Consider the following 71,642-nt stretch of genomic DNA (forward strand, 5'->3'; position numbering starts at 1 on the left):
CCGGTCTTCGCCCTTTGTAGTCCCGTTTTGTATCAGCTGACACCAGTTTAAATGGATCATCCTGCGAGACAAGAAAAACGTTATCCAACTCTGTCTTAATTTGCAGGACTTCAATGTATAAGTTCAATATTATAACCAGAGACCTTCAAACTAAAAGTAAGAATTTAAGAGAGGCACTTGAACGCATCATATCACATCACTGTATCTTAAATTGTTCATAGAATTTTGACTTTTTATCTTATTAAATAATGGTGTTAAGTATGAGAGAGGTCAATGAGGGTGAAAAGCATCTTTCTACTACAAGAGGGTTCTCATTATTAAAATGTGTGGTTCTAACCAGTGGATTCACTGAAGTAAAAGTAACGACTACATGTAAAAGTCCTGCATTAAACACCGTACTTAAGTAAATGTACGTAAATATTAATAGCTCAATGTACTTAAAGTAAAGTGGGAAAAGTAAAAGTATTCGAGGACCATCTATTGTCGTAATGCAACACAAAGGAAATTCAGTCGTATTTGTACTCAAATGCAGTACAATTATATGATGATCATAATTACTATATATATTTGATATGTTATTAATAATAAATGATATAACATGAATACATTTTCATTAGATTATATATTTATTTACTATTATTACTTGAGTAGTTAACTAGTTAGAACCTAAGATTACTGAATTAACTTTAAGTGACATGAAAAAAAACCATTTGCTTCATTTTCCACATTCATTTGCAAGTAATTTACAAGCTGATGACACAGAACTATGTACAAACAAGGAAAATGCACAACCAATGTCTTAAATTAGCTCGTAAATGTCATAAAAGCAAACTAGTTCCGACTAAACGCTTTAGACATTAGCGGATGTTGACGTTAACCGCCAGTTAGCCGTTAGCTCGCTAACCGCCAGCCGTGGATACTATGCCAACTCAACGGTTCGTTTTTTCTAGATATGAATGTCTCTCAACGGCAAAATTCTTCCTCGTGTGTTTGTGGACATATAAGTAGCTCGATAGCGATGGGTTCTCTCTTAGAAAATAACATTGTGAAATAGAGAAGCCGACCTGCTGCACACAAGTGTACCTTCTTTCTTCTTCTTCTTCTTTTTTTTAGGTATACCTGCGGGTGACAAACAATGAATTGGTGCATTACCGCCACCAACTGGTATGGAGTGTGTATCAGGATAAAAAATAAAATAAAAAATAAAGAGAATGAATAATAAACAAAACAAAAAACAAAACAACTGGCTCATATTTTCTTAATAACATTAGTTTGTCCAACATATTGAAACATTTTGGACCTCGCGCTTCTTCCGGCTTGACAAACTGTCAATATCCGGGTCATGCTCCCTTCTGGGGGTACATCCCAAGTCTCTTAGGGTACATCCCAAGTATATTAATTGCATCCCCGTTTCCCTCACTTGCATCCTTTCCTTGCGTATTAGTCCCTCCCACCAGGGACACAGTTATCGTCACTGTACTTGATAATAGCAACTAATAATACCAATAACTAATAAAGACACACAATATATACATATATATACACACACACATATATATATATATATATATATATATATATATATATATATATATATATATATATATATATATAAAAAGCTGAACTGCTCACTTGAAATTCAATTTGGAATATTTGGAATAATCACAACAATTATATTAACAGAGATCCAGTAAGGAAAGAGGATGAGACCTTTCCTCTAGCGCCACCCTCAGGACAAACTTTAGATTTCTAGCTCCACTACAGGTGAGACATGTCTAGTATAGTATGTGATATTTCATCAGAAACATTTGATTCTACATGTTCTCATTTAAAATCTCGCCACAAATAAAGCGTTTACTTTAACCAGATTGTGTAAAAACATTAAATTGTGAAACTATGAAGTCATGATTGATTCATCTGAGACCAACAGTCATGTGACAACAAATCAGAGAAACTTTGACTGAACTTCAGGAAGTGAACACAGAGCAGAGGAGACAGGAGACAAACAAGTTCAGTTGAAAGGGCTTCATGTACATTTATGAATGGAACGGGTTTAATGTCCACAATATAACTTCCATATGAAGTCTTCCTTTATTTTATTTATTAATAATAACAGGATTATTGTGTTTAAATGACAATTGTCATAAAGTCATGATGTTACACACTCCGGTACAGTAGGTGGCGTTATGCACCTTAAACGTTGGTTTGTAGTCCGCCATTAAACTGAAGAAGAAGAAGAAGAAGAAGAAGAAGAAGAACGCATTCTACATGTGAACATGTTACAGCTGTGCTAAGGTTAGCTTGCTAGTGGCTAACAACAAAAAGCATTTGTCGAAATGGAAAAACGCGGAATTTGCGTTATAATTTCAAGATGTTAAGTTCCGCTCGACTTTGTCTGAACTAGCAGAAATAACGCAGCGTTAAAAAAAACTATATTAGCATTAGCTCTCCTTCAAAACCAAATGTCTGTTAGCTTAGCGAACTGGTTTAGCTAAACTTCCCAGCAGCCCAAGATGTGGAGATGTTTACGTCAAGCCTTCCAGCAGAACAACAGAGAGAGCTGGCGAAAAGACTCACCACGTTCCTGTCTCAGTACAGCCACGTGTCCGACTCCTACATAATTGTGCGTATCGATAACTGACTTGTCACAGTTTGCAGCCTTTTCCAGTTTAGCTTTAGCTATGAGTTATAAACAAAAATGTTGCCATATGCACCTTAAAACACATTACTGTTGCATGTATTGCATCCTTGATTGTGTGTCCACGCATCACGTGCCTATGAGTAACTAAGTACATTTTCACAAGTAAAAAAAAAAATCAAGGTGGTGTTTACTTTATTATACTACTCCACTACATTTGTCTGACTTCTCACAAGCCAGATTTTCATCCCCTTCCTGTCCAATGAAAACTGCGTATATTCAGATGTGTTGGTGCTGAATGTTTGTGATAAACTGCTAAAATGCTGAATGTGTTGACTAAAAATCCTCCTACTTCTTCATCTAAATGAACTGTTTAAAAAGCCTCTTGGATCAGCTGGAAAAAGCATCCTCACAAAGCTGAAAACAGGCTGTTTTCAGAGATACGTGGTTCTCACAGGACAGAGACGCTACACACATATGATGGTCTTATAGAATATGATGCTTTGATGTAGATTAAACTAGACAACATGATATAAAGGACTTAACATGCAACATACATCTAGAAACATCAGATATAACAGTCAAACCTTTTACTGATCAATCACTGCTTTTACTACTTTAAATACATTTACTTTATAGGTACTTATACTTCAGTACTTCGTCCACCACTGCATGTGTTCATCCCTACCATCAATGTCCCATCTGTTTGAACTCCAGTAGATCAGCTGAATCAGCCATTATTAACTGAAATAAATCATGTATATTCGTGGGTTGAGTATGGGAAGGGTTCTCCAGCTGTCTGGTTTAAAGCACTAATAGTTATTTTATCCACAAATTAGAAAAAACTGGATTCATATCCCATTCTCTGTAGTTTATATAACAACTGTCACATTGTTATTTCCCCCCCACAGGAGTTCTTCTCTAAAGATCACTGGCAGTCTTTACCCAACACGTGGCAGCCTGTGCTGCAGGATCTGACGTATCGACAGGTTGCTGACCTGTTACTGGATGCTACGCATGGAGACAGGAGGTACTACTGGGTTTTAATCAGGCTATTTACAAAGTCTTACACCAAAAGTAAGGTTCGAAAAAAATCTAAATGAAACAAGGAGTTGAAGCACAAAACAGCAACATCATACCAACACTTTACAGGAACACGTAGCCTCATATTACCGGTAGTATGTGTGCACTCTGCCTGTTAGTTCTCATAGCAGCCTGATTGCTTTCTGTTAATGGAATTAGTTTCTTGTTCAGCAGCATGGACCCTTTGTGGGATTTGTTGACAGTGAGAAGGATATAACATCCTGCTGTGATCTCCATGGTGATTAATCGTAAGCTTGTTTTTGGTCGTTCCAGATATCCTTCGGTGTGGCCTCTGTCCCTCCTGGCGTTTCGTGCCACCGCTCACGCTCTGGCGTTTCCCAGAGAGTGCAGGCGGGAGCGAGGCGGCGCGGTCGGCTCGGTGAAGCCCGAGGAGTTCCTGGACAACCAGAGTCAGAGCGCACTGCTGGGACACATATTCAGGAAACACGTCAAACCCAAGAAGCAGCACGAGATCCGCAAACTGGGCTCGGTACGGGATTGTTTATTGGCGACTGTCACTTTTTCTAAGGTTTAAATTGACCTGTTTCTCTGAATCTGTTTCTTTTCTTTTATCCCAGCTGGTGAAACAGCTTTGTGACCAGACTGACTGCAACAAGGTGGTGGATGTTGGCTCTGGACAGGTATTATTCTGTCCATATTATTATTATTATTCTGCAGTATTTGTGCACAGTCAACACTGCAGAGAGAGCTTGTGGTTAAGTTCAACAACTACAACTTAATTTAGTAAGGTGGATAGCAGATCATTCTGTCAGCAAATTTCACAAGACTTAATACTTTTTTTAAAACACACAAATATGTTAGTTTCATGTTTAAAAAATAGCCCAGTCATTTCCTGAAAACAGCAACTCAGTGTTATGTTTATCAAACAAAACAGGAGGAAATAGTGCATTTGTTGGGGACTATTTTCAGTGGCGGATTAATCCACATTTGGTGCTACAGAATAAACTACAGTGTGAGTGTTCAAGGTGACAAAGCAACATGTGACGCGGTGACACAGTTGGTGTGTTTTTAATAGAACAGAAGAAGAAGAGATGTCTGCTTTAGGTCATGTGATCCCGTGCACGTCACATGAGTAACACTTAAAAAAATCATCACACATGAAACATTTCCCTCCGCTCCGCTCCAAACAGGGTCATCTGACCCGTTTCCTGTCCTTCGGGCTCGGACTGTCTGTGACCGCAATTGAGGCTGATGGCACCCTGGTTGCCACGGCGTCCAAGTTTGACGGACAGTTACTGTGTGCCTTGGAGAAGGAGGCGCAGAAAAAGGTCGGTGCTTCGCTGAAGTCGTGACACGCTGTCAGTCCATTAACAAAGGTTGGTTTTCAAAGAGCATTAAAGTTACTGTGAGGAACCTTTAACTGGTCCTGGACCAGGTCTGTTTAGTCCTGATCCTCCATATGAACCAGGTACGTTTAGTCCTGATCCTCTATATGAACCAGTCTCAGTGTAGTCCTGATCCTCTACAGACCTCCATCAGTACAGAGACCATCAGAGAGAAGATGGTCTGTTTCTATAGAGTTGTTCTTGATGCTCATCATCGGAGCCACCGGGTCGAATTCTGGTGAAACCAGATGAACTCATGCAGGTTCACCAGAACCTCCTTCAGCTCAGACTCCAGCGGGGCCTCCAGAACCAGGACTGAGAGGGGCAGACTGTCAGACCCTGCTGCTCAGAGACACTACCACTTTAGTCCACAGGGACCAACAGAATCAACACTCAATCAAAGTTCCTCGTAGTGACTTTAAATTGTCAAAATCACTTTTTTTAAGCTTCACATTTCTTCACTGAAGGATTCTAAACATTCAAGCTTTTGGGTTTTGTAAACATCTTTCTTCCTCCTAGAACTGCTCCTCTCTGGGCCCAGTATCACGGTCGTCTCCCCGCCACGTGGCCGGTTGGGTAAACCCCAAGGCATCATGGGAGGCCTTCATCAAGCAGCTGAGTGCTGCACAATGTGTCAACGAACGTCCCCCGACTCCACCTGGACCCAGCAAAAAGAGGCCGCGGGCCTCTGAGCAGGTTGAGCCTCCCTGTCCTCATGCGGTCCAGACTTCACGGCGTCGTGGTTCCACAGACTCACCGGAATCTGAATCGACATCGCAACACCAGTTCAGAAAGAGCCGGTCTGAGGGGCCGTCATCTGCTGCAAACTGCTGCTCGTGTGTCCAGAGTGTCCGTCAGGAGGGTGCGGGTCCTGAGCGAGGCCATCCGGACTTCGTCCTCACCGGTCTCCACGCCTGCGGTGACCTCAGCGCCACCCTCCTCCGCCACTTCGTCAACTGCCCACATGTGCGCGCCATCACCTCCGTGGCGTGCTGCTACATGAAAATCACGACCAAAGAAAACCCCAACCCTCCGGGTCTGGTACCAGCTGCACAGCCACCAGACCAGGACGCCGACCCCTCAGAGTTCGGCTACCCGATGAGCTCCTGGGTGGGGGGGCTGCCGGGACATCGGCTGTCCTATAAGGCGAGGGAGGGGGCGTGTCACGCTGTTGAGGACTATGCTCGGAGGCTCCGGGAGGGAGGCGAGGCGCTGAGGACGCACTGTTACCGGGCCACGCTGGAGACCTTCATCGCGGATACGAGACCGGATCTGCGGAGGGCGGGAATCCAGACCATAAAGAAAGCCCACTTACTGCCATTTACAGAGTGAGTGAGCACCACAGCCGCCAGTCAACAGGTCCAAGGGTTCAACTGCAACAACCAAAAGTCCTAAGCTGTCCAAGAATGCAAACCCCAAAAAGTCTTCACTTAAGATTCAATTAAACTCTATTCATGAGGAAGATCTTGGGTTCATAATAATGAGAATAAATATGAACAACGTTTAGATCGTACCTTCTAAAATAAAAATAAATCTGGTTTGAATTTAAATCGACCACTATTACTAAGCTTGTTTACAACATGTATATGCATGGCTGTGTTTAAATAGATCTTAAGCAATTAGTCCGTAGTTGACCAATCAGAATCGAGTATTCAAAAAAAACGCCGTGTAATAAAGGCTTTTTCGATGTTAATGCCCTCCTCTGTCTCCATCCACGTCCCCTTATCAGGTACGCCCGTCTGGGTCTGGCTCGGGTCGGCCTGCCCCCCGGGTTGCCTCTGGACCCGGAGCGGGTGGAGGCCATGTTGGAGCAGCAGGGCAGGGTGGTGGTCTACTTCAGCCTGGCGCTGCTGCTGGCTCCTGTGGTGGAGACGCTGGTGCTGCTGGACAGGATGATCTACCTGCAGGAGAACGGTGAGCCGCTGGATGACTGTTGACGACTAACGATCTGTTTTCTGTTTTTAATTGTTCCCTGCCAGCTCTAACTGAAGCCTCCTCTGCTGCAGGTGTGGACAGCCAGCTGGTTCCTCTCTTTGACCCGAACTTCTCTCCAAGAAACATTGTGCTGGTGGCTCTGAAGTCCCAAGTTCATGAGTCAGTCTTTGAGGATGAACTCGGCGTATTTAAACGACACAAGGAACCCTAAGTCTTGATTTTAGCCTCGTTCTTTAAAGCACAATGAACGTTAACGCTGGAAACACACCAGAGGATCGGCGAGGTGCGACCTGCAAATAGACTGTATAGAAGAAGTGGACGTAGTCATCGTGATGTCCTTCATTGGTTTGTGGTCTGATGGTTTGAAGCCTCGAGTTCGGTGATTTCGCCGTCGCCATCTTCGATTACGGTCGTCGCCATCTTGTTTTTTTGGCAACCAGTGAACAGGAAGTGACCATATTTGCAGCTTCACGGTGACACGGGAACGAGCCTGAACTGTGAAGCTCTAAAGCGTCTCGCTGTACAAAAGTGTTTTCATCAACTTGAGATGATTTCATGAGGATTCACGTTTCAGTGTGGACCAAATATTTTGGGATTGACGGACCAACGGATGTTCTGAATCAGCATCTCTACAGCCACACAGCAAACAACAGAAAATACTGATTATTATTACTGATACCTTTCAGCTAGTTTTATAAGGAATACTTTGTTGGTTGCAAAAGTGCTGTTCTGCTACACACCTTTGATCTTTCTGTCATTAAATGCATTCATCTCAGCTTTTATCTTCAAAGTCTCTGATATTTGACTCCAGGCGTCCTCAAAGCAATGTCCTTTGACTCAGAGGTCTTTGAAAAGGGAGACAAGCTGGGCGTTCCAATAGCCGTACTAAAATACGACATAGTAAGCCGGAAAAACACTTGGTATGTCCCAATACATAGTATAGTAAACAGACCCAGATCCGGCTTCACCTGCAGCCTTGGACCTGCAGTCGGGGCTCCGGAGGGAGAAGGAGAGCTCAGCTCCCGGCAGCAGCAGCAGCTCCTCCTCCGCCTCCTCCTCCTCCTCGAGCAGAGCTTCTCCTCTCTGGGAGTCAACACCGACACCACGCTGCTGGAGACCCAGGACGTATTGCTGGACCCGCAGGAGGGAAGGGAGGCAACGGGAGAACCAGGACCAGGACTCAGAGGGGCAGACTGTCAGACCTGCTGCAGTAACATGAGAGGTTTACTAAAGGGACTCTGGTGCTCAGAGACACTACCACGTTAGTCCACAGTCACAAAATGAAAGTTACTCACAGTAACTGGAGGATTAGCTTTCATAGTTACCACTATACTCAGTATGCCAGAAAAGGATTCAGTATGTCACAATACTGTGTCAAATGCCAAAAACCTCCAACAGGATGTCCTTCTGCAGCCGGTCGCATTTTGCAGTATGCAAGCCAGCATGCTTTTATAACCCACAATCCTTTGCTATATCCTTTGATATATGACCAAGAGGGTGCTGAAAGTACAAGGTGCAATGTTATGAGGAGGTCCCAGTTGAATGCATTCTGCATGCAACAGTACGTCCTTTGTGAGGGTAGCTGCAGTACGTACTTAAATGAAAAAGAACGATCCCATCTGGAACGCACCGAAGAATCTTTCAGCAAGAGAGTCGACCACTTTCTCCTGCACTGCTGTTTGAGTAGGTCAGTCTGAAATCAACTAATCCTGTTGACGGAAAAACATCGATTTTTAATTACGGAACTCAAATCTCAAGGGAACTGGACGCACAGTTGTTTTTTTAAAAATCCCAACATGTTGACACTTTACTTTCTCGTTCCTTCTAAGTGTTGAAATACTTTCCTTGTGCAACAGAAAGCCCCCCCCCCCCCCGCCCCCCCCCCAAGGTTACACAGAAAAACACACAATCACAACCAGATGTTGACTTGATCCTCAGAATAGTGCTGCTGCTGCTCTGGGACCAGTTTGTTGCTCATTTTGTGTTGAGCATCTCATTGACATGTGACCTTAGCAGTGGTCCTAAATCAGTGCCTTGTTCGTAGAGACCCCATTCGTGGACTCCTACTCCACCTCCTACACAAAACCTCCGAACGCTTTGTTACAGCACAGGGCAGTTGTAGAGCTCACTTGAGGAGCCATGAAGCATTTGTTCTTGTTGGTTTTGGGCTCGCTGCTGTCTCCTCAGCGGGCACACAGCAGGGCTAATTGCAAGCCAGTAACATCCAGCTTTTGTCAAGGTTTGGGCTACACCACGACCGCGCATCCGACCGGAGCGCCGGGCTTCAACCTGCGGGAGACCGGGCAGATCGTGGAGGCCGCCTGCTCACCGAACGTGGCCGTGCTCATGTGCCGGGTCGTCGTGCCCGAGTGTGGCTCGGAGGAGAGCAGCCAGATGAAGCCGTGCAGAGCGCTCTGTGAGAAGGTCAAGACAGACTGCGACGCCGCCCTCAAGGCCAAGAGGCTGCTCTGGCCAACGAGGCTCCGATGTGAAACGTTACCACAGTCCAACTGTGTGCAGGTCAGTGCCAACTGATGAGGATATCAACTCTTTGATACAATTTACAGGCAAATGTACTTTTAACTTTGAAACATTTATCCGACAACTTTTGTTACTTTTCAGGTCAAGATTTAAAATGTGAAAGTATTCATGCATTCTTAAGTATTAAAGTAAGTACTGAACCAGAATATTACGTTGTTAAAATGAGCCCTAGGTTGATGATATACTGCTGACATAAAAGCATCAATAATAATATTCCAGTCATGTAGAAGGACTACTGCATATGTAAAACACAGAGAGGTCATTCTACTTCTACTTTGGATTCTTTGAGTTCATTTTGTTGCTCATACTTGTGCACTTTAAATTGAGTTGGATTTTGACTGCAGGACTTTTACTGTAATGAGTACTCTTGGAGTAAAAGGTCTCAATACTTCTTCCACCACTGGTTCCAGCGTTCGTGCTGAGGTCACAGAACAGAGGCATCTGAAATGATCATTTGGACATCACTGATTTATGCTTATTTTCTTTCAGGGTCAAGACACCAGTGTGCCTGAAACACCTCCTGCGTCCTGCCAGACAATCACAGTCCCCGTCTGCAGTGACCTGCCTTACACCGAGACCGTCCTGCCCAACATCCTGGGCCACAAAACTCAGGAGGCCGCAGCCCTGGAAGTGCATCAGTTCTATCCGCTTGTAAAAGTGGGGTGCTCCACTCATCTGAAGACTTTCTTGTGCTCCGTCTACACTCCCGAGTGCGTGTCGGGAACACCTCGGCTCCCTTGCAGAACGGTCTGCGAGCATGCGCGGTCCGGCTGTGAATCCCTGATGAACAGGTTTGGCTTCGAGTGGCCGGATTCCCTCAAGTGTGACGCGCTTACCACGGAGTCCTGTGAACACGTGCGTCTGTTTCGACTGTTGCGTCTGTTTCCTACAAAAGCTGCTTTTGTATGTTACGCTAGGTCTTCTTAACACTTTGTGACTCATGGCCCACTTTTGATTGTTGCTAAATTTACAAATGTCAAACTAACAAAAACACATTTGTTAGCTTAGTTTGTCCCACAGTCCAAACATTGTGCAATTACAGTGTTTCACCAAAGGTGTTGCCGAAATACAAAAGATAAAAAAAAAAAGGCAGCACAAGCCTGTCCAATGGGAATTCGATGGCGAGTGACAGCGTCCACGTGTGTCTTGTTGCAGTACGGCGTGGGCAGCAGCGGAGGGATCTGTGAGCCCATCACCATCCCCGTGTGCCAGGGCCTCTCCTACAACCAGACCATCAGTCCAAATCTGCTGGGACACACGAGTCAAAGGGAAGCGGCGGGGAAGATGTCCTTTTTCAACTCGTTGGTGCAGACGATGTCCTCGGTGGACATACGCCTGTTCGTGTGCATGGTGTACGCCCCCAAGTGTTTGGCGGGGGAAGTGCAGCGGCCCTGCAGGTCTTTCTGTGAGAGTGCCAAACGGGGCTGTGAGGCTGTGATGATGGCCTTTGGCGTTTCCTGGCCAGATGAGCTGCAGTGTAGCTCGTTCCCAGAGGACAAATGTATATCGGTAAGAAAAGGAAAAGATAATTGCAAGAAGCTCACTGATGGAAATGATCAGATTCCTCTCTGCTTACCTATCTTCACATGACATCATGTTCTTTGTCTTTCACAGGAAGACAGCAGGCCTGAGGTAAGTGTTTATAAAAACAAATTAGTGTTGATTCTCAAAATACAGCACGAGCCTCTAAATGGTGAAATGTAACACGTTAACGCTTCATCCAGAGCAAAGCACATTGCTATCAACAGATAAGAGACAACTTTGTTGGCTCATTTGTAGCATGAAAACGTGTGTCAGGCAAGTAAGTTGCTCGATTCTTCATCAGACTTTTATGCGTCCTTGTTTCCAACAGATGTTAAATGCTGAAGGACTTCTCGCTAAGCTGATCGCCGGGGGCTACTCTGTTCGTGGCAAAAGTCAGTTTATTTTTCTTCAAATTTTAACGACACTATCTCGTCTGAATGAGAAAGTTTTTTTTCTTTATTCTCCCCAATTTAGCGCTGAGTCTCAAGACGGCCCATCTGCTGTTGACTCTCATGGACGTATCCATTGCAGCTTCACTGCTGGTTCTGTTGATCTGCTCTGTTTACAGATATTTAGTAATCGCATCTGGAAGCGGACCATATGTCTCATTGGAAGGTACCAAACTCGTTCTGAATCCACTGGATGAAATATTTGACCTTTTGATTCTTCAGGTAACAGAAGCAACGAGGTGTTGAGCTACATGCTTTCAGTTCATTTAAAGCTCTTTAACCAGCACTTTCAGGCAGACAAGACCGGAGACCTGAATGTGGTGGAGGTCTTCAAACTGGAGACCTACGTGGCTGTTCTCAGGAGGGAGTATGTGGAGAGCTACGAGACGAGGACCCCGCCCTCCGTCACCCAAACCCAAATGAAAAAGGCTCTGTCTCGCCGTGGTAATACGTCTTGTTCTTTGAAGCAGCCGAGATGTTTCCTCAACATTATTTAAGGAGCGGCGAGTTCAATCAGTCTCCTTTCATTTGTGGATTTTCTCTTCATCCGTTATTGTCTTCATCGTGCAGAATTAGATTTAGACGATACAACCTTCAGAGTTCTGTGGCAAGAGAACCGCTCCGAAGACGGGATCGACTACGATGAGTTTGTGGCCATCCTGACGAAACTTCAGATCCTCAAAGGTAATATATTCATCCATCCATCCATCTGTCATCTATCCATCCATCCACTTATCCATCCATCCATCCATCCATCTGTCATCTATCCATCCATCCACTTATCCATCTATTCATCCATCCATCTGTCATCTATCCATCCATCCACTTATCCATCTATTCATCCATCCATTCATTCATCCATCCATCCATCCATCTGTCATCTATCCATCCATCCACTTATCCATCTATTCATCCATCCATCCATCCATCTGTCATCTATCCATCCATCCACTTATCCATCCATCCATCCATCTGTCATCTATTCATCCATCCACTTATCCATCTATTCATTCATCCATCCATCCATCTGTCATCTATCCATCCATCCACTTATCCATCTATTCATCCATCCATTCATCCATCCATCCATCCATCCATCCATCCATCTGTCATCTATCCATCCATCCACTTATCCATCTATTCAGCCATCCATTCATTCATCCATCCATCTGTCATCTATCCATCCATCCACTTATCCATCTATTCATCCATCCATTCATTCATCCATCCATCCATCCATCTGTCATCTATCCATCTATCATCCATTCATCCATCAATCTATCCATCCATTCATCCATCATCTATCCATCCATCCATCATCCATCTATTCATCCATCCATTCATCCATCCATCCATCTGTCATCTATCCATCTATCCATCCATTCATCCATCCATCCATCATCCATCCATTCATCCATCATCTATTCATCCATCCACTTATCCATCTATTCATCCATCCATTCATCCATCAATCTATTCATCCATTCATCCATGTATATATTCATCCATCTATCTATCCATCCATCTATTCAATGCAAGAATGATAACAATATACATTATTCTGCAAATGGACTTTTGTAGACTGTGGTATTGTTACTTTTACATAAGTAAAAGATCGGAGTACTTTTTCTACCACTGCATACTATGTATATAAAAGTGCACTCCACGAAGGAAAAGTGACACAATTAAGTTTTCTCCAAGATAATTGGATTTAAGTGGATCTGATCAACTTTTATGATTTTACTGTTTTGTTTCTCTTCATCAAACATGATGAATTCATTCATGACTGTACATTAACACGAGGAGACTTCTTGAGTTAATTATTGTTCTGTCTTCATACAGCAGATTCTGCACATTTACACAAGTGTTTTAAAGGTTTTGGTGACGTGAATATTTGCTTCCTGTGTCAGAGCGTTTCCAGGCTCATCTGCTGAGTTTGCCGTGTGACTGCCACGTCGCCAGCTTCTCTTTCAAGCAGGTGAGTTTAAATGTTTTCATACCTTCAGGAAGAAATGGTCTCGAATGCTGTTTATTCACCTGTACTACTGGATAAAGATGTCAAGTACACAATAGTACCACTTAACTACTGAAAGAAATAAAGTTTCCCTTGAAGTGATATTAAAGAAATAATACATTTAAAGGACTATGACATACGAGTACTTCTATTATATTTTAGTATTTCTATTTTCTGCTACTTAATACTTCTACGTCTCAGAGGGAAGCATTGTACTCTTTACTCCACTAAATCTATTTAACACTTACTGTTTGTTACTTTTTACATTCAAGAAAACATGATCAGTTCTATACTTCTATTCTACCCAGTAGTACACAAAGTATCTCAAACTGGGTCCACATTGAAGAACTACATTAAAATCCTCTCACTTGTATTTGTTAGTTTAAAAAAAACAACTGAATCTATTAAAACACTTTGAAAGGAGCCATTCTGCATAATGAGTACTTTAAGGACATTTAGCAGATAATACTTCTGTACTTTTGCAGAAGTAAGTACAATTTTGAATTCAGGACTTTCACTTGTAATGGAGTATTTTTACACTGTGGTATTTCTACTTTTACTCAATTAAAGGATCCGAGTACCTCTTTCACCAAAATATGAAATATTTATACTACAAATATCTACAGAATGTTGTGCAGCATCTATATGTTCATATACTTACTGACATTAAGAGAATTATTTTTTGCTACAAGTTGTCTAAAGTGTTTTGTTTGAATATGCAAATGATGCATTATGCAATGGTAACTTTTGGTGAATTTAGGAGAGATCTGCAGACGTAAAGAGACAAAGTAGTAGAATAAACAAATAAATGTGTATTTTGGATGTTTTCTTTCCACTAGTCTGAAAAAAGAGTATTGAAGTGAAACAGCCAAAAGTCTCTAAATTGATCAGTGCATGAAAACCAGTGTTTTTCTGGAGTTTCATAAGTCAATAAATAAACCGTCTATATGAAAAAACTACGAGTTAAAGCCTATTTTTACACTTCTGTGACCTAAAAATATTTTCTCATTTAATTAAGAACTTTTGTGTCAAATTAACAATTGCATATTTAAAGTGAAATGAATTCATTTTTTTTCAGTTCATGACATCAGCGATAATCTGAAGATCAAACCGGAGGAGAGAAAGAAGAAGTGAATGTGTTTCGAGCTGTAAGGTCCACATGTGTGCTTATTAAGGATCATCTTTATCATCCTCATTCTTAAAGTTCAGGAATATTTGTCATGGATGTCTGAAGTTTATATTTAGTCAGTGCTTGTGTATGTTCAGATCACATATATATGACTTCTGTAAAACTGTTTCCTCTCACTGACATTAAACATTCTGAGCTGAAATGATCATAAAGCTTCTTCTACATGTTTTGCTTTATTATTCTTTGTTTTGCTTTATTATTCTTTGACCAACAAATCGATCTGATAGATGTGAAATTACCCGCAAAAAACGTGTTTTGATAATACACTAAATCACTTCAGACAATTGCTTGTCACTGTTGAGAACGAGCTGTTCTTACTCTAAAAACCACTCAGAATCAGTCACGAGCTTGATAAATATTGAAGCCGAGGACAGCGACGCTCTCTTTCCATCTTCTTCTCAATGGTCCTCGTTTCCTATTCATCCGCTCCGTGACTCAGCAGGGTCGGTGAACAGGACAGGAAGTGATGTCGTCCACAGTACTTGATCACATTTTCTTTTTTCTTCCCTCTGCAGCTTCTGAGAGATGAATGCAACACTCGCCAGAGATATGAAGGTTAAACTTCTTCTGTTCTTGTGTTGTAGAGTAAGCGGCACTGTGGAGCGAGAGGAATGTGCTTTCAGCTCTGTGATAGTCGGCCAGGATGTTTTAGAAACATTAGAACAGCCTTGCATTTTTCTTTCCTCTCAATCATTTAGGAGCAGAAGGACTTGAACAAGAAGAAACACACAAACACATTTTATATGTGTACTTTTATGTTTTTTTTTGCTCAGCTTTGGATGCTGATATCAGCTTGTACAGCTTGTAGAAATCTCCTGTCCAGCCTTCAGAGCTTGAATGGTGAATATATGTAATGATTTAACAGTGAATAATCTTCTGTCTCGGTCTCCAGGTAATGCGGTGGTTCTTTCTGTATCTTGTTACCTGTTTTCACTGCTGAATAGGGATGTTGAGATTTACCGATTTTACCGTTAGCACGGTGACAAAACGTCACAGTTTCATACCGTAACAACTGTGGAAGCTTTTTTCGGTTGTTACGAAAAGACCGCAGTTCACCGCAGTTTGTGAAATAGTCACGAAATGCAATCTATTGGTTTCATTTATTTTCTGTCGCTCGGCCCGGATTCTTTTTCAGGACAACAATATGCTTCAAAAGGAAAGTTAGGTTCAGGCAACAAAACAAATGTTAAGTTTAGGCAACAAACAAACATTAAGTTTAAACAACACACAAAGTTACGTTTAGGCAACAAACAAACGTTAAGTTTAAACAACACACAAAGTTACGTTTAGGCAACAAACAAACGTTAAGCTTAGACAACACACAAAGTTACGTTTAGGCAACAAACAAACGTTAAGTTTAGACAACAAACGAATGTTAAGTTTAGGCAACAAACAAACATTAAGTTTAAACAACACACAAAGTTACGTTTAGGCAACAAACAAACGTCACCTGGAAATGAAGTTTGATCTTCCTTATATCTACATAGGGAGTTTGTTCTCTTCACAGAGCCGTCTGCCATGTTTCTAAAGTTGCCCAGAACGGACAAACCAAACCTTGTCTCGATAAGCTCATCAACATTTTATGTGTTTTCGTGTCGGCCACAGCACATGGGGAGCGTTTCAGTTGGTTGTTATCTGCAACTTCACCACTAGATGTCGCCAAATCTTACAATACTTTAAAAAGACAGGATCTGACAATTCTGAATGGTTGCTACTGTGTTTTTCCACTCCAAAGACAGTGTGCTTTGAAATAGATATGCTTATATGATTAATAAATGGGTTATAAATAATATAATCGTTATAACTAAATTCAGTATTGTCTTACCCTGGTGTATAGTATAACAATAAATATGGTATATTTGTAGAATGTACTGTGTATATAGTTCTTATTGTGTAATATTTGATGACTAAAGGCCTACTGAAATAAAATATATCGTGCATGAGACAAGCATTTAAACATCCACTGCGCAATCAGCAATCAGATTCAGTTTGAATCAAATTTTTTAATTGATCACACTCAGATAAAACAACCATTCCACAGAGTAAAACAGGCTTCTGTAACACAGAACAAGACAAATGCCACAAAGATAGACATTAAATATCAACATTGGTGATCTGAAAACTTACCAAGCTTTTTACTGACGGATCTCCAGAACAGCAATCCACAAAACATGCAGACATGTCTCCTAACCAGACACACAATGTGTGTGTTGAACAAAGACTTTGAGTGACAAACAAACAGCTAAATGATCCTCAACTCAAGTCTTTGGTTCCTGAATTATTTTAGCCTTTGGTTGTGTTTTTTCTCAGGAAAGGCATGAGGAGCTTGTAAGCGCAAAGTCTGAACTTCTGAGCCCTCACGCTGTAAATTATGACATTCCAGCAACTGTTGGTGGCTAAAATCCAGAAGGCAAAAAAGGAAAAGTTGCACCATTTATTCCCCAAAACATTCCCGACCACAAAGACGGCGATGGGGGTGAATGAGGCGGTGAACGCCACAGTCAGCGTCCCAATTGTTCTGGCTGCTTTGATGTCAGAGAAAGTAGGTTTGGTGGTGCTTTGGCACTCTCTCCCGGCCAGGTGTTTCCTCCGCCTCGAGTGCTGCCTGATGCTGGACAGAGAGATGATGTTAATGACCACCGTTCCACCGAGGAGGGTGAAGTCAAACACCGGGAAGAGGAGGAGGATTTTCCAGGCCTGGCTCGGGAACTCGCCGATGGTGCCCAGCGCGTAATTACACATCCGGCTGCAGGAGTTGTACTCCAGAGCGATCTCGCTGCTGAAAACCATCGGAGACACCGCCAAGAAGAAGCTCCCCACCCAGGAGAGGACGATGAGGATCGTGGTCCTTTTCCGCGTAATCACAGAGTCCTTGTGCAGCGGCCTCAACACGGCGATGCTCCTCTCGATCGTCAGCAGGGAAATGGTCGTGATGGAAACCAAGGTGCACCCGGCAAAGATGACGTTGCACGGGTGGAAACTCACCGACTGCGAGTTGTATGAAGTCCACTCCGGCGCCGAGTCGGTCACCATGAGATAGACGGAGAGCGGCACCACGAATATCCCCACCGCCAGATCAGCCACGGCGAGGGACGCCTTCAGGTATCCCTGTGTGGAAGTGTTTGGTCCTGAGAACCACAGCCAGAGTCACCAAGTTCCCAAACAAGATGGCGAGAATCAGCAGCACCATGAAGAGCACCATGAGGACTTTGTGTGCCAGCGTACAGCAGCACACGGTGCAGCGCGCCGGTTCGGTTTGGTCCAACACGGTCGGAGTGCTGGTCTCAATCATTGGATAAACTGCCGCTTCAACATTCACTTCATAACCTGAAATTAAAACAAACAGAGAAAGATGTCAGATGATGGATGATGTATAAAGGATGATGGATGGATGATGTATAAAGGATGGATGATGTATAAAGGATGATGGATGGATGATGTATAAAGGATGATGGATGGATGATGTATAAAGGATGGATGATGTATAAAGGATGATGGATGGATGATGTATAAAGGATGGATGATGTATAAAGGATGGATGATGGATGATGTATAAAGGATGGATGATGGATGATGTATAAAGGATGATGGATGGATGATGTATAATGGATGATGGATGGATGATGTATAAAGGATGGATGATGGATGATGTATAAAGGATGATGGATGATGTATAAAGGATGATGGATGGATGATGTATAAAGGATGATGGATGGATGATGTATAAAGGATGATGGATGATGTATAAAGGATGGATGATGTATAAAGGATGATGGATGGATGATGTATAAAGGATGGATGATGTATAAAGGATGATGGATGATGTATAAAGGATGATGGATGGATGATGTATAATGGATGATGGATGGATGATGGATGATGTATAAAGGATGGATGATGTATAAAGGATGGATGATGTATAAAGGATGGATGATGTATAAAGGATGGATGATGGATAAAGGATGGATGATGGATGATGTATAAAGGATGATGGATGGATGATGTATAAAGGATGGATGATGTATAAAGGATGATGGATGATGTATAAAGGATGGATGATGGATGATGTATAAAGGATGGATGATGGATGATGTATAAAGGATGGATGATGGATGATGTATAAAGGATGATGGATGGATGATGTATAAAGGATGATGGATGGATGATGTATAAAGGATGATGGATGATGTATAAAGGATGGATGATGGATGATGTATAAAGGATGGATGATGTATAAAGGATGATGGATGGATGATGTATAAAGGATGGATGATGGATGATGTATAAAGGATGGATGATGTATAAAGGATGGATGATGTATAAAGGATGATGGATGGATGATGGATGATGTATAAAGGATGATGGATGGATGATGTATAAAGGATGATGTATCAAGGATGGATGATGTATAAAGGATGATGTATAAAGGATGGATGATGGATGATGTATAAAGGATGGATGATGTATAAAGGATGATGGATGATGTATAAAGGATGGATGGATGATGGATGATGTATAAAGGATGATGGATGGATGATGTATAAAGGATGATGGATGGATGATGTATAAAGGATGATGGATGGATGATGTATAAAGGATGATGGATGGATCAATGATAGATGATGGATGATGTATAAAGGATGATGGATGGATGATGTATAAAGGATGATGGATGGATGATGGATGATGTATAATGGATGATGTATAAAGGATGATGGATGGATGATGGATGATGTATAAAGGATGATGGATGGATGATGTATAAAGGATGATGGATGGATGATGTATAAAGGATGATGGATGGATGGATTTCGGATGATGGACTCTACTCCAGCAGGCAAGAGATGACATCATAATCTGGCCTCTATAAACAGCTGTAGTAGTAAACAAAACCCAGCTGGTCATCGTGGCGTCTTTAATCTGCAGAGACACAAATCTACACGTGCTGCAAAGTGAGGCGGCTTCCCGGACATCCTTATTCATTGAAAATATCCATATTTCTTAAATCAATGTTGAACAAAATTCAACACTAAAAACTCTTTAGAAGGTTTTTATCTGGATTTGTTCACAAACTTAATTTCGATGAAGAGGTTTCAAACAGTGACTCAGACTGAGTATCTGACACATTCATATTCAGAGGTACTCTTCATATTCTTGCATTCTGTGAACATATCTTGTTGACAGTTTCATCACACATTGTAGGAGCACCACCTCCTCATCCAGACATCTTAACTGTCCATCCTTATTCAACAATATGCTTAACAGTCACACAAAAAACACCAATTATTGCAAAGAAATGAACGTTCTTGTTTCACTTTCAGCATGATGTTCTGCAGCAGCGTGAACAGAAAGAGTGCTGACGTTGATGTTTTCAGGCTGGTAGATCAGAGCACATGCAGATGATGCATAATCTCCGAGTGTGTCTCATTGCTTATTCATACTTATCAATACAGTACAATACATCAATATTTAATGATTTCCCCACAACCCTGTTGACGATTTAAATGTGTATTTATTCACTCATAAACAGCGATCACTACTATTAACCTCTTTATAAGTCAGTGAAACGTTGTGTTCCTTGACGGATTAAAAAGTCCCGGTTGGAGAAGCTTTTCTGCTTTTATCAAGAAAACAAGTTTCACATCCGGCGACTTTTTCAGGAAAGAAATAAACGATGAAGTGAAGTGTTGAAGTGGCTGAGAGACGACAGGAGGACAGAATATGAGTTACATAAACCTCCTGCAGCCAGGTTTGATCACACACACACACACACACACACACACACACACACACACACACACACACACACACACACACACACACACACACACACACACACACACACACACACACACACACACACACACACACACACACACACACACACACACACACACACACACACACACGTTATTCAATTATTCAATGACAAATAAGTGTGTCTTTTGTTCCTTTTATATCTTGATGTAGTTTTCTGTAACCAGCGGAGGAGGAAATACTCACTAAAGATAACTCACTAAAGTAAAAGCATACAACTCTGTATTAACAGCAAAATGTACTAAATGTCTGACTCGTGTAAAGAACTTTAAATCCCCGTGTTGCTGAAAACTGCTAAAACGTACAAACTTTTCTTCCACAGTCCCACAAAGTGCTGTGGGAAACGCTGCCTCGTGTTGTGCACCGTAAAAGATCACAATAAGTCATGTGAGACAACTGTTGAAGAGATTCCCCATCATCACCATCATCATCATCATCACTCCACAGTTCTTGGTTCATCTTCAGCTGAGGTTCAGCGCTGTGTAAAGCCACGGGTCCACCTCACAGAGAGCAGCGATCAGAACTGAGCAGGCTTCAGATCCCTTACTTTTCACCGTGTCGATCACGTCTCGTGCTTTATCTGCTCTGGGTTTTGTTCTGGTCGACTGCATTTCAGCGTAAGTAATCACTCTGCGATGAAGAAGTTTATCCAGCAGCTGATCCAGGACAGAATCAGACACTCTGTTGACAAATTCAGTCCGAACTGAGAACAGCTTCTCGTCTGCCGGGACCGTGTCCTGTGCCGGGACCCTGTCCTGTGCCGGGACCCTGTCCTGTGCCGGGACCCTGTCCTGTGCCGGGACCCTGTCCTGTGCCGGGACCCTGTCGGGATTTCTCTGTTGAAGTTCCGCTCTTGGACCTGGAAGATAACCAAGAAAATATTATAAAGTTCAAAAGTCTGTGTTGGACTGCTACAGCCAGCTATTTCTCACATTTCTGCTTTGTAAATCACTTCCCGTGTGAAAAAGGATAGAATGTATACATATATATATACATATATATATATATATATATATATATATGTATATGTATATATATATATATATACATACATACACACACACACACACACACACACACACACACACACACACACACACACACACACACATACACACACACACACACACACACACATTGTTCCCAGTAGTGTTACATGTAAGTAGTGGTGTAAAGGAACATTGTTGATCCGTAGAAATATACAATCAGGACATCAGCATTTCTGCTTTCTGTCTGCTAACGGCTAACGTACGGAGGTTCCATTCAGTTACATTACGATGCCTTCAGGCTCTGTTCAGGTAAAGTTATGATGTGTTCGTGATGTGTTCAAATGTAGTCTGTATTTCCTCATCATTTGAATCGTGTGAAAGGATCAAATTGAAACATGTTGATGTTTACTCTGACTTCAGAGCGGTTGAATAGATTTCTTTGGAGGTGGAGTCTTGTAGACCAGCTGCTATTACAAAACAACAGAAACGTATCTGCCGACACGGATCATCTATGATCGGTAATCTGCAGCAGATAAATGTGATCAGGGATCTCTAAACGTTATATTTGCTCCTTTCTTCTGCTGTGCTGATCAGATCCGTGACTCCGATCTGAACCGTGAGCTTTATGATCCGTTGCACCCGTACATGTAAGGAAAGGCAAGTTTATTTATTTCAATCATTTCAGCAAGAATTCAAAGCACTTCACATAAAACATCAAAAGCCCAAAATGCAAAAGAGGCATTGTAAAAAGACATTTAAATACATTAAAGAGACAAAATAAAAACAAGCTAAAATAGCATAAAACGGGTATAAAATACACTGAGTACAGTTACAGCACAGGAAAGTAAACAGGAAAGTCTTCAGCCTTCATAATAATAATAATAATGTATACTATGTTGATCCCTTTAAGGGGGAATTTTTCTCTGCATTTGACCCATCCCTGTACATAGGGAGCAGTGGGCTGCCAATGACAGGCGCCCGGGGAGCCGGGGGTTCAGTGTGTTGCTCAGGGACACTTGGACACGTGACACGTCCCAGTCCGGGATCGAACCTTCCGGTTCCCAGACGACCCTCTTTACCCAGTGTGCCACGGTCACACTGGGTAAAGGCCCTGTCATTTGACAGAAGAGAGTTGCAGCTGTCCTGCATTTTGTTCCAGATATATTGATCATAAAGACTGCAGCCTGAATAAAGAATATGTGATGTGGACCTCCCTGAATATTCATGAGAGCCGCACACATCTGTTCTACTCTCGTCCATCACTGGGTGTCTGATAGTCTTTACCTGCCAGTAATATACGACGCTTCCAGACTGCGTTCTTCTCTTCGTCCTGGACCGACAAAGTCACTGTCTCCGTGTTGGGGTTCAGGAAAACTTCAAATGTTGGAAAGAAATCCGGTCCATACGACGAGTCAAATAGTTTACCCTGAAAACAAGAACCAGAAGTCACATTGTGTCTCTGATATCCTCCCTGATTGTGATTCATAGCACAGCATCTTTTTCTGGCCGGTCTCTGGGGATCCCTTCATCCCAGCGTTTCATCAAAAAAACACTCCGAGACGTTTTGCTTTGTTTTTATGACAATATCTTGACAACATTTCACCACTCTAACCACCATTGTATGATCCACTAGCATCGCCCCTTTGCTTTTTATTATCTATTGCTTTGACTTTGTTTTCCATCATGAGCACCATCATACTTTGTATAGATGAGCTGGAGAATGCTCAATCTGTCGGCCGTGACGTTAAGAGACGAGGAAGACGTTAAGAGACGAGGAAGACGGTCCGTCGGAGACGACGTGTACGTGATAAAATCACTCACAAGCTACAATCGGTGTGTAAAGTTCAGGACAGACAGACAGACAAAACAAGCTTCTCTTTCATTTTGTACAGTGATGTCACCAGCATCACCAGTTCACAGGTTTTTAACGTCAAGCACCCGGAGCGGCCGCACAAAAAAGGCGGATTGTCAAAAAAAAAAAGAAGATTTCATTGGGAACGATTGAAAATAGGCGCTGGCACTCAGGAAAAGATGCTATGTGGACACAGGCCACTACACACTACTGTGAGGCTGGAGACACAGTGGAGGGATAACAGTTGGGTGTGTTGGGATCTAAAGGAGCGTGTTTGGGTTATCAGCATTTAAGAAACTGAATTCTTGACATCAATAGAATTATTGATGTATGTAACAATTATTAATGATTATTAATATAAACGGGGCACCACCCTGCGAACAGGGACCAATAACCAAACGATAAAACTAAGTCTCATAATTAGTAGTCACTCATAATGTCAATAGTCTGCGTATGACTATACATTCAGTGACAGTGAAGGTTTTTAAGTTCGAGCACAGGCTACTACATACAGTCTTATCAAATACATATGCACAAGTAATCACAGACGACTGCTCCTGAAAGTATAACAGAGTTTATTGAATCAAAATAATAAATGATCACATCAATTAATATTGCAACCAACAAACGTTATCATACAATTTTATATGCCTAAACTAAAGAATGAATAAAGTGGATGAGGGTGTATGTCTGTGTGTGTATGTGTATGTGTGTGTGTGTGGGTCTGTGGGTGAACAGGAAGGAGTCTTACAGCTACGCTAAAGACTACAAAGATGGCGGCGTCGAGTGACGCTGGCCAAAGGGGAGGGGCCTTAAGAACTACAGCTAAAAACTACAAAGATGGCGGAGTCGAGTGACTCGGACCAAAATGGCAGTTAGGCTGCTGTATGTACTCACGTGTGCCTGGGCAGCACGTGATGTGAGGCGCTCGTTTGAACGAGGTTCCCCAGGGGTAGAGCTAGGAGCTACTGTGTGTGTGCGTGTTTCGTGAAAGGAGGAACGAGAAAAAGGAGCGAGAACTCGAAGTGACTCACGCTTCGGCGTGCGATGTGGTAGGGAGCCTGAGTTCTGGTTCTATCATGCATAAATATACCGCTGTCGTCTTTGAACTGCCGGTAACTTATGCCGTGATAAGCCACGCACCTCAGCTCACTCACCGAGTCGAGTTAATGAAAAGAGAACTTTCACCCGGAGTGGAAGACAATGAATGAAAAGAAATCAAATAAATCCCAAGCAAACAGTCATAGTTGATACACACATACAGCGGAGCTTCTCTGCTCCGTAATGATTGCGTAATATCTCGATATCACGCGACAGTAATTTAAACACACAAAAACACGGGAATATCAACATATAAATGAATGGCCTGAATTAAACTTAAGTTAATTTAAGCTAAGCTATGCCCAAATGCCAAGAATCTTACTTGTAGATGCTTCGTTGCAACTTGGAAGGGTTCGTGGCAAAGCTGTCCTTTTTCTTCGAGAGGAAGGGGGGGGGGCGGCTTCTCAGCGCGGCGTTTGAGCTGGCGCTGTTTCGGCCCGTCGTGGCGTGAGCTCGTTCTGGAGCGAAACGCAGACGTGGTCAATCCTCGCTTCAGGGAGGATGACCTAACTTCGGTTGAGACGACGTGGTCCGTAGGTCTCCCGGTAATCATCGGTCAGGAGAGGTCTAGACGTCTTCCTGCCGGGGTGTGCGCAAAAAGGAAAAGGAGCAGGAAGCACTGAACGGATCGCTGAAGCAGATTCGTGATCGCGGGCTGTTTCATCCAGCGAAATGGCTTGTCAGGGTTTGATGAGGGGAGAAGGGCCGTTGTTTCCTCGTGGCCAGCGTTGTGCTGGCGGGGAAAGTTGGTTCTTCTGTGGCCTGGACGGGGGTGTCCGAGCAAAGAGAGCGTGGTGTGCTCCCTGTTCGACGGAGGTCGACGGGAAAAAGCTGGATTCTCTGTGGCCTGGACGGGGGGGGGGGTCCGGGCGAAGAGAGCGGTTGTGTGCTTCCTAACTCAACCGAGGTCGAAGGGGGAAAGCATAGAAGTGGGGGCAGCAGATAGTTTTATAGAACAGAGGTCGAACCACAGGGGTCCTGGGGTCTCTTGGCTCTCGGCCAATGAGATTGCCGCGGTTACCATGGTTATTTGGGGGGGGGGAATTCACACCTGAGTGTGAAATCCCTTTGCTCTCCTCAAACTACAAGTCAGGATGAGACCTTTGCTTGAAAAAGCGAAGGCCTGATTGTCTTTGTCCACAGCACATGTTTAAGCCACATGGTCAGAGCCCAACAGGTGTTTGGCTAACAGCTAACAGAACTACCAGCACTGCTGAGTACCTCCCAATCACTGCTCTGCAGCTCACTGTCACTGTTTTGGACAGTGTGTTTGGCTAACAGCTAATAGCTAACAGCTAATAGCTAACAGCTAACAGAACTACCAGCACTGCTGAGTACCTCCCAATCACTGCTCTGCAGCTCACTGTCACTGTTTTGGACAGTGTGTTTGGCTAACAGCTAATAGCTAACAGCTAATAGCTAACAGCTAACAGAACTACCAGCACTGCTGAGTACCTCCCAATCACTGCTCTGCAGCTCACTGTCACTGTTTTGGACAGTGTGTTTGGCTAACAGCTAATAGCTAACAGCTAATAGCTAACAGCTAACAGCTAACAGCTAACAGCTAAGGGAACTATCACAGACACAAAGTGAAAACAGATGCTGGTGCTCAGGAATAAAACTGAATGTGGACACAGACCCTTAGAAGGGTAGAAGTGACCTGACTCACCTCAGGCTGGATCCAGAATCCCTCAGGTTCACAGTGGACATGGTACCTTTTACCAACGTAAATGTCCTGATCACATTCGGAGGAGATCTGGATGTACGTCGCAGATTGTTGATCTCTGGAAACCTTTGTTAATGGGACATTTATATTAATTTAGTTTAATCTCAGATAGTCAAGGTAATTGTATGTGTAGAGCAGTGGCGGGCCATGCATTTTATACCTGGGCCTTCACTGCTGGTCCTGCAGCTGAAATACCACCTTATAACCACATTGTGGCGCCACAGCTCATTTTTAAGGCTGTAACTATGTACGTCTTCGTATTAAACCGTTCGGTACGAATCGAGCATTTAGAGAATGCAAAAGCCTAAATTCAGGAAAATATAATGTTCTCAGCTGGTCTGGCTGTGGGATCCACCGTCATTCCTTAATGACAAGCCGCGACCCAAAGAGAGTATCATCGGATTTTACTTTCACAACTTGAATGTTGAACGTACTGCTCTGCAGTGTCTTTCATCGGATCAGCACCCTCTCTGTCATGGTGCAGCTCAACTCAGTCAGAATGCATTTTGATTGGCTGAGCTGCATCACGTGATGTGATTCACTACCCATCAGCCTCTGCTGGCTGTTAAGTTTCGTTTCACGATAGTCACGTGCTCGCCCACTGACCAATCACAGCACACTCTGCACCTAGCGGGAAAGCTACAGACGAACACTGAGCTGCACGTAATGCTGATGTCATTATAGGCCGGCTAGCCGGCGCTGACAGTCAAAGAATACGCCCAACATGTCAAACTAAAGATCTGATTGGTTGAACACTATGACAATCAACAATATCGTCTCCATTTACTTTAACCTGCACTGGCTGCAGGTGAGAGTCTGCAGGCCTCTGGCTCTGTTCTACCTAGAGACACAGAGGTGAGATCTGATTGGATAAAAGCTCTACTTAAAACAAGCTGCACTGGAAGCAGAGCAACTGAGGAAGACAGTAGCTGTGCAATGAGAAAATAAGATAATGGGAAAAATATTTTTATAAATTATAATATATGTAGTGTATTTAAGAAAAATTATTAAATTATAAAATAGATTTCTTTTTCTTTAAAAAAAAAATATATATATATAGCTTTGTGATTCTGTTTAGGCCAGCAGAGAAGGCCTTGCAGGCCCTGACGGCCCGCCACTGGTGTAGAGTACATCTAAACATGAGAATTAGTCAATTAAAAAGATGATTATGAGGATAAGGTCCTCGGGTAAGTGGTGAGAAGGCAACGTTTTCCTTCATATTTTGACTGTTTTGAGTATTTTCTCACATTTCTTGTGGTCATGCAGCATTAAACAAATCATATTCAATGATGTGAAGTTCAGTTTGCATCCAGGAGGGAGATTCTCATCTTCCAACCAGTAAAATACTGGTTTCAATTATGACGCCAACTACTGAAAGTCCAGAAGCCGTTCTCTCTCCGTCTGTAGATTCTAAATTGTTCTTTAAGTTTTGTAACTAGCCTCGTCCATTTTTCAAAAAGGGACTGTGACACAAGTTCATTTTAATAACGTTCACTCTGCCTGTAAAGCCTCTCAGTTGAGTGATCATCTCAGCAAATCTGTTTCCATTGTTTCTGTGTTGTGTTTGCTGTTCATGCCATCTGGTAGAAGTATCACGAATGTTAGTGGCAGATGGAAATACATGCTGAGAGAGAATCAAAAAACTACAAAAACAAAGCAATCTGAAGATTTACAGTTCAGATAGATTTGATTCTGAGCACAGCACGAGGAGCAAAGTGTGAACCGTCTTTGTGGAAACAGCTGTGGCTTAAAACAAGAGTTTAAGTTGCTGGTGAGCACATATGACAGAGCGCTTTACCTCATGCACAGGGATGTTGCCCTTCAGCAGAAACACATTGAGAATTTGATCACTGGAGTGCGGGGGTCGGAGGAACAGCAGAACTTTGCACTTCTTTGGCAGCCTGACGTTCCGAAACTTCCTGAAATCCCAGACGAGGCCAAAAGCGGAGAGGTTAGGGACCTTCACCACCACATGAGTATCCGTAATCTCCAGCGGCTCCAGGATTGTCATTCCATCATCAGTGATGTGGACGACGGACAACAGGCCGTCAAAGACCAACGCTGTGGGAGCAAAGAGCTGTTAAACCTTCATTCATTGTTGCTGAAACAGGTTCATCCCAAACTAATTCATTTCTTACCACTCTAGTTCAATTTGTCATTTTTGTCTCTGCCAGGAGAATCATGCGATTGGTCTCATGCGTGCCTGTGATTGAGTGAGTGTGCAGCTCTGTGTCTGTCCACGGCTAATCTCAGCTTCTGCTACAGCTGACTGCATAATATTTCAGTTATGGCTGCATTCTCAAGGACTTCTTGTGGTTGCAGTGACTCACACTTCCTCAAAACAACTTTTGTTGCCTGTTTCATACTGCCATCGACTGCCTGCTAACCCACCACTCTCAACAAACCCCCGGCCCCTAGTGACACCCCAGCTGAGTGCATCACCGACCCCCCAACGACTACTATGCAGCAAGAGACACAGCGGAGGGATAACAGTCTGCGGTGTGTTTGGCCTAAAGACTCACGGCATGGACGATGAGTTTGGCAGCTAACGAAGCCACCAGTACACACCCTGCTGAGTACCTCTCTGCAGCTGCTCTGTGGATCACTTCTGTTGTTTTAGACGGTGTGGGTGGCTAACCGCTAACAGCTAACGGAAGACTGAGCTGATTTGCTGCTTACATCACTGCTTGTTTTTGAGTTTGCATGAAGTGTGTTAGCCAGTTGACTCTGGAGCCTCCCACTCCGCCCCTATCCTTTCACTATTCTTTTTGAATTCATCATTATTTTCCCACATGTGATCTGTCTGGATCTGTGCATTGAGTGTTACCACCATTATAATGTATTTTTTGCATGTCACCAGATGCAGCTGGTTTTACACATTAATACGACTCTTTGTAGTTTTGGAGATTTGTCCCTGAACACTGAAGACAGCCATGTCTTTACCGTGCTTTGTTTCACAGTGTGGGAGGTGGAGCTCACAGACTGCAGCATCCTCGGAGCTCTTGATGTCGAACAGCGGCCCTGCAGCCTTCTTGCCAGCTCGCTGGAGGAGGCCCTCATCCCATTGGACAGTCCTGTACAGCAGCTCTGCCTCTTGAGCCATAACAAACACCAGTCCAGTCAAAGAACACTGGAACACACCTGGACCAGGACACCTGAACCTGTAGGACACGGAGAGGATGAATGAATATAAGAAGCATCTATTGGCCTGTTAGTCACATGATCTGTTTCCACTCACAGGTGTCCATGTGCAGCACAGACTGATCGTAGTGTAAAGCGTGATGACACCCAGGGGACAACTCCACTCTATTTCGGGCGTTTTCAGACCCGTAGTTTGTTTGCTTTGTCGATTCAGAGACTAACTTCGTACAGTGGTTGCATTTGCTCCTCGGCTTGTTTGTGTTCACGCAGAGACGTTCAAGACTAATGCCATGTGAGAGAAAGCTGTTCCGTCATTGGTCAGACACATTACCGGGAAGATTCTTCTTGATTATGAGCATCAGCAGCATGTATTACTTGTTGTGAACATACTCGCAAGACAATTGTTCTTGAGATGTTGTTCCCACTTCCCTCCTCCCTGCATCTCATTCCCTCATCAAGCTCTCTCTCTATAGACCGGCCCAGACCCTTTGTTCTTCTGTCAGTTCCTCATCGTTTCAATGTCGCCTTTTGTGTTCAAAGCCACCTGAACCAGTGCCTGAACCGTGAATGAATGCATGCACAGTTTTATGAATCTGATTCTTGTTTTCATATGGATCCTACACAGTTTCATGAATAAGGTCCAGGTCCTGTTTTGACTTGCTCCCCACACACAACAGCCCTTCGTTTAGAATCACAACTTGATGAACCGTGAAAGAAGCTGGAATCGTGTCTTTCATAGGATTACCTGTATGAAGATTCTGCTGTGTGTTCAGGTGAGAATGAGGATGGAGCCTGGAACTAAGAAGGCACAAAGTCAGTTCTTTCAAGAGAAATCAAGTAACAAGCCACAGTTCTCTTTCCTCTGTTCCCCTGGTACACAATAATGACATTTACTCCGTAGAGAAACCTCAAGAAATCAACTTCACGCTCTTCAGCTGCTGCTCCCTCACCTCTTTGTCGGGCACATTTGTTTTCACATCCAGTTTGCCGTCGGCGTCACCTGATGGAGAGAAGAAGAGAAAGAGAAACATTCGCAGACGAACGTCTTCAAACAGCTCGAACAGAATAGAAAATACTTTTTGTTACGATGAGGCTCATTCAGATCAGATTTGAATGTAGAATAGCTTGAATGGGGACATTCTTTCAATACTCACATTGTTTGTGTTTCTTAGTGATCGACCTCTTATTCAACCTGTCGGGAGGAACACAATCCCAGAAGTTATGATCAAGTTTTAAATAATTGTTGGTTCTTTGAGTGAGCCAGCTTCATGGTCCTAATATGAAGCAACTAATCTGCTTCATGATCAGGTCACATTCATGTTGTGAGCGTGCTTTAGAGGAAATAACATCACAGGAAAACAAAACCAAAGACCTTTATTCACTCGACTGTGAAATCCAACGACTTCTAACAACTTGCTTTGCTTTGTCAGCTTTTATTTTATTGTTTGTGGAGAAATGAAAGAAAAGAAACATCAGAGGAACTGCACTCGATGAGCTCAAAGGGAGAAAAAGGAGGGAAACCCTCACTGTGAGTAAACCGCCCTGTGTTTTATTAACAACACTGCTGAACCTGCACGGACTGACTCGGACCCCCTCACTGACCTCAGAGTCTCCAGTCTGCAGTCTGGACTCTCCAGAAGGTCACACAGCAGCTTCTCTCCTGAATCCTTCAGGTTGTTGTGACTCAGGTCCAGATATCTCAGAGGTGACGTGTTGGACTTCAGAGCTGAGGCCAGAGAAGAGCAGCTGACCTCTGACAACATGCAGTACTCCAGTCTGAATGAAGGATCAATGATGGAGATGAAAATCAATTTATAATCCAATCATGTGTTCAGGTTGTAAATGTGGAGCTGACTTCATCATTCTGTTACTTCATCATAATATCCGCCCTCTATTTTATCATGAGTAGAAACACACACCGCAATAAATAGTTCCACTTCAGAGAGTAAACTGTATCAAGTTGAATATGAGTTCAGATGATCTTCTGTACACAGATTAGCGTTTACCAAACATGTGATGTACTTTAACAGCTAACGTTGGACATTTTCTGCAGTTTCTTTACAATGAAGGTAATCGAGTATTCATGAACATGAGATATGAGTTCACAGACAATAACAGTTCCTCCTCTTGGTTGTGGAGGTTGGTTTATGGCGTTACACTGGTTGTCTTCCTGATTCTTCACAGTTCATTTAGTTTGTTCGTCCTCTGGTGTTTCAGAGAAGAATGCAATTAAAAGCACGTTGAGTAGAAACACCTTTTGTTCATGCTCGGAGCTCACACGCCATCTGCAGAAGCTCACGCTACGGTGCCACGGCCAGGTGTGAACAAAACGTACATTTAGTCCAGGAAAAATAAAAGTATGAACAAAAAAGAACAACTTCATGGGTGTAAGTTATGTTTGAACATCAATGAGGTTCAAAGGTTGATGAAACAAATAGGAATAGCATAGATTCATCTTCTTTAGCTCGTTAAGGAACAGCATCAACAGATGTACTGATCTTTCTCTCAGGTTTTGGGTTTTTTCTCGAGTTCTGTGGGAGATCAGTGGACCCGGTTCTTGTGTTCATGGTGCATGCAGCCGAGGGTTAGTCCACTTTTATTACACTTTAAAGTCAAGTGTTTGGAGCTGATTCAGCGTGTGAGGGATGCAGATTTTGAACTAATTGAATTGTTGCTTTATGATAATTAGCATTTGGTTTGACGTTGCTTTCAATCATATTTTGGTTGAGCGGTTTGTATTTATCTGCTGCATACACGTGTTCAGCCTCATTTTAAGTGGGAGAATATTATCAGTGTAGAAATGTGCCACATTTTAATGTTGAAGTCTTATTTCTGTTATAGAACCACATTCACATCCACAAACGTACAGGAAGAATAATATGGAGTAAAGATTCATCAGTGGAGCTGAAGCGTGGACTGACCTCAGAGTCTCCAGTCTGCAGTCTGGACTCTCCAGAAGGTCACACAGCAGCTTCACTCCTGAATCCTTCAGGATGTTGTGACTCAGGTCCAGATCTCTCAGAGGTGACGTGTTGGACTTCAGAGCTGAGGCCAGAGAAGAGCAGCTGACCTCTGACAACCAGCAGTTCTTCAGTCTGAATGAAGGATCAATGATGTAAGTTCAGAGGACAATGTTCATTCAGTGTCAGGCGTTTAGAACGGAGACGTTTAGAAGATGGAAACTCCAAACACATGAGCTGAATGCAGGTTCAACACTGAGGTACAAGAAGTGAATGAGAGCTCATTAACACTAATGACAACGTGCTGCTGCTTCAATAAAGACCAAGTGACTTCACTTGAACTCTGCCAGCTCCATCTAAACTCATGTCAGCCCAACACAAAGAGATAAAAACACAGAAACTCATTTCAGATTCCACGCAAGAACACAACGTTAACAAAGATACCAAATGTGTCAGGAGGACATTTTAGGAGAATATGTGAACAAAAGTTATGTATTTTAGGAATAGTGGAGTCATAACATCAAAGCAGCTTCAGTTTAAGCATCAAATAGCTTCATAAAAATGAGGAAAAAGCAAAATACTGAAAACATTTGTTGTGTGATAGAGATATTTATTCATTGCGTTTAGTAACTTTGATCATTTACTGAAGAAAACCTGATGGAGAATACAAGATGAAAATCTAGAATATATTATATTTATGTCAAATAAATAATATAACTAAATATTTTTTCGGTGTCTAACGATTTATGAACATTGTTTTGCAACTCTTGGTTTGTTGAGGCTTTTTTTTAAAACAAAAAGCTCAACATTGTTGTTTTTATAGAATCTGTGTTTTCCAAAGTTGTGTATTTTTACGATGATAAAAAGTGAATTTGGTTCAGAGGATTATGTCGTATATGATCATATGTCATCTGGTGTTTTACCTTAGACTGTTGAAACTATCTTGGTCCAGATTGTAGAAGAAGAAAAGCCGATCCGTCCGATGTGTTCTCTAAACCAGCGGTTCCCAAACTTTTTAGGCCACGCACCCCCTTCTACATCCCGACCGGGTTCACGCACCCCCAACCCCCCCCCCCCCCACACACACACCCCCAACCCCCCCCCCCCCCCCCACACACACACCTTAAAAAAAAAGAAGCAACAGAGCCGCATAAAAATCGGACGAATGAGAGAACAGTTTGCTCGCGCGTGGCGTTTGTTTACAAGATAAAGAACACAAAAACTCTTCCTGAACGGTGCCTTCGAAAAGGTAACGGACGTAACGTTACGAAGGTAACGGACGATTGGCCAGACTGGCCACATCTGTAGGCTCGTCTACTTGCAGAGAGTAAAACTCACTCTTCTTCACGCGACCGACCAATGTAGCCAGGATGTCTTCGGACAAAGCATCGATGCGCGCGACACAGTGTTGTTGGACACCGGGATCACGTCCAACTTTTTCGCTTCTCTCTCTCCAATCATACATTCCACCATCTCTTTAACATTTTTCCCTCTGTCTTCGGCAGAAATGCGCTCATCCACGCACGGGAACAACACCGAGTTGTAATATATACCTCCATAACACCCCGCCACTCTCGGCTCATACCTCCCCAGCAACGAGGCACATCACCCGGTCACAATACCTCCAGAATGTCCCCCGGGTGAAATCCGGGACTTGGTTTTATGGTTCCGAGTGGCGCGCGCTCACTCGTTGGCGCTGGGACGCGAGGTCTCCAGCCGCCCCCGCCGTGAGGCACCCGATCGTCAGGAACAGGCCGCGGGTCAATAACTTGTGGGTGGCGGGGTAGAGGCGAGGCAGATCACAGAAAAATAATAAAGACTAGAGTATGGCAAAGATATGTTGATGAGAAGCGTATTTGTAGGTCAAACACAAACGTAATCAGGGAGAAAATACGTTCGTGGTAAAACGTAATTGAGAATGCATTTTAGTTTTGGGGGAACGTAATTTTTAGGAGACAGGACTGCACCGCCATTACATTTTTCCTCTCGCGCACCCCCTAGAGGCAGCTCGCGCACCCCCAGGGGTGCGCGCACCCCACTTTGGGAATCCCTGCTCTAAACGATATCAACAACGAGTTCCATCTTGTTTTCTACTCTCCTTTTTTACCGTGAACACTGCGATGCTTTGTTTGGTAAGTCAAACATAGATTTTATAAATATGGATGATGCACAAAGACTGAGATGGCTGTTTAAAAGTGGAACATATAACTTAGCCAGGTATCTGCAGAAAGTCTGGAAGAAGAGGAAAAAATAGCTCTTTGCCAAGTTTGTGTTTTTATTTTCTTCTTCATGTTTTGTATTTTCAAGACCAGAAGATGTCTGGAAAAAAGTGGTGTCTTGTAATCCCATGTGGGACGGAGCAAATGTCAGGCAATAAATGAATAAATATGTTTTATTTAAATCTACAGCTCAACGTTTCTCTGCCAGTCAATGAACTTTTACTGCCGCTGAGGCTTTAAGGTCCTTTAAGATCAGTATAATATCAGCTTCATGTCTGCACAGGAGGAGAGAATGTTGGACCGTTGGATCGTAGTGTAAAGCGTGATGACACCCAGGGGACAACTCCACTCTATTTCGGGCGTTTTCAGACCCGTAGTTTGTTTGCTTTGTCGATTCAGAGACTAACTTCGTACAGTGGTTGCATTTGCTCCTCGGCTTGTTTGTGTTCACGCAGAGACGTTCAAGACTAATGCCATGTGAGAGAAAGCTGTTCCGTCATTGGTCAGACACATTACCGGGAAGATTCTTCTTGATTATGAGCATCAGCAGCATGTATTACTTGTTGTGAACATACTCGCAAGACAATTGTTCTTGAGATGTTGTTCCCACTTCCCTCCTCCCTGCATCTCATTCCCTCATCAAGCTCTCTCTCTATAGACCGGCCCAGACCCTTTGTTCTTCTGTCAGTTCCTCATCGTTTCAATGTCGCCTTTTGTGTTCAAAGCCACCTGAACCAGTGCCTGAACCGTGAATGAATGCATGCACAGTTTTATGAATCTGATTCTTGTTTTCATATGGATCCTACACAGTTTCATGAATAAGGTCCAGGTCCTGTTTTGACTTGCTCCCCACACACAACAGCCCTTCGTTTAGAATCACAATCATGAACCGTGAAAGAAGCTGGAATCGTGTCTTTCATAGGATTACCTGTATGAAGATTCTGCTGTGTGTTCAGGTGAGAATGAGGATGGAGCCTGGAACTAAGAAGGCACAAAGTCAGTTCTTTCAAGAGAAATCAAGTAACAAGCCACAGTTCTCTTTCCTCTGTTCCCCTGGTACACAATAATGACATTTACTCCGTAGAGAAACCTCAAGAAATCAACTTCACGCTCTTCAGCTGCTGCTCCCTCACCTCTTTGTCGGGCACATTTGTTTTCACATCCAGTTTGCCGTCGGCGTCACCTGATGGAGAGAAGAAGAGAAAGAGAAACATTCGCAGACGAACATCTTCAAACAGCTCGAACAGAATAGAAAATACTTTTTGTTACGATGAGGCTCATTCAGATCAGATTTGAATGTAGAATAGCTTGAATGGGGACATTCTTTCAATACTCACATTGTTTGTGTTTCTTAGTGATCGACCTCTTATTCAACCTGTCGGGAGGAACACAATCCCAGAAGTTATGATCAAGTTTTAAATAATTGTTGGTTCTTTGAGTGAGCCAGCTTCATGGTCCTAATATGAAGCAACTAATCTGCTTCATGATCAGGTCACATTCATGTTGTGAGCGTGCTTTAGAGGAAATAACATCACAGGAAAACAAAACCAACGACCTTTATTCACTCGACTGTGAAATCCAACGACTTCTAACAACTTGCTTTGCTTTGTCAGCTTCTATTTTATTGTTTGTGGAGAAATGAAAGAAAAGAAACATCAGAGGAACTGCACTCGATGAGCTCAAAGGGAGAAAAAGGAGGGAAACCCTCACTGTGAGTAAACCGCCCTGTGTTTTATTAACAACACTGCTGAACCTGCACGGACTGACTCGGACCCCCTCACTGACCTCAGAGTCTCCAGTCTGCAGTCTGGACTCTCCAGAAGGTCACACAGCAGCTTCTCTCCTGAATCCTTCAGGTCGTTGAGACTCAGGTCCAGATCTCTCAGAGGTGACGTGTTGGACTTCAGAGCTGAGGCCAGAGAAGAGCAGCTGACCTCTGACAACCTGCAGTTCCTCAGTCTGAATGAAGGATCAATGATGGAGATGAAAATCAATTTATAATCCAATCATGTGTTCAGGTTGTAAATGTGGAGCTGACTTCATCATTCTGTTACTTCATCATAATATCCGCCCTCTATTTTATCATGAGTAGAAACACACACCGCAATAAATAGTTCCACTTCAGAGAGTAAACTGTATCAAGTTGAATATGAGTTCAGATGATCTTCTGTACACAGATTAGCGTTTACCAAACATGTGATGTACTTTAACAGCTAACGTTGGGCATTTTCTGCAGTTTCTTTACAATGAAGGTAATCGAGTATTCATGAACATGAGATATGAGTTCACAGACAATAACAGTTCCTCCTCTTGGTTGTGGAGGTTGGTTTATGGCGTTACACTGGTTGTCTTCCTGATTCTTCACAGTTCATTTAGTTTGTTCGTCCTCTGGTGTTTCAGAGAAGAATGCAATTAAAAGCACGTTGAGTAGAAACACCTTTTGTTCATGCTCGGAGCTCACACGCCATCTGCAGAAGCTCACGCTACGGTGCCACGGCCAGGTGTGAACAAAACGTACATTTAGTCCAGGAAAAATAAAAGTATGAACAAAAAAGAACAACTTCATGGGTGTAAGTTATGTTTGAACATCAATGAGGTTCAAAGGTTGATGAAACAAATAGGAATAGCATAGATTCATCTTCTTTAGCTCGTTAAGGAACAGCATCAACAGATGTACTGATCTTTCTCTCAGGTTTTGGGTTTTTTCTCGAGTTCTGTGGGAGATCAGTGGACCCGGTTCTTGTGTTCATGGTGCATGCAGCCGAGGGTTAGTCCACTTTTATTACACTTTAAAGTCAAGTGTTTGGAGCTGATTCAGCGTGTGAGGGATGCAGATTTTGAACTAATTGAATTGTTGCTTTATGATAATTAGCATTTGGTTTGACGTTGCTTTCAATCATATTTTGGTTGAGCGGTTTGTATTTATCTGCTGCATACACGTGTTCAGCCTCATTTTAAGTGGGAGAATATTATCAGTGTAGAAATGTGCCACATTTTAATGTTGAAGTCTTATTTCTGTTATAGAACCACATTCACATCCACAAACGTACAGGAAGAATAATATGGAGTAAAGATTCATCAGTGGAGCTGAAGCGTGGACTGACCTCAGAGTCTCCAGTCTGCAGTCTGGACTCTCCAGAAGGTCACACAGCAGCTTCACTCCTGAATCCTTCAGGTTGTTTCCACTCAGGTCCAGATCTCTCAGAGGTGACGTGTTGGACTTCAGAGCTGAGGCCAGAGAAGAGCAGCTGACCTCTGACAACCTGCAGCCCTCCAGTCTGAATGAAGGATCAATGATGTAAGTTCAGAGGACAATGTTCATTCAGTGTCAGGCGTTTAGAACGGAGACGTTTAGAAGATGGAAACTCCAAACACATGAGCTGAATGCAGGTTCAACACTGAGGTACAAGAAGTGAATGAGAGCTCATTAACACTAATGACAACGTGCTGCTGCTTCAATAAAGACCAAGTGACTTCACTTGAACTCTGCCAGCTCCATCTAAACTCATGTCAGCCCAACACAAAGAGATAAAAACACAGAAACTCATTTCAGATTCCACTCAAGAACACAACGTTAACAAAGATACCAAATGTGTCAGGACATTTTAGGAGAATATGTGAACAAAAGTTATGTATTTTAGGAATAGTGGAGTCATAACATCAAAGCAGCTTCAGTTTAAGCATCAAATAGCTTCATAAAAATGAGGAAAAAGCAAAATACTGAAAACATTTGTTGTGTGATAGAGAGATATTTATTCATTGTGTTTAGTAACTTTGATCATTTACTGAAGAAAACCTGATGGAGAATACAAGATGAAAATCTAGAATATATTATATTCATGTCAAATAAATAATATAACTAAATATGTTTTCGGTGTCTAACGATTTATGAACATTGTTTTGCAACTCTTGGTTTGTTGAGGCTTTTTTTTAAACAAAAAGCTCAACATTGTTGTTTTTATAGAATCTGTGTTTTCCAAAGTTGTGTATTTTTACGATGATAAAAAGTGAATTTGGTTCAGAGGATTATGTCGTATATGATCATATGTCATCTGGTGTTTTACCTTCGACTGTTGAAACTATCTTGGTCCAGATTGTAGAAGAAGAAAAGCCGATCCGTCCGATGTGTTCTCTAAACCAGGGGTCCCCAACCTTTTTTGCACCACGGACCGGTTTTATGTAGCCATTATTTTCACGGACCGGCATGAAAAAAACAAACTGAAAATACAACTGAAAAATACAACTCGCCATATCGCTGAATCAGTGGGAGCCCTGGGCTTGTTTCTCTGCAACGAGCCGGTCCCATCTAGGGGTGATGGGAGACAATGACACAGCAGGGCCGAGATCCTTCTTGTGGCACGCGTCAGTCTGTGTCACGCAGCGTCAGTCTGTGGCACGCAGCGTCACACAGCGTCCCTCTCTGTCACTCAGCGTCCCTCTCTGTCAGTTCAGCGGAAAGATTCAGCTGTGGCACGCGAGCATAGTTCGGCAATTGTCAAGAAGCTGCGGAGCTGAGGGGGCGGAGCAACATTTCCTGAGACATTTCCTGAGAACACCCGTTGTTGTTACGACAGATCAGCTTCCATAAATCAGTTTTATGATTTTAGTTGAGTCACAGGAGCCCCCTGTTCTCTGTATGCATCCTTAGAGTAAGTACGTTGTACTTTTTTGTTTCTCATTCATTTTATTTCAGTATGATTTTGCTGCTTATGCAACAAAATGGAACATAATACACTTTCCAAATTATTACTTTTATAGTCACTTACAACAATCGGCTAAAATAATGAAAATAAATCATCCGTTTTAGAATCATTTAAAAGTATATATTAAAATTAAGACATAAAATGTCCAATCCAAAAATACATGTTTGAAAATATCTTCACTCTTCCTCTGCTTATATGTATATGTATGTCAGTAGGACATATGTTAACTGTTAACAGTTTACAGCATACTTAAATAAATATAAATAAATACAAAACACACGCACACTTTGTACACACACTGCAGCAATTCTTTTGCAGGAATATGAGCATATTTTCCCCCTCTGGCAAAATACAACACGTCTCATGCCTTATTTTATTTTACCAGTTGGTGGCGGTAATGCGCCAATTCGTTTGCCAACCGCCAGTACACCAAAAGGGAGGAGAAGAAGAAGCTTTCCCGTGCCTGTGTTGTTGTGCTCATGAGCGACAGCGCTACGTACCCCGTTGTAATAATACTATGAGTGAGGAGCGGAGGACCCAGTCCTGCTGCCAGGACGGAGTCATCAGAGTAGTGTCAAAAAAGTATTTCAATCGGCGCAGGGGGACAGAGGGTTACGCAGAGTGACAGAGCGTGAAGCAGTGTGACGGAGCGTGAAGCAAGGTGACGGAGCGGGACGCAGGGTGACCGAGCGTGACGGAGCGTGACAGAGCGTGACGGAGCGTGACGGAGCGTGACGCAGAGTGACAGAGCGTGACCCAGGGTGACAGATATTTGATGTTGATGGTTAATTTGCAACCAAGTTGTATACATCATGTATTTACTTGTTATTTGTATGTAATAGAAAAGTGAGCATGTGTAGTTCATGAAGCAATAAATAATGACAATTGAAAAATATAGAGAGATGTTTGGTTCATTCTTTTCAAACACTAAGCCTAATTTACCTGAGTCATTGATTTAATTGTCACACTTAAATCCTGAATTGACTGGTGAAACAGAAGAAGTTAAAGGCCAAGATGAGAAGATATAATGTTGGTCAAATACTGTGGTCCAAATTCAATTTATTCAGTTGTATTGGCATTGAGATATAGAAAGTTTGACTCTAGAATATTCAAACAATTCCGAATCTCACAAGACAAGAGCAAAAACAAGATGAATGTGTTCTCCTTTCTTCGTTGCTGTCATGTTAACTGTCTTGTGACCGCTAAGATTGATCTCTGGAGCTGTAGGTGGATGCAGACTGTCAGAAGTGTTACTATTTTGAAAATGTATCACTGATTGTGTTACTATGGTAACTGAAGCAAGGTCCACTGGAGGCTGTTTAATAATAGAGTGCAGTGATGAGATTAACGTGTTATACATTCATAATATCAGCAATTTCCTGCCACGTTTTTAATATTTTGTGATCCTATATTGAACGTAATTTTCTTTTCTTTCTCGGAACTGAATCACGCTGCAAGCAATCGGTCCATTTTGTAGCCTCAGATGGCTTAATTGTTGCTGAAAGAGCACTCTTCTAATGTGCATTTATTAACATAGCTGTATAGTAGTAGTGTGATGGCAATAACATAACGAAAATAATGATGTGGCCTGCTGTACATGTGGTAAGTAGTAGCCTATGTAACGTAGCCTATAAAACAATCAATACATATGGTAACATATACTAACAATGATAATAATATACTGTGTTGTCAAACTTGTATTCAACTTGTTTATCTGCTTTTTATATGTAGTGCTATATATTGTGATGACTTCCATAACAGGACAACTACGTTTATTTAACACAAGTAGGAAATGGCATTTAACACATGTAGCGTCCAAATCTTTAGCAGTAAGTAAACCTTTAGTTGACGCGTGTTTCTTGTCTTTTGCACATATCTCACACCGACGCCGCTCGTAGATGAAAAGCAATACGTGTTTTATTGATCCATTTCCTTCGTACAAGTCAGTCAATCAACTTCCTTTCTCCTAAAAGTATGCTGATTACTTCGACCTACTATACGTATCCACAGGTTATCCACGTAGATCGTTCCATTTAACACGTTTTATAACACGATCCCAAACACGTATTGCTTTTCATCTACGAGCGGCGTCGGTGTGAGATATGTGCAAAAGAGTATGCTGTAAACTGTTAACAGTTAACATATGTCCTACTGACATACATATACATATAAGCAGAGGAAGAGTGAAGATATTTTCAAACATGTATTTTTGGATTGGACATTTTATGTCTTAATTTTAATATATACTTTTAAATGATTCTAAAACGGATGATTTATTTTCATTATTTTAGCCGATTGTTGTAAGTGACTATAAAAGTAATAATTTGGAAAGTGTATTATGTTCCATTTTGTTGCATAAGCAGCAAAATCATACTGAAATAAAATGAATGAGAAACAAAAAAGTACAACGTACTTACTCTAAGGATGCATACAGAGAACAGGGGGCTCCTGTGACTCAACTAAAATCATAAAACTGATTTATGGAAGCTGATCTGTCGTAACAACAACGGGTGTTCTCAGGAAATGTCTCAGGAAATGTTGCTCCGCCCCCTCAGCTCCGCAGCTTCTTGACAATTGCCGAACTATGCTCGCGTGCCACAGCTGAATCTTTCCGCTGAACTGACAGAGAGTGACGCTGAGTGACAGAGAGGGACGCTGAGTGACAGAGAGGGACGCTGTGTGACGCTGCGTGCCACAGACTGACGATGCGTGACACAGACTGACGCTGAGTGACGCAGAGGTGCCAGTGCCACAAGAAGGATCTTGCTGTCTCTCCAATGACACCCGAAGTGTGTTCCTTATGTCCAGTCTGTTCCGTAACTTTGTCTTGGTTGCTGTCACTGCAGAAAAGCCCGCTTCACAAAGATAGGATGTTGGAAATGGTAGCAAGGTTTTCAGTGCTTTTGTGGCGATGTCAGGATATTCTGCCTTGATTTTCATCCAGAACATCGGCAGAGTGGTTGTCTCAAATGTACGTTTAAAGTCACCGTCATTTGCGATCTCCAGCAGCTGATCTTCTTGTTGCACGGACATGCTGGATTCGCCCGGTTTGTTTACAAATGGGTCGCGGATCCATTCCCTCGCCGTTCGTGGGTCTTTTGTGGTCGGGAAGTAGCGCTCAAACTCTTGTAAAAGCAGAGACAGGTGGTCGCGCACCAGCTGGGAGAATGCTGGCTCAGGCGCAGTGTCCTCCTCCAAAATCCCCACTAATGTTTGAAACATGTCAAATATCCCTCTGTCCACTCGCCGTCCCCATAATTCCAGTTTGGCTTTGAATGCAGCTACTTTATCTGCCAACTTGAACACAGTTGTCATTTTCCCCTGAAGTGACAGATTAAGTTCGTTGAGCAGGTTGAATATGTCGCACAGGTAAGCGAGTTTTGCGACCCAGTCCGCATCACTGAAATGAGCTGCCAGTGGCGACTTTTTTTCTGAGAGAAATCTCTGCAGCGGCTCTCGTAACTCAAACACTCTGGCGAGTGATTTTCCTCTGGATAGCCATCTTATTTCTGTGTGTAAGAGAAGGCGCCTGTGCTCTGCACCCATCTCCTCACAAAGCTGCTCGAACAGACGGGAGTTGAGTGCGTGTGCTTTGACGTGGTTAATAACTTTAACAACATCATTAAATACACCATGAAGTTCAGGTGACATTTTGCGGCTAGCCAGCATTTCCCTGTGAATGACACAGTGCGTAGACTCACATTCAGGTGCAACCTCCTTAATCCGAGTGGTTAATCCAGACAGCCGTCCAGTCATGGCAGCAGCTCCATCCGTGCACACGCCGACGCAAAAGGACCAGTTCAGTTTTCCCGATATGTAGTCATTCAGAGACTTGAATAGTTCTGCCGCTGTGGTGTTGGTTGGCAATAACAGTGCACAAAACATATCCTCATGCACATCCTCCTCATAAAGATATCGCACATAAACGAGTAATATTGCCTTGTTGTCAATATCAGTAGACTCATCAACCTGGATTGCGTACCACGGTGACTTTTTAATCCTCTCCAACAGCTGCGTCTCAATGTCCTCTGAGATGTCCTCGATTCGCCTGGTGACGGTGGTAGCAGAAAGAGGCACCTGTGCCACCTTTTTAACTGCAGCCTCTCCTAAAAGTTCACGGCAAATATCCTTGGCGGCGGGCAGGATCAGCTCTTCACCAATAGTAAAAGGTGTTTTAGCCTTAGCAATGCGGTTAGCCACTAAGTATGATGCTCTCAGTGCACTTGCATTTACTGAAGTGGTGGCCCTCAGTAATTGCTTCTGTCTTTCTTGCTCACGTTTTTTTCTTTCAAAAAAATCCAAAGGCTTGTTTTTTAATCCAGGGTGCTTGGTCTCCATGTGCCGAAGCAGTTTTGAAGGCTTCATCGCCTCGTTTGCTAGCTTGTCGCCACATATTACGCAGAGCGGGCTTGGCGAGTGAGACTCACCTGTGGCGATAAATCCAAATTTTAAGTAGGACTCCTGGTATTGTCTGTTAAATGAAGCTTTCTTTTTCTTCTTGGAGGTCGAAGGCTCCTCTTCTGTCTCCTCAGTTGGCCTTTTCCCCTTTGCAAAGAAGCTCTCCAAAGATGTTTGTTCTTTACTCATTTTCGCTGGTTTGCGGGCTTAGTTTTGGAATGACGCATCACGTGACCGAGACGTCTTTACGTGTCAAGAGGCACAGGCGGATGTTAAGCAGCACAAGAGAATCCGGTCGTTTTTCAAAATAAAACATCTTTCAGACTCTAATAAGCAATACAACAGAAATTATATAAATTATTTATTTTTTCTGTGCGGCCCGGTAACAAATGACTTACGGCCCGGTACCGGTCCGTGGCCCGGTGGTTGGGGACCACTGCTCTAAACGATATCAACAACGAGTTCCATCTTGTTTTCTACTCTCCTTTTTTACCGTGAACACTGCGATGCTTTGTTTGGTAAGTCAAACATAGATTTTATAAATATGGATGATGCACAAAGACTGAGATGGCTGTTTAAAAGTGGAACATATAACTTAGCCAGGTATCTGCAGAAAGTCTGGAAGAAGAGGAAAAAATAGCTCTTTGCCAAGTTTGTGTTTTTATTTTCTTCTTCATGTTTTGTATTTTCAAGACCAGAAGATGTCTGGAAAAAAGTGGTGTCTTGTAATCCCATGTGGGACGGAGCAAATGTCAGGCAATAAATGAATAAATATGTTTTATTTAAATCTACAGCTCAACGTTTCTCTGCCAGTCAATGAACTTTTACTGCCGCTGAGGCTTTAAGGTCCTTTAAGATCAGTATAATATCAGCTTCATGTCTGCACAGGAGGAGAGAATGTTGGACTGACCTCAGAGTCTCCAGTCTGCAGTCTGGACTCTCCAGAAGGTCACACAGCAGCTTCACTCCTGAATCCTTGAGGTCGTTGTCACTCAGGTCCAGATGTCTCAGAGGTGACGTGTTGGACTTCAGAGCTGAGGCCAGAGAAGAGCAGCTGACCTCTGACAACCTGCAGCCCTTCAGTCTGAATGAAGGATCAATGATGGAGATGAAAATCAATTTATAATCCAATCATGTGTTCAGGTTGTAAATGTGGAGCTGACTTCATCATTCTGTTACTTCATCATAATATCCGCCCTCTATTTTATCATGAGTAGAAACACACACCGCAATAAATAGTTCCACTTCAGAGAGTAAACTGTATCAAGTTGAATATGAGTTCAGATGATCTTCTGTACACAGATTAGCGTTTACCAAACATGTGATGTACTTTAACAGCTAACGTTGGACATTTTCTGCAGTTTCTTTACAATGAAGGTAATCGAGTATTCATGAACATGAGATATGAGTTCACAGACAATAACAGTTCCTCCTCTTGGTTGTGGAGGTTGGTTTATGGCGTTACACTGGTTGTCTTCCTGATTCTTCACAGTTCATTTAGTTTGTTCGTCCTCTGGTGTTTCAGAGAAGAATGCAATTAAAAGCACGTTGAGTAGAAACACCTTTTGTTCATGCTCGGAGCTCACACGCCATCTGCAGAAGCTCACGCTACGGTGCCACGGCCAGGTGTGAACAAAACGTACATTTAGTCCAGGAAAAATAAAAGTATGAACAAAAAAGAACAACTTCATGGGTGTAAGTTATGTTTGAACATCAATGAGGTTCAAAGGTTGATGAAACAAATAGGAATAGCATAGATTCATCTTCTTCAGCTCGTTAAGGAACAGCATCAACAGATGTACTGATCTTTCTCTCAGGTTTTGGGTTTTTTCTCGAGTTCTGTGGGAGATCAGTGGACCCGGTTCTTGTGTTCATGGTGCATGCAGCCGAGGGTTAGTCCACTTTTATTACACTTTAAAGTCAAGTGTTTGGAGCTGATTCAGCGTGTGAGGGATGCAGATTTTGAACTAATTGAATTGTTGCTTTATGATAATTAGCATTTGGTTTGACGTTGCTTTCAATCATATTTTGGTTGAGCGGTTTGTATTTATCTGCTGCATACACGTGTTCAGCCTCATTTTAAGTGGGAGAATATTATCAGTGTAGAAATGTGCCACATTTTAATGTTGAAGTCTTATTTCTGTTATAGAACCACATTCACATCCACAAACGTACAGGAAGAATAATATGGAGTAAAGATTCATCAGTGGAGCTGAAGCGTGGACTGACCTCAGAGCCTCCAGTCTGCAGTCTGGACTCTCCAGAAGGTCACACAGCAGCTTCACTCCTGAATCCTTCAGGTCGTTGTCACTCAGGTCCAGATCTCTCAGAGGTGACGTGTTGGACTTCAGAGCTGAGGCCAGAGAAGAGCAGCTGACCTCTGACAACCTGCAGTACTCCAGTCTGAATGAAGGATCAATGATGTAAGTTCAGAGGACAATGTTCATTCAGTGTCAGGCGTTTAGAACGGAGACGTTTAGAAGATGGAAACTCCAAACACATGAGCTGAATGCAGGTTCAACACTGAGGTACAAGAAGTGAATGAGAGCTCATTAACACTAATGACAACGTGCTGCTGCTTCAATAAAGACCAAGTGACTTCACTTGAACTCTGCCAGCTCCATCTAAACTCATGTCAGCCCAACACAAAGAGATAAAAACACAGAAACTCATTTCAGATTCCACTCAAGAACACAACGTTAACAAAGATACCAAATGTGTCAGGAGGACATTTTAGGAGAATATGTGAACAAAAGTTATGTATTTTAGGAATAGTGGAGTCATAACATCAAAGCAGCTTCAGTTTAAGCATCAAATAGCTTCATAAAAATGAGGAAAAAGCAAAATACTGAAAACATTTGTTGTGTGATAGAGATATTTATTCATTGTGTTTAGTAACTTTGATCATTTACTGAAGAAAACCTGATGGAGAATACAAGATGAAAATCTAGAATATATTATATTTATGTCAAATAAATAATATAACTAAATATTTTTTCGGTGTCTAACGATTTATGAACATTGTTTTGCAACTCTTGGTTTGTTGAGGCTTTTTTTTTAAACAAAAAGCTCAACATTGTTGTTTTTATAGAATCTGTGTTTTCCAAAGTTGTGTATTTTTACGATGATAAAAAGTGAATTTTGGTTCAGAGGATTATGTCGTATATGATCATATGTCATCTGGTGTTTTACCTTCGACTGTTGAAACTATCTTGGTCCAGATTGTAGAAGAAGAAAAGCCGATCCGTCCGATGTGTTCTCTAAACGATATCAACAACGAGTTCCATCTTGTTTTCTACTCTCCTTTTTTACCGTGAACACTGCGATGCTTTGTTTGGTAAGTCAAACATAGATTTTATAAATATGGATGATGCACAAAGACTGAGATGGCTGTTTAAAAGTGGAACATATAACTTAGCCAGGTATCTGCAGAAAGTCTGGAAGAAGAGGAAAAAATAGCTCTTTGCCAAGTTTGTGTTTTTATTTTCTTCTTCATGTTTTGTATTTTCAAGACCAGAAGATGTCTGGAAAAAAGTGGTGTCTTGTAATCCCATGTGGGACGGAGCAAATGTCAGGCAATAAATGAATAAATATGTTTCATTTAAATCTACAGCTCAACGTTTCTCTGCCAGTCAATGAACTTTTACTGCCGCTGAGGCTTTAAGGTCCTTTAAGATCAGTATAATATCAGCTTCATGTCTGCACAGGAGGAGAGAATGTTGGACTGACCTCAGAGTCTCCAGTCTGCAGTCTGGACTCTCCAGAAGGTCACACAGCAGCTTCACTCCTGAATCCTTCAGGTCGTTGTGACTCAGGTCCAGCTCTCTCAGAGGTGACGTGTTGGACTTCAGAGCTGAGGCCAGAGAAGAGCAGCTGACCTCTGACAACTCGCAGTCCCTCAGACTGAATGAAGGATCAATGATGGAGATGAAAATCAATTTATAATCCAATCATGTGTTCAGGTTGTAAATGTGGAGCTGACTTCATCATTCTGTTACTTCATCATAATATCCGCCCTCTATTTTATCATGAGTAGAAACACACACCGCAATAAATAGTTCCACTTCAGAGAGTAAACTGTATCAAGTTGAATATGAGTTCAGATGATCTTCTGTACACAGATTAGCGTTTACCAAACATGTGATGTACTTTAACAGCTAACGTTGGACATTTTCTGCAGTTTCTTTACAATGAAGGTAATCGAGTATTCATGAACATGAGATATGAGTTCACAGACAATAACAGTTCCTCCTCTTGGTTGTGGAGGTTGGTTTATGGCGTTACACTGGTTGTCTTCCTGATTCTTCACAGTTCATTTAGTTTGTTCGTCCTCTGGTGTTTCAGAGAAGAATGCAATTAAAAGCACGTTGAGTAGAAACACCTTTTGTTCATGCTCGGAGCTCACACGCCATCTGCAGAAGCTCACGCTACGGTGCCACGGCCAGGTGTGAACAAAACGTACATTTAGTCCAGGAAAAATAAAAGTATGAACAAAAAAGAACAACTTCATGGGTGTAAGTTATGTTTGAACATCAATGAGGTTCAAAGGTTGATGAAACAAATAGGAATAGCATAGATTCATCTTCTTTAGCTCGTTAAGGAACAGCATCAACAGATGTACTGATCTTTCTCTCAGGTTTTGGGTTTTTTCTCGAGTTCTGTGGGAGATCAGTGGACCCGGTTCTTGTGTTCATGGTGCATGCAGCCGAGGGTTAGTCCACTTTTATTACACTTTAAAGTCAAGTGTTTGGAGCTGATTCAGCGTGTGAGGGATGCAGATTTTGAACTAATTGAATTGTTGCTTTATGATAATTAGCATTTGGTTTGACGTTGCTTTCAATCATATTTTGGTTGAGCGGTTTGTATTTATCTGCTGCATACACGTGTTCAGCCTCATTTTAAGTGGGAGAATATTATCAGTGTAGAAATGTGCCACATTTTAATGTTGAAGTCTTATTTCTGTTATAGAACCACATTCACATCCACAAACGTACAGGAAGAATAATATGGAGTAAAGATTCATCAGTGGAGCTGAAGCGTGGACTGACCTCAGAGTCTCCAGTCTGCAGTCTGGACTCTCCAGAAGGTCACACAGCAGCTTCACTCCTGAATCCTCCAGGTTGTTGTAACTCAGGTCCAGATGTCTCAGAGGTGACGTGTTGGACTTCAGAGCTGAGACCAGAGAAGAGCAGCTGACCTCTGACAACCAGCAGCACCTCAGTCTGAATGAAGGATCAATGATGTAAGTTCAGAGGACAATGTTCATTCAGTGTCAGGCGTTTAGAACGGAGATGTTTAGAAGATGGAAACTCCAAACACATGAGCTGAATGCAGGTTCAACACTGAGGTACAAGAAGTGAATGAGAGCTCATTAACACTAATGACAACGTGCTGCTGCTTCAATAAAGACCAAGTGACTTCACTTGAACTCTGCCAGCTCCATCTAAACTCATGTCAGCCCAACACAAAGAGATAAAAACACAGAAACTCATTTCAGATTCCACTCAAGAACACAACGTTAACAAAGATACCAAATGTGTCAGGAGGACATTTTAGGAGAATATGTGAACAAAAGTTATGTATTTTAGGAATAGTGGAGTCATAACATCAAAGCAGCTTCAGTTTAAGCATCAAATAGCTTCATAAAAATGAGGAAAAAGCAAAATACTGAAAACATTTGTTGTGTGATAGAGATATTTATTCATTGTGTTTAGTAACTTTGATCATTTACTGAAGAAAACCTGATGAAAATACAAGATGAAAATCTAGAATATATTATATTTATGTCAAATAAATAATATAACTAAATATTTTTTGGGTGTCTAACGATTTATGAACATTGTTTTGCAACTCTTGGTTTGTTGAGGCTTTTTTTTAAAACAAAAAGCTCAACATTGTTGTTTTTATAGAATCTGTGTTTTCCAAAGTTGTGTATTTTTACGATGATAAAAAGTGAATTTGGTTCAGAGGATTATGTCGTATATGATCATATGTCATCTGGTGTTTTACCTTCGACTGTTGAAACTATCTTGGTCCAGATTGTAGAAGAAGAAAAGCCGATCCGTCCGATGTGTTCTCTAAACGATATCAACAACGAGTTCCATCTTGTTTTCTACTCTCCTTTTTTACCGTGAACACTGCGATGCTTTGTTTGGTAAGTCAAACATAGATTTTATAAATATGGATGATGCACAAAGACTGAGATGGCTGTTTAAAAGTGGAACATATAACTTAGCCAGGTATCTGCAGAAAGTCTGGAAGAAGAGGAAAAAATAGCTCTTTGCCAAGTTTGTGTTTTTATTTTCTTCTTCATGTTTTGTATTTTCAAGACCAGAAGATGTCTGGAAAAAAGTGGTGTCTTGTAATCCCATGTGGGACGGAGCAAATGTCAGGCAATAAATGAATAAATATGTTTTATTTAAATCTACAGCTCAACGTTTCTCTGCCAGTCAATGAACTTTTACTACCGCTGAGGCTTTAAGGTCCTTTAAGATCAGTATAATATCAGCTTCATGTCTGCACAGGAGGAGAGAATGTTGGACTGACCTCAGAGTCTCCAGTCTGCAGTCTGGACTCTCCAGAAGGTCACACAGCAGCTTCACTCCTGAATCCTTCAGGTTGTTGTAACTCAGGTCCAGATGTCTCAGAGGTGACGGGTTGGACTTCAGAGCTGAGGCCAGAGAAGAGCAGCTGACCTCTGACAACCTGCACTCCTCCAGTCTGAATGAAGGATCAATGATGTAAGTTCAGAGGACAATGTTCATTCAGTGTCAGGCGTTTAGAACGGAGACGTTTAGAAGATGGAAACTCCAAACACATGAGCTGAATGCAGGTTCAACACTGAGGTACAAGAAGTGAATGAGAGCTCATTAACACTAATGACAACGTGCTGCTGCTTCAATAAAGACCAAGTGACTTCACTTGAACTCTGCCAGCTCCATCTAAACTCATGTCAGCCCAACACAAAGAGATAAAAACACAGAAACTCATTTCAGATTCCACTCAAGAACACAACGTTAACAAAGATACCAAATGTGTCAGGAGGACATTTTAGGAGAATATGTGAACAAAAGTTATGTATTTTAGGAATAGTGGAGTCATAACATCAAAGCAGCTTCAGTTTAAGCATCAAATAGCTTCATAAAAATGAGGAAAAAGCAAAATACTGAAAACATTTGTTGTGTGATAGAGATATTTATTCATTGTGTTTAGTAACTTTGATCATTTACTGACGAAAACCTGATGAAAATACAAGATGAAAATCTTGTATTTTCATCTTGGACTTCAGAGCTGAGGCCAGAGAAGAGCAGCTGACCTCTGACAACTCGCAGTCCTTCAGACTGAATGAAGGATCAATGATGGAGATGAAAATCAGGTCATGGACAACGTGAGTCTGTGGACATTCACTGCCTCAACGTTTTGTCATTTGGAGCAACACACATTTCTTTGTGCTCAGAAAAATCCTAAAAATATATGAAGCAAAGATGTGAAACCCACAGACTGAATATAAGATGTGGACGTGCAACCAGTGAACAGGAAGTGATCATATCTGGACCGAGGAGGAGACGTAGAGACACCGTATACGTCTCTGTTAGAGACCTGTCAATCACTGTAGCCCCGCCCTAAAGCATCCCCTGCTTTATGGTCTGTGTGACTCTAAATGGACCATAATGTACTAAATGAACATCATGCTGTATTGAAGAAGACTTGAAACTAGAGGTTTACTGAGGGAATAAATCAAGAGAGAAGTAGAGTCATTTTCTATAGACTTCTATACAACCAGAGGAGTCGCCCCCTGGTGGACACTAGAGAGAATGCAGCTTTAACACGTGAAGCTTTGGCTTCATGTTTAGGAACTGGAGGTTGCTGCTTGGGGAAACCTCAGTCAAGGATTTGTAGACATACAAAAACAACGAGACCATGTACAGTCAGTGAACTGACCTCAGAGTCTCCAGTCTACAGTGTGGACTCTCCAGTGCAGCAGACAGCAGCTTCACTCCTGAATCCTTCAGGTCGTTGTGACTCAGGTCCAGCTCTCTCAGATGGGACGGGTTGGACTTCAGAGCTGAGGCAATGACTTCACAGTGAGTCTCCAAAAGATCACAGCCACGAAGTCTGTCATGGCACAAATATTTGTTCAATGTAACGATGAAAGAGGACACTTCATATTTACTTCATGCATTTGATGACAAAAGAAGTTCTCGTATTCGATTTGAAATATTACGAATATATTATATACTAATATTAACTAATGGAGGAAAAAAGTTGTCTGTTGTCACCAAGAGCTCTACATTACCTGAAAGCAGACAGAAATGTGTATAAATGTATGTGTATATTCCACAGACTATAGCTGCTGCTATGATGTTAGCATAGCATAGCACGAGTCAAACTCAACTCCATTCAGAAAACAAGCATTTAAAAAGTTGTTTTCCTGTCGTAACGCTGCCAGACCTAACAAGGCTTCAGACTTTTTACAAATCAACATCATTATGTTGTTATTTCAGCATCGATGTTATCTGGTTATTGCAATTAAATTGCAGCAAAATCTGAATATTTTGGGTTCATACACCTCATAAACCAGGCAACATGTCAGTGTCAGTCACACACATTCCAAATCCAAAATATGTTCACAATTCCATTTGATCAAAAGTTCTTGATTTCACAAAATATTTGATGTAACTCAAATACTAAAGTGTCTTAACTATGAAGGTCCATATTTGGGTACAGGTGTGACATTTAAGCCTGCAGTTTAAACAATGTAGGTGATGAAGCACACAGTACTCAAACTTGTTTTACCATTGCTTCACGTATGCAGTAACAATGTTCACTTACAAAGACAAATACACTAAAACGCACAAAACAAAACAGATGCTGCTGAAAAAAGTATTACCGGTAGTTAAAAACAATGAATAGTGACTAACCTTTAAAACATGCACCATGCACTATTTCATTTTGTTTCTATTCAGACTACATAGTGTATAAACACAGAGCTTCTTTCAGAGGGGCAACGATTCATTCTCATGAACAGACATCAGCCAGGTTGTAGAGCAGGCTGTCAAACTCATCTTCTCTGGGCCACATCAGCATCACGCTCCCTCAAAGGGCCGGTTGACTGTAAGACTGTATCACTAACTTCTCCTAACATATTGTTCAATAACTCTCTGCATTTGATTATTGTTTATTCAAGTGTAAACATATTGTACATGCAGTTATATAAATGAGAAATGATATTTAAACACATTTCTGTTATTATAACATAAATCATTTTAATTGAGGGTTCAGAAACCCACATGACTCTATCAAAGATCAAACTATTAAAGAAAATAACAAAGACAAATATCAAACACAAGTTCTGACATTAACTTTGTTCAAAGCTGTTTGTTCACCTCTCTGCATCACTAATGTTCCTCCCTGTCGTCGTCCTGTGCATGCAGCTACATCCAAGAGCTGCTCACTGAGAGTCAGGTCTGATGAACATGATAGATGATGTATCCGTGTTGTCTGTGCTTTCATCAACAGTTCATTAGAAACACGAGTACCTGCTCGTCTCTCAGCTAGCTGTGTTGTTAGATTGCTGCTAGTTCATCAACTCGTCTGCGATGGTGTTTCTTCACAAACTGACATTTGTAAAAGTCTGTATCTGGTCGGAGCTCTGCTCACATACCTTCAGCATGCACTGGGCTGTAGCTGTGTCAATATATTCTGCTGTGATTGCAGTCTGCCTTTTAATTCTTGGACATTACATTACATTTTCTTCCCTCTGCATCAATGTTTCTCTTCGTGGACATTTTGGGATTATTTGTGGATCTTTTTCAATCGTTGAAACATCTTTTCGGGCTGTTGCCTCTCCTGTCCACCTGTTGTAATAGTTTTAATGTCGGTACACAGACAACATGCTATCTCATCATTTCAACTTCCTATCTCATAATTTAGACCATGGGGATACTTTTATTTTCAAGTCTAACTTTTAATTATTTTTCCAAAAAACAAACAAAAAAAATAATTTTTTTAAATCATTATTTTTTTTTGCTGGCGGATTCGCGGGCCACATAAAATGACGTGGCGGGCCGGATTCGGCCCGCGGGCCTTGAGTTTGACACGTGTGTTGGAGATGAACCCAGTATCTACACTGAATACGTTCACCGAGCACCGCCAGATGTTATGAACACCGTTTGGTTTCCCACCACATCTGGGACAAGGGGTCTAGATCAGCACTGACTAAATATCTTGTAAAAAAGCTTCGTAATAGATTTATTTTTGGTTCAGAGGGTATGATTTAAAAATGGTGTCATATTTAATCTCATTATGTAGCCAAGATCTTCCTCTGTGACAGTTTTTTGGTTCATTTTGTAAAAAAGAAGTAAACAAGTGAAAATGAAACACCTTTACATTTTGTATTATCTTGTCATTTGCAATCGCCTTCATCTTTTTAAGTGTTGATTGTAAAAATAAATGTTATTTTTCAGTAAAACGCATTGGTGTGATAGTTTGTATATTTGAAGGTTTAAACTACTGATCTAAACTGATTTATTAAGTTAATCACATCTGGACTTACACAGCTTTCTTGCAGTTCCTCACAGCTGGAATGAGTCTCCGTCGCCCCTCATCTGAGGTGTTGTACTTCTCCAGGTCCAACTCATCCAGAACCTCCTCTGACATCTGCAGCATGTAGGCCAGAGCTGAGCAGTGGATGTCTGAGAGTCTCTCCTTCGATTGGTTCTCCGACTTCAGGAACTCTTGGATCTCCTGATGCACCGAGTGGTCGTTCATCTCCGTCAGACAGTGGAAGATGTTGATGCTTCTGTCAGGAGAGATCTCATAACTGTTCATCTCCTTCAGGTTGTTGATGGCTCTCTGGATGATTTCTGGACTGTTGTCCGTCTGACCCAGCAGGCCTCCTAAGAGTCTCTGGTTGGACTCCAGAGAGAGGCCATGAAGGAAGCGGACAAATAGGTCCAGGTGACCATTTTTACTTTTGAGGGATCTCTCCATGGCTCTCCTCAGGAAGTCCTCCAGGGCTGGGTAATCATCCCTCCCCATGAAGTCCTTCAGTACCTCTGTCTTCCTGTTTGTGAAACAGTGGAACATGTAGACTGCAGCCAGAAACTCTTGAACACTCAGATGAACAAAGCAGTAGACAGTTTCCCCGAAGATCACGCTCTCTCTTTTGAAGATCTCTGTACAAACTCCTGAGAACACCGAGGCCTCCGTGACATCAAGACCAACCTGCTCCAGGTCTTCTTGGTAGAACATGATGTTTCCTTTCTCCAGATGTTCAAACGCCAGCCTCCCCAGCTTCAGAAGGACTTCCCTGTCAGCCTCCGTCAGCTCCTGAGGACTCGTCTCTTGTCCCTCGTGGTACTTCTGCTTCTTCCTCTTTGTCTGGACCAGCAGGAAGTGTGAGTACATGTCAGTCAGGGTCTTGGGCAGCGCTCCTCTCTGGTCTGTAGTCCACATGTGGTCCAGAACTGTAGCAGTGATCCAGCAGAAGACTGGGATTAGACACATGATGTCGAGGCTCCTGGATGTCTTGATGTGTGAGATGATTCTGCTGGACAGCTCTTCATCACTGAACCTCCTCCTGAAGTACTCGTCCTTCTGGGGGTCGGTGAAGCCTCGTACTTCTGTTACCCTGTCAACACGTCTACGAGGGATCCGATTGGCTGCTGCAGGTCTGGAAGTTATCCAGACGAGAGCCGAGGGAAGCAGATTCCCCTCGATGAGGTTCGTCAGCAGCACGTTGACCGATGCCTTCTGTGTGACATCAGACACGACCTCATTGTTGATGAGATCCAATGAAAGTCTGGTTTCATCCAGACCATCAAAGATGAACAGAACTTTACAGACAGAGAGCTCCTCTGCTGTGATCTTCTGTAATGTTGGATGGAAAACATGGAGCAGCTGGAGAAGACTGTACTGCTCATCTTTGATCAAGTTCAGCTCCCTGAACGACAGCAGAACCACCAGACTGACATCTTGGTTCTCCAAACCCTCGGCCCAGTCCAGAGTGAACTTCTGCACCGAGAAGGTTTTTCCAACGCCGGCGACGCCGTTGGTCAGAACGACTCTGATGGGTGTCTGTTGGTCTGGTGAGGCTTTAAAGATGTCGTGGCACTTGATCGGAGCGTCATGGAGGATCTTCTTCTTGGAAGCTGATTCAAGCTGCCTCACCTCATGTTGGGTGTTCACCTCTTCACTCTGTCCCTCTGTGATGTAGAGCTCAGTGTAGATCCTGTTAAGGGGGGTTCCACTTCCTCTTTTATCAGTTCCTTCAGTCACATGTTCACATCTCCTCCTCAGACTGATCTTGTGTTCATCTAAAACCTCCTGTAGACCACAATCTCCTGAATGAGAAGGAGAAATGTGAGACAATCAAATGCTCGGACAAAACAAGGACAGAAAATCAGGTGGCTGTCTGTTAAATGGGCTGTCTACCTACCTACCTGTCTACCTACCTGCCTCTCAGGAATGTAAACTCGTGGTGTCTTGTAATCCCATGTGGGCAATAAATAAAACTAATACATTTATTCATAAAAATGGTTGAGGCCACATCTATGAATCATTTATTGCCGTCTCCATGCAGCAGAGACATCTTACTTTGCACAGTGCTGGTCCCAATGGCTGTCTGCAGTCCAGATGTTTCTCCACACTGGGGACAGGAGGAGTCCCCTGATGAAGCAGACTGGTCCCAGTACGAGGTGATGCACCGTCTGCAGAACCAGTGTCCACAGCTGGTAGAGACGGGATCCTTCAGGACGTCCCGACACAAAGCACAGTGGGACGGCTGCTCCTCCTCGGGGTCATGAGCCTTCTTCCTGTCTCAGTGGAGACCAACACATTCTTTACAACACATTTTATATTCATCATGAGGTGTTTGAAGTCACTTTAGAATACAATTTTAGAATTTGTTGAAATATTTAAAATATGAATCATTCCCCAAATATGCGAGACAAGATCTTAAATAAATAGAACAAAATCAAATCACAGACCTCTACCGTGTAACTACATAAAGGTTTATTACCGTTGTGGAAGCATCGTCTCAGGTCACTTCTGTGAGCAGTCTCTGTTGTAAAGCTGATAAAAGCTCTCCAGATTTGCTGACATCATCAAACCGTTTGCCACTAAAGTTCTGATGACGGGTTGTTATGACACATGTCGCCCGTGGGTGCACAGTAAAATGGCCGCCAGAGACAGTGTTTTCTGCTGCTGAACTTTATGGAAGATTTCTGGCAAAACGTTTAAACTCCGTTGATGAGAGAATTTCTGTAAACAGATAAGAAGAAATACAAAAGAAACATTAAAGAAGTGTTACTGGTTTAATGGACGCTGGTGTTGAGCAGATAATGTCTTTAAATGTATCTCTGTTTCTGTACATCATCAACACAAAGGAACACTTCATCCTTCGGTTTATCACAAACATTCAACATCAACACATAAAGTAACACTTCATCCTTCAGTTTATCACAAACATTCAACATCAACACAAAGGAACACTTCATCCTTCAGTTTATCACATTTATCAACACATAAAGGAACACTTCACCCTTCAGTTTATCACAAACATTCAACATAAACACATAAAGAAACACTTCATCCTTTAGTTTATCACAAACCTTCATCATCAACACATAAAGAAACACTTCATCCTTCAGTTCATCACATTCATCATCAACACAAAGTAACACTTCACCCTTCAGTTTATCACAAACATTCAACATCAACACATAAAGAAACACTTCATCCTTCAGTTTATCACAAACATTCATCATCAACACATTAAGGAACACTTCATCCTTCAGTTTATCACAAACATTCATCATCAACACAAAGGAACACTTCATCCTTCAGTTTATCACAAACATTCATCATCAACACATAAAGAAACACTTCATCCTTCAGTTCATCACAAACATTCATCATCAACACACAAAGGAACACTTCATCCTTCAGTTTATCACAAACATTCAACATCAACACATAAAACACTTCATCCTTCAGTTTATCACAAACATTCATCATCAACACATAAAGAAACACTTCACCCTTCAGTTTATCAGAAACATTCATCAACACATAAAGAAACACTTCATCCTTCAGTTTATCACAAACATTCATCATCAACACACAAAGGAACACTTCATCCTTCAGTTTATCACAAACATTCATCATCAACACATAAAGAAACACTTCATCCTTCAGTTCATCACAAACATTCATCATCAACACACAAAGGAACACTTCATCCTTCAGTTTATCACAACCATTCATCATCAACACACAAAGGAACACTTCATCCTTCAGTTTATCACAACCATTCATCATCAACACACAAAGGAACACTTCATCCTTCAGTTTATCACAAACATTCATCATCAACACATAAAGAAACACTTCATCCTTCAGTTCATCACAAACATTCATCATCAACACACAAAGGAACACTTCATCCTTCAGTTTATCACAAACATTCAACATCAACACATAAAGGAACACTTCATCCTTCAGTTTATCACAAACATTCATCATCAACACACAAAGGAACACTTCATCCTTCAGTTTATCACAAACATTCAACATCAACACAAAGGAACACTTCATCCTTCAGTTTATCACAAACATTCATCATCAACACACAAAGAAACACTTCATCCTTCAGTTTATCACAAACATTCATCATCAACACATAAAGGAACACTTCAAATGTAATCTAAAAACATAATCTCGTGTGGTTGATAATCATAAAGCATATTTCTAGAAAACACAACGCAAGTTTCCACATAAATATATATTTACAAACACACATGAATGAATCCAAATGAGGTCTGTGAACTACAAGTAGCCTACAGATCTAACAGGAAGTGCCTGTTTCTTTGACTTCCTGTAGGCTGAAATCGCCCCTGCTGCTTCCGCCTTATCTCGTCTACTTTCCAGGCGAGAAGCAGTTAATCTGGAAAGTTAAATTAACCTTTATTAACTTTATTAATTCATATTTGTTTTCTACCAGATATGTTGTTGCAGCGTTTACCGTGAATCTCAGCATAGAGGCGCACTAACATGTACGTGTCTGCTGAGTTGAGCGCAGTGTTAGTTACCGTAATGTTACGTTCGCGCGCGCGTAAGAGAGTAATAACGATGTGAACAGTTTACATTGCGCGGCAACAAACTCCCCAAAAAGGTCCCAACATGTTCAATCTGCCACTTAGCTCGCGTTAGCTGAGAAGCTATGAAAGGTTTACCTCGTAGTGGAGCAGCGGGCTGTGTTCATCTGTCACTCTCCTCAGTTTAACTTCCTGATGGCGGTTTCTCTGAAGGGCGGGGACTAATGCGGAGCCAACTCCACTGATTGGATGAAGGACTGATGACGTCTCTTCTTCTTCTTTTAGTTTAATGGCGGACTATCAACCAACGTTTAAGGTGCATACCGCCCCCTACTGTACCGGAGTGTGTACCATCATAACTTTATGACAATTGTCATTTAAACACAATAATAATGTTATCATTCATCAATGAAATAAAGAAAATACTTCATATGAAAGTTATATTGTGGATATTAAACCCGTTCCATTCACAAATGTACATGAAGCACTTTATATACTGTATATGTAATTAATATATTATATTACTATAATTTTATATTTATATTACATTAATATTATATTATATTAGTGCATATTAATAGTGTAGTATTACACATTATCAAGTATAATAACACACGATCGTCAAGATATTTTTACAGTTGAAGTGCAATATTTAGAGGGGAAAGTGTAACGTTAATGTTTTAAGAATTAAAGAATTCAAACTCAACAGTTTTTCTCTCAATGCACTGACGTCATTCTCACATCATGACTTTCTTTTCCACTTTCTTTCCACTTGTCAAAAGACAAAAACTGGTGATTGAAAAGTGACGAGCTCATGTTTCTACTGAGCAGTTCTGCTTCACTCACTAAAACACACGTTCTACTAATAACTACCCACAGTTCTCTCCATTACTCATCAGTACAAACTACAGAAGCATTAGAAACCTGTGGAAACACCTGTAACCATTACGATCAGGTAGAAATCACAGCTGGAAGCTATCAACAGCATGCAGCTTTGCTCTTTGCTGTGCACAACAATGGAGGCGTGTCGATGAGAACAAACACGCTGCGTTTGTGTTCAGAGTTATTGTGGGAGGTTCCAGTGTGTTACAGTCATTGTTCCTATTGTTTAGCAGCCAATCAGGAGCTGAAGCTGAGCAGGTGTGTGGACAGGTGGAGCTGGAACACAAACATGAGTCAGCTGCTGTGGACTGAAGGTGTGCTCTGTGTTCTGCTGTCACACTGCCCTCTAGTGGAACCACGCAGTCATTACACTGCAGAGGGTTCGTCTCAACTAACAGAGAGAATATGAAACAACATACAGAAATAAAATGAAATCCAACAGCAGGGCTATCTCAATTTAACGTACAGCTATGAAGTAAAAAACCACTTCAGAGCGTTCTTGTCTTCAACACGTTTCAGTGACTTACTGAAGAGTTTGAATTCGTTCCTCACGCATCAAACTGGGTTTAGTCTTCAAGTATCTGATTCTATGTACAAAGAACTGTCTTCACACACTGCAGAGTTTTTATCATGTGAACATGATGGAAACCAGCTGCTTCATTCAGGGAAACATCCAGAGCCCGTTTCACTTGATGGAGCGACATGTTCAAACCGTGGGACATCTGAAACACCTCGGTGTAGTTCTGGACTCTGAAGGTGAAGATCTCTGAAGATACAGAGGATATTTTCAAGAGATGCTCACAGAGACTTTTTAGTGCGAGTGCACAAAATGAAATAAAAGCATTTTCATGAGATTACAGGAAGTATTATGTGATATCCATGTCGTTAATATGTACAGGATATGAACGATGTCTGTTTCCATGTTGTAATCTTCAAAGCTCCTCATATTAAACTAGACATTCAAAGTTATCAGAAGAACTTTAACTTCTTTAATATAAAGATCATTTTTATCTTTTATTCGATTCAACAAACTTAATTACAGACTCACAATGTTGCTGCACGTTAAACTACGACAGTGCTTCAAAACGAATGATTTTAATAACTTAAAAAGAAAAACAGGTTTTTATGACTCATCGTAATCATTAAACATAATCGTAATTATTTAAGAGATATTTGATTTCAAACTAAAGTAAATAGTTAAGTTACAAAATTATACATGAAGCTCGTTATCTAAATTATAATAGTGTTTACGTCATATTTATTTATTTTGTTTGTTGAGAATTTGTTGTAAATGTTTACTGCTTATTTTATCGTTTATTCTTGTTTAATATTCCTCTGATCTCTTTTAGACAGATTCATTATTTCGAAGCTCATCTAAACGCAAATCTGAAGAAAGTTATTCGATTTTACACATAATCTGAGAAAACCTCTTAAACATTTCCGTCTTTGAGCTAAATTAAATGTAACAATCTAGAATCAATCTACGAGCTGAATGAAGACAACACTGTTACGTGAATCTGGGGGGTGACCTCTCACGATTTTTAATTCGATAATAAAAAAAATTGAAAAATTAATTAATTAATTTTTTCCTTTTTTTATTATTTCTATTTGGGTTATTAAAACTAGATTCCTTATGTAAATGTTTTCAATTCATCTGGAAATAATTAGTAATAAGCAAATAGGAGGCCTTTCATGTGAAACGCATAAAAGATTGAGCAGAGTTATCTTCGTACCAACATTGATGCCCAGAAGGCAGAAGTTTCTGCCGGCAGTGTATCAACCCTTGCGATACACCAGAGGGACCCAGACTCCACGTGACCCGTGCCCGGCGGAGTTGGTCCCTCCCTGTATGAACCCCTGGTGCCGTAAGATTTGGCTAGAAGGAGAGGATACGTTTTAATCCGTTCCCTATATGATTTTCACACCTGACCGTGCGGGAGATATTGGGGAAAAGGGGTTCCCGAATTCTTCTCCCTGGTTTGCCTCGCACACTGCTTTACTCTAAGATTGATCTTTACCGGGTTCTAATATTGTACCGAATATTCTGTAATCATTGACCACCAGCCCGGTCGAAGGTTGGCTTACTGTCTTATCTGACTCGATCCGCAGCAACTCACATGGACAGTGTAGTCTTTCGCTCTGACTATCATTTGGTTTTATAAGAGTCCAGTATTTACTGGTCTCTTTTATTTCTTTTGTTTAGATTTTTCTTAATCCTTTCGTAATTGATAAGATCCTGCTTGAGAGCCCAAACAGATATAAAGCTCTTTCAAACGCAAGCTGATCTCTCCCGGGTGACTTCTCTTAAACTAGAGCGAAAATAATTAGAATAAGTATCAAGTGTGGTTTGGAGCATGTAAAGAATGCCATCAGTAGCGTACCGAGCTGGATCAAACACAACTTACCTCAGGGGCTGACGGGGATCTGCTGAGGCGTAACCCCTCTCTGGGCTGGCTTCTCAAGAAAATATGAAGAAATGGATTTGGTCGAAGAAACTAATTCGTTATTTATTTATTTGCATTGAAATCAAAGTATAATCTCTTGGTCCAAAATACAGAGAAAAAATCGTTAACTAAAAAATATAAGAAAAATCACTTAAGTATTCAAAAACCCCTTCAGAGTAGTTTACAGACAAAGGATCTGTAAAAGCACTGACTCAGCCAGCAGAAGGGCTGGCTGTATAGCCTTCGGAGGAAAAAGTTAATGATTCACCCAGCGCAGGACTGGACAGAGTAATCTTTCTCTCCTGACTCGACTTCAAAAAATCTTCTAAGTATTCTTAAAAACTCTGACTCTCAAAGTCCGGAGATTCTGCAAAAAGTTAAAGTTCTCCTCCGTGCAGGCAGAAGCCCGCACGGAGGAGCCTGCACTGCTCCGCACAGCTCCTCACAACTCCTCCGAACTTCTTCCAACTCCGAACTCCTTCGCTGTTTAAAACTGTCACTATTTATACTCTTCTGGGGCTGGGGGCCCCGAGCACTTCACCCATAACTTGATTGATGACACATAAATCCCTTACTCCAGCGTAATCTCAGAAAGCCGGGTCTGCTTTTGTTCATATGAACCCGTCAGCATTCTCAGCGACTTCACTGTCAAGGGTAAGTTTATTTATATCTACCCCCAGGCTTAACTAATGACCTTAACGCCCTACCCTCTTCCTAGAACTGCTGACTCGGTCTTGTGACTTTGTCTGGAAGTTCCCTTCTTACTACTCTAGACTAATGATTAACTATTTTCATGGCCCAAACTGCTCCCGGCCTCCCGGATGAATCGTGAGTGCAATCGGCCCCCCTTCATCTCCCGGGCAATTCTAAGCCTCCATCTTTGTTCTTTGTGTAAATTTGCTGGGTCAGCTTGTGGCACTTCTCATGAATCGAGAAGCACGCCTGGGGGGGTGTGTGGGTGTGTGTGTGTGTATAGGTGAATGAGTGTGCGCCCACCCGTACACATCAGTGCAGCAGGGGGTTTTGGACAACAGAAGCCTGTCTGTCTAACCGGTGCAATCTTATAAGAGCCTCCGAGTCATATGCCTGATTTAAACAAGGCTTTGCCGGTAGAGACATCACGATTTCGCAAAACATCCACCGTGTTCAACAACACACAACACCAAACAGTCCGTTCTTTAAGCAAAACATTTATATATATATAATATATAACATATATATACTTCAAAGATCTCTGAAGGAATTAGTATCAAACAATGATCTGCTGCGTTACATTCTGATTGAAGCCCTTTTTGTTTAGAATCTTTTCAAAATAATTAAAAATGAAAATAAGAAAAAGAAAAGACGCCGTCAAACGGCAACAAAGAGAAAACATTTACATTAAAAACAAATCAACAAAACCCCAAAAACACTGGATGACCTCTTCTTCAGCCGTCACAACACAAAGTCTCTTCTTCTTCTGGAGCTTTCAACAAGCAGAGGAACAGGAAGTAAGTGCACCTTTGAGTTTATCCAAGACGAAGAAGTTCAGCGTCAACAAATGGCATTGGTCGCCTCCGTTGGTTTCATGCCGTTGACTTCCATTAATTGTCATTTCTTTCTTAATATTTCTTAAAATGCAGACGGATGTGATGAAGCTCAAGACCCTTTAACTTACTCTAGACCACAGACCTCCATCAGGTGGGATTCTATCTTTTAGATGTTTTAGTGAAGTTTGACGAACATAGTCGTACATTCTGTCATCATGTCACTTACGCATGAAAATAATAGTGAAATAAATGTTTCCCCTCTTTGTGGCCTCCAGGCTAATTTCACATTATTACAACTTCCTGGTCCGTCACGTGATGTCATCAGGGCCCAAAAAGACCTTTACCCATTGACTTACATTGAGCATAATTACATTGTTGAGGTGAATCAACTTCCCAGTACAAACAAAAGAAGATCCCGTATTTAAATATTCAGGTCCTGGACCGAGGGGGCGGGGCTAAAGGAACCACCGTAGTTCTTCGCTACAGAGAAGTGAAGAACGACGTAAAAGAAAGAAATATGACGTTAACAGCGATAATTTAAAAGATAATTTTACACGTCGAGAAAGTCAAAAAGCAAGTTGATACAAATCAGCTTCGTTCAAAAAGTCTTTAAATCTACAAATCAGTTCAACTAAACATGTTCAGATTAAATGAACATAAAATGTTTTTCTTTCCGTTTCAGACTGAAGCAGACGAACGGTGCGTTCACAGGCTCTCAAGAAAGTCGGTCCCATGAACTGTAGTTAAACCCGTAAACCACGACAGCAACTCTGTTTGAAGCTTGTTCTTGTTTTACTTTATTTAATTATTAATTCTGTGTTTCTGAGTCTGAGCTCCAGAAAGAAAAACAACTGATTTAGTCTTTAGTCCAACTGTGATTCCTCCAGTTTATGTACGTTTATTGAACAAATCAAACATCAGCTGACCTCCATTAAAGGAACAGGGATCATTCAGAATAAAAAATAGAATGCTTTTAGCTGCTGATGTGACAGGAGGAAGAGGAGGAGGAAGATCTGATCAGAACTGTACAACAAAAACTAACCAAACCCAAAACCTTACAAAAAAGAAAAAGATTAAAAGATGAAGATTTGTGTTAAAAACATCCACCAGAGCTCCGACAGCAACAACTCCATTAAAGTCATTGTGCCAACTTTGTTAAGTGCAATCCTTCATCATCATCATCATCAGTATAAAGGACAGCTGGTTAGTGATCTCGTGTTTTTTTGTTTTCATCAATATTACATCTATAAAACTAAAAAGATGAAATGAAAGAAAACGATCCCTTTTACAGTTTACGGTCAGAAACCGTAGAGAAACATCTGGCGCTGCAGATGTTTGCTTCCGTTTGATGATGAGCCTCCAGTGTGCTCTTATCTTACAGTTGACTTGTTTACTGTACGTGTTGTCTGTTACCAAGAGAAGAGAAGAATCGTATCTTATATTCCAGATCACCTCAGAAGAGTTTCATTCCAAACATCGACACTGAAACGTGAGATTAAAATAACTAACGTCAAACATCCTGAGGACGATGTCAATTAATATTCATGACTTTTAAACGACGCGTAAAGAGACAGTTCACCCTACAATGTATCAATCTATAATCAATCACGTTCACAGGTTGATTTGGTAGATTTGGCGTCAAATCAATCATTTTTACTCTTCTAAGCAGAAAATTTAGATTTTATTATTTTACACTTTTGGGATGAAAATACTGATTTAATTTTGTGTCACACGATGAATCTTAAACAGTTAAACAGCAAATAATCCGTTGTTTTGCTCCGAGACGAAATAATAATCACTCAACGAACTATTTGCTAATTCAGGTTTTGCTCCAATTATCTGACTTTTTAAATCGAGATGTGAGGAATGAAACTCTTCAGTCGGCAGGAAGAGAAACTACAGTCGCCTTCTTCGAGCGATCACATGACCCACACGTCACATGACTCACATGGAAAGTGTAGGAGAAGAAGCTGTAGTGCTGCAGCATAAAGGAGGCGGAGGGGCGGCCATGTTGGCTGGAGCTGGTGAGATTACGCAAGAGTTCAAGGCACGAGGATGGGCGCGTTTGTTTTGTGACACAAGAGGGGGGAGGAGTCACTGACGGGAAGATTATGATGAAAGACAAGATCATGTGATGACGTTTGCTTTTCATTCACTGGAGGTCCTCTGCTCTCTCGCCCTCGTTCACATGAAACTTTATTTTTAACCCTCAGACTGTTAATGTGACGTTGTCACCGCGTGTCATGTGACGAAGAACAAACCAATCAGTCTTTTCTTAAATAGTCTGCAGTGAACATGTGGAGAAGTTCATCATTTTAGTGGAAGAAAGAGACTTTATACAGATCTTTACACCATGTGACTCCTCATCATCATCGCAGCCTGCAGGTTTTGGTTCATTAGCACCGTGGATAAAAGGTTGAAAACTTTTTTGAATGTCCACTTCCACTGTTTTTTAAATCGTGTTTTTAGCTCCACTAAACCTGGAACTATAATTGTCACAGACTGTCAATTCTCTCTCTCTCTCAAACGGTAGAGTTAGGGGCTGGGGGGGGGGGGACGAGCATCAGCTGATTTGTCAGAAGCAACAGGAAAAGCTCTGCGTTTAGCATAATATCTACATTTTGTTATTTATATTTTAAAAAAGAGATCTTGACTTTTTGCTGGTGACGATTTTACAAAAATAGATCAAAAAATACCGACTTCTACAAAACAAATAAACACCGGAAGGACAGACGAGATAAAAAAAACATTTTCCCCGCAGAAATGACAAGCAATCACCCTGTGTAGGTCCGGAGGAAGAGGAGGAGGAGGAGGTGTGCTTTCTCATTGGCGCCGTGGTGTTCTGTAGTGACTAATTGCAGCCCAATCAGGAGTCAGAAGAGTTCTGCTGGTCGACCAGTTCGTTCCACATTTCATTGTTTCAGGAAACATCGTGATCGCTGCTGCGATTCGAGGAAGAAGTGAAATATGTTTTGGTTTTGACGTGAATAGATGAAGAAACAGGCGTAGAGCGTAGAGGGGGGGGGACCTCAGTCGCTGCTGTCGTCTTCGTCGTCGTCCGACAGGTTGTTGAACTTTGACCCCAGCCGGCTGAAGGAGTCCGAGTGCGGCGCCGGCCCCCCCGCCGTCAGCTGCAGGAAGCAGAACTCGCAGACGCGGACGGGTTTGGACGACTGGCTGGGCAGCAGGTGCTTCTTCTCCGAGCACGGCCCGCACACCACGAAGCCGCACTTCCTGCAGTGGTGGCGCCGGCTGACCGGCGTGAACTTCACCTTCTGGCAGCGCATGCACACCGTGGCCTCCGAGTCGGGCACCCACACGGCGGCGTGCTCGCCCGTCGGCGCCTTGCCGCTCTTCTGCAGCAGGTCCTCCACGCACTTCCCGATGTGGTTCATCCACTCGGACTTCTCGGTGGCGGTGGCGGCGTAGACGGCGAAGGACTTGGTGGGCGTCTTGATGAGCCAGCCGTTGCGCAGGTCGCCCTCGTCGGGCACCGTGGCGATGGTGACGCTCTCCAGCGGGATGATGTGCTGCTTGTTGTACTTCTTCTTCTGGATCACGATGTTGCCGTAGACCAGGATGTCGTTGAAGAGGAAGAACTGCCGCGCTTTGGGCTTCTTGCGGCACAGTTTGGTGAGGACGCCCTCGCCGATCAGCACGCGGCCGGGGATGACGAGCGGCTGGCCGGCGGCTCCGAAGCAGCCCTCCACCACCGCGATGCGCTTGGAGTTGGCCTCGCTGTTGGCTAGCCGGTCCACCATCTTCACCTCAGCTGGAGGAAAGCGGAGACAGGGAGAACACTTTGAGATTCACAGCGTTAAATCTCAAACCGCTTCTTTCACATCGCCCCCCATCTCATCAACCGTGAGCAATAATGTGGGAATCAAAATAAAGATGATCTGGAACATGAAGAGGCTTATTGTGCTGCTGTGTACATTAAACTATTCGCCGCGCCTTGTGTGATCAGGGCCCGACTCTCATCATGGGAGTGAAATCTGTGCTCCTGAACAGAGCAGAAACACACACACACACACACACACACACGTGTACATACACACACACACACACACACACGTGTACATACACACACATACGCACACGTGTACATACACACACACACACATACGCACACGTGTACATACACACACACACACATACGCACACGTGTACATACACACACACACACATACGCACACGTGTACATACACACACACACACACACACACGCGTACATACACACACGCGTACATACACACACACACACACACACACACGTGTACATACACACACACACACATACGCACACGTGTACATACACACACACACACACACACACACGTGTACATACACACACACACACACACACACACGTGTACATACACACACACACACATACGCACACGTGTACATACACACACACACACATACGCACACGTGTACATACACACACACACACACACACACACGTGTACATACACACACACACACACACACGCACACACACACGTGTACATACACACAAACACGTGTACATACTGTAAGAAATTTGAGTAAAAAACTGTAGTTAGTAGATATAATAAAAGTGTTTAATAATTCATAATTAATAATTCATAGTTAGTCATAATCATAAGGGTTTTGAGAATGCATAATTAAGATAAACATAAGCATAAACATAAACATGCAGAAGCATGAAACTTCTGCCAAGTGGCAGAAGTATAACTTTTATTTTGAAGGATTATTATAGAAGGGTTTAAAACGTAACTGACAGTCATTGAATGTGATATTAAACTCAGAGCCAGACAAGTGAATACGCTCCTGGAGGATAGCCAATAGGAATCGGGATAAACGGAGGAGGAGGTGTTTCGAACAGATGTGGGAGGATTAATTTAAAAGACTTTTTCCTCGCTCTCTCTCTCACCTGGATGCTCCCGGACGACAGACGTGTTTTCACCGGAGGAGCCGAGCGAGGTTTTTTGCAAATGGGGTTTTATTGATTTAATATGTCATGGGAGTGTACACTCCAATGTATTACTGTAAATGTACTTACATCAGTGGAATTAAATTCCTTATAATTGTAAACCAGTTTTGGTAGCATTATTGGTGCAGCGTGTCGACGGCACAAGCCGGCAGCATGGCTCCGGCCTCCCCTTTGTTATGAGGTAAAAATACTATCTTAACAAATTTGGCACCCCAGATGGAGACTTTCTTGCCGGCCTCGCTGTGTGTGCTGACGGCGACGTTAGTCAAGCAGACAATCCTGGGCCCACAATATCGGTAGGCAGAGCCGTTTCATGAAATCTGTGAGTTAGCTTCTAGGATCTTAGAGGTATTTCTGCTTGGCTAAGCGCTGCTAACGGCTAGCTCTGTGTGGCCGGTGGGTACGTTCCACGAGGGAGGCCATGTTCCACTGAGGTAAGTACGATTTGCTGTCTGAAGTATGATGAACTTAAGGGATTAGTCAAGAGTATAAGGATCCTAAGAATTAATTAAAGACGGACAGCGCTGTGTAAGTAAATCACCACATTGGAATCAAACAAGCTGTGGTACGGGCGAAACTGCTTTGCTCATGCTGGGAGCCTCCTTCGGCCCAACATAAGTATTGTTAGGCCTGCAGATAGCTAGTTTAAAGCAGGTATGTGACTTGGCGGACTGAAATATCTTGGCATTCCGACTTAGGGGTGCGATCCTTTGTTGTTGTGGCCCAAGAATTTTCGGGCTTTGAGCATACGCTGCTTAGAGAGCTAGGCTAGCGGGAGTTAGCTTCTGAGGCCGCAGGCTCCAGGAAAAACACTCTTGCTCGCTTTGGCTGTGAATATAATTAGTGGATCATGTGGGTGATTCAGAGGGCGTAGAATAAGGGCTTTGGTGAAACTAGACAGACTGGGTGAGTGGTTTGTGGCGTTGGAAGTGAATAACTCGCGTTTCATATACGTAACAGTGAGCTCGGGTCCGGATGAGCTAAAGCCCGTTAACCGGAGGTTTAAGGGTTAATAAAACAATAATACGTGTGACTAGTCTGTGTTTTAGCAGCGTGGAAATACGTTTAAAATGATGACTAAATAAGTCCAATAATACGTGTGACTAGTCTGTGTTTTAGCAGCGTGGAAATACGTTTAAAATGATTGATATTGCATGACCGCGCTGTGAGGAGCTAACGCTAGCTACGTGTAGCTCCGGCGTTGCGGTACCCTGTATGTAAAATAAGTGCTTATAAAATAAAATAACGGCTGGATTGAGAGAGGAGACAGAAGGCGTATGAGTGGAATTAAAGTGTGGGATTTTGGTGATACTTGTGTGTGCGTACGCTTTCTTAGAAGCTCCGTTTTTGTCGTTAGCATTGCGGTTAGCATATCTGTTACAAAAAAAGCCGGTTTCATGACAACTTCCGGTTTGGCGCAGAACAACTTCCGGTTCGGCGCAGACGGCAAGGCAAGTTTATTTGTATAGCACATTTCAAGGTGCTTCACATAAAACCATTGGAGGCATCAAAACATAAGGCAAAAGAAAAGGAGATTTAAAAACAATTAAACAGAAGAAGGAGGAACTGCAGGCAACCGTAAAGAAGTGTTTAGAATCTGAATTTTTCAGAGATTCATTGTCTAAGAGCTGTGAGCTTATATCCTGACCTTAGTTTTAATTAAGCATTATAACTTTAGTCGTTGACTTTGGTTTTAGTTCAGCATTTTAACAAAGATTAATGGTTTCAGTTGTGTTTCTTCAATTCTTGAACTTAATTGTGACTCATTGTGCAGACCAGAGTGTAAGTGTAGTTCAACAGTTTGACTTACATTGGTATTTCTGATTGAATATCTTTGAACACAGTTATTGATTTTTAAAGTTGAATTTAATATTTAATTGATTAATTATTCATTGTTTTTTAATTTCATTTTACTTCCAATTTTAAACCTTTCGAATTCTGATTTGGAACTGGATTGTGATTGTGATTCTGATTTAGATGTTGAGTTTGATTTCGGAATTCCAGCTTCAATTTTGGATTCGAGATTCCTTCACATATCCAGTATTGACTAATTTTGGTACATTTACTAATTTACATAGTTCCTAAGAATCAATTTTGACACGGACGGCGCAACATATTTGAGAGATCGTTGACCTCTCTTACACTACAGACGTATGCTAACATTTACTGCTGAACTTTTGGCAGTTCTGTGTTTGTTTTAGTCAAGGTGCGTGGTTGAGTGGGTCCAGATCTGGGAAGTGGAGCAGCGGATCCCAGTTTTGGAGTCAGCGGCCACACGCCATACAGCACAGAGGGTGAGTTGACTTTGATTCAGGTGATGACAAGCATGCACATTTAATACACACATTTGAATACTCCTAGGCTGCATAATGTTTACATTAAAGAAGCAGAGTAAGGAAGTAGGAGCACTGGTAAGAAGACTAAAATGTGAAGTAAAAGAAGTAGAATGCATCAGAAAAGATTTGCAACAGCAGATAGAGGAAAGACGAGCAGAAAGTAAAGAAGACGAGGATATAAAGAGCATGCAGCGGCGGCTGCTGAAACTTCAAATAGCGGCGGCTGACAGAGAAATAAGTAGAAAACATCTGGCCAAGAAACAGATGGCCGTAGCCAAGGCTCAGGCCTCACAACAGCCCCAATATCCAGCTGCACCCCCGACCTCATACCAACCAAATCCAGCAGTACCAGCCCACACAGTGGTGTACTACCAACCTCCACCACATTATAGAGGCAGAGGACGTGCACGAGCATCTAACAGAGGGAGAGGTAACTACAGAGGAGGTTATGAAAGACCTGTAGGTAGAGGGAAGTGCTACGTATGTGGGAGAGAGGGTCATTGGGTAAGAGATTGCCCACATAAAAGGAGAGGAAGACAGATCAGTGCAGCACCACAACATGCTCCGTTCCCACCACAACATCAGCAGCACCTACGACCAGGTCCAGCTGGACCTCCTCCCGTGAGACATCAACAGATGCCCATGCTGTCACCAGGACCATGGGGGGTTCACTGTATAGCCAAGATACATAGATGATTGCCATGTGATCCCTTACAGCAGAGATATCGAGGTGAAGGGGGATATGGTAAG

At 42.2% G+C, this 71,642-nt stretch overlaps 5 protein-coding genes and 1 pseudogene across 7 annotated transcripts in view; 2 read left to right on the forward strand and 4 right to left on the reverse strand.

The window, feature by feature from the left end:
• The window catches only part of isg20l2 (interferon stimulated exonuclease gene 20-like 2), a 5,276-nt gene extending 4,177 nt beyond the window's left edge, over positions 1-1,099 (reverse strand). The window contains exons 1-2 of the mRNA XM_079275088.1: positions 1,065-1,099; positions 1-61 (exon numbers count right to left, since the gene is read on the reverse strand). The exon at positions 1-61 is cut by the window's left edge and continues 711 nt beyond it. The gene's annotated coding sequence lies outside the window, so the exon portion shown is untranslated. The remainder of the gene's footprint in view (positions 62-1,064) is intronic.
• Positions 1,100-2,315: 1,216 nt separating this feature from the next.
• On the forward strand, positions 2,316-7,784 carry mettl25b (methyltransferase like 25B). Its single transcript, XM_079274767.1, has 8 exons — positions 2,316-2,623; positions 3,550-3,668; positions 3,995-4,211; positions 4,300-4,362; positions 4,873-5,010; positions 5,587-6,395; positions 6,797-6,981; positions 7,074-7,784. The coding sequence occupies exons 1-8, from the start codon at positions 2,522-2,524 to the stop codon at positions 7,211-7,213; spliced, it is 1,773 nt and encodes a 590-aa protein (XP_079130893.1). The 5' UTR covers positions 2,316-2,521; the 3' UTR covers positions 7,214-7,784.
• A 1,260-nt stretch (positions 7,785-9,044) lies between these two features.
• On the forward strand, positions 9,045-14,883 carry LOC306781922 (uncharacterized protein). 2 transcript variants are annotated; one of them, XM_079275041.1, is made up of 10 exons: positions 9,048-9,522; positions 10,033-10,398; positions 10,699-11,052; positions 11,158-11,175; positions 11,396-11,459; positions 11,542-11,585; positions 11,810-11,960; positions 12,087-12,200; positions 13,427-13,494; positions 14,609-14,883. In XM_079275041.1, the coding sequence occupies exons 1-10, from the start codon at positions 9,142-9,144 to the stop codon at positions 14,630-14,632; spliced, it is 1,584 nt and encodes a 527-aa protein (XP_079131167.1). In that variant the 5' UTR covers positions 9,048-9,141; the 3' UTR covers positions 14,633-14,883. The 2 variants fall into 2 exon arrangements, with proteins under 2 accessions (XP_079131168.1, XP_079131167.1); XM_079275042.1 differs by lacking the exon at positions 11,158-11,175 and having other exon boundaries at positions 9,045-9,522.
• Positions 14,884-16,923: 2,040 nt separating this feature from the next.
• Positions 16,924-18,057, reverse strand: LOC306782593 (beta-2 adrenergic receptor-like; annotated as a pseudogene). Its single transcript has one exon. The product of its transcript is annotated as a beta-2 adrenergic receptor-like (transcript).
• Positions 18,058-19,995: 1,938 nt separating this feature from the next.
• On the reverse strand, positions 19,996-58,905 carry LOC306782642 (uncharacterized protein). Its single transcript, XM_079276085.1, has 24 exons — positions 58,862-58,905; positions 56,647-56,888; positions 56,223-56,440; positions 54,181-55,969; positions 51,567-51,740; positions 50,172-50,345; positions 48,674-48,847; positions 47,355-47,528; positions 45,855-46,028; positions 37,629-37,802; positions 36,310-36,483; positions 35,862-35,899; positions 35,658-35,707; positions 35,453-35,505; positions 32,267-32,440; positions 30,948-31,121; positions 30,500-30,537; positions 30,296-30,345; positions 30,091-30,143; positions 29,148-29,365; positions 28,003-28,265; positions 26,148-26,270; positions 22,810-22,951; positions 19,996-21,395 (listed from the first exon to the last, which is right to left on the reverse strand). Exons 2-24 carry the CDS (start codon positions 56,658-56,660, stop codon positions 20,998-21,000), a joined length of 5,013 nt encoding a protein of 1,670 aa, XP_079132211.1. The 5' UTR covers positions 56,661-56,888; positions 58,862-58,905; the 3' UTR covers positions 19,996-20,997.
• A 7,702-nt stretch (positions 58,906-66,607) lies between these two features.
• On the reverse strand, positions 66,608-67,342 carry LOC306782209 (pleckstrin homology domain-containing family F member 2-like; the record flags this gene model as incomplete). The annotated part of the gene is made up of 1 exon (XM_079275455.1): positions 66,608-67,342. Exon 1 carries the CDS (start codon positions 67,337-67,339, stop codon positions 66,608-66,610), a length of 732 nt encoding a protein of 243 aa, XP_079131581.1. The 5' UTR covers positions 67,340-67,342.
• Positions 67,343-71,642: the final 4,300 nt, after the last annotated feature.

Source organism: Melanostigma gelatinosum (assembly GCF_949748355.1).
Source record: "Melanostigma gelatinosum genome assembly, chromosome: 9".
NCBI classification, from domain to species: Eukaryota; Metazoa; Chordata; class Actinopteri; order Perciformes; family Zoarcidae; genus Melanostigma; species Melanostigma gelatinosum.

What these genes read in the sequence shown, in the direction of transcription:
- LOC306781922 (XM_079275041.1), top strand. Translation starts at nt 9,142, where the DNA reads ATGAAGCATTTGTTCTTGTTGGTTTTGGGCTCGCTGCTGTCTCCTCAG. An exon ending in CCACGGAGTCCTGTGAACAC is followed by an intron (nt 10,399 to 10,698) that starts GTGCGTCTGTTT and finishes GTCTTGTTGCAG; the next exon opens with TACGGCGTGGGCAGCAGCGG. An exon ending in CCAGCTTCTCTTTCAAGCAG is followed by an intron (nt 13,495 to 14,608) that starts GTGAGTTTAAAT and finishes ATTTTTTTTCAG; the next exon opens with TTCATGACATCAGCGATAAT.
- LOC306782642 (XM_079276085.1), bottom strand. An exon ending in TGCAGACTGGAGACTCTGAG is followed by an intron (nt 31,122 to 32,266) that starts GTCAGTCCACGC and finishes TCCTTCATTCAG; the next exon opens with ACTGGAGTACTGCATGTTGT. An exon ending in ACACTGTGAAACAAAGCACG is followed by an intron (nt 28,266 to 29,147) that starts GTAAAGACATGG and finishes TTGCTCCCACAG; the next exon opens with CGTTGGTCTTTGACGGCCTG.
- mettl25b (XM_079274767.1), top strand. Translation starts at nt 2,522, where the DNA reads ATGTTTACGTCAAGCCTTCCAGCAGAACAACAGAGAGAGCTGGCGAAA. An exon ending in TGTCCGACTCCTACATAATT is followed by an intron (nt 2,624 to 3,549) that starts GTGCGTATCGAT and finishes TCCCCCCCACAG; the next exon opens with GAGTTCTTCTCTAAAGATCA. An exon ending in CACTTACTGCCATTTACAGA is followed by an intron (nt 6,396 to 6,796) that starts GTGAGTGAGCAC and finishes TCCCCTTATCAG; the next exon opens with GTACGCCCGTCTGGGTCTGG.